General features: G+C 49.2%; 1 pseudogene; it reads left to right on the plus strand.

The window, feature by feature from the left end:
- The first annotated feature begins 45,902 nt into the window (after positions 1–45,902).
- Positions 45,903–49,635, plus strand: LOC119921692 (annotated as a pseudogene).
- The last annotated feature ends 22,454 nt before the right edge of the window (positions 49,636–72,089 follow it).

Genomic DNA, 72,089 nt, shown 5'->3' on the forward strand with positions numbered 1-72,089 from the left:
ATGATTATATTATTAGAGGAATATACTTACAAGTCTTGAGTAGGATACAGATAGTAATCAATCAGTCAATCAGTCAATGGTATTTATTGAGCACTTACTCCGTGTGGAGCACTGTCTAAAGCAATCAATCAAGCAGTGGTATTTATTGAGTGCTTATTATGTGCTGAACATGGTACTAAGTGCTTGGGAGAGTACAGTACAACAAAGTTGGTAGAAATGTTCCCTGCCCCCATAACGTTTACAATCTACATTGGGGTACCTTGCATTTCTCCCATGGAGGATCAACAAAAGTTCTCTAAATCCTGAACATGAAGAAGGGTCTTTTCAGGCACAGCAGCACACATAGGAAAATCTTCCCTGTCGGGATTCTGTCTTTAGACCCGAAGGATGGCTGTAAATCTGGACAAATCCTTGGACAATCCCTCTGACAGCAGTTGGGGTGATTGGCATGAAGAAACAGACATTTTATGCCAGAGAGAGAACTGGGAGACTGTACCCTTTAAGACCCTCCCGAGGGCAGATTTCACATTTTTACTCTTCAGACTGTAGATGAGGGCGTTGAGGGCGGGGGGCACCACAGTTTTTGCAGGCTCCTCCTCCCAATCCCATCCCCTTACTGTGGGGGTTCCCCAAGGTTCAGTGCTTAGTCCCCTTCTGTTCTCGATCTACACGCACTCCCTTGGTGACCTCATTCGCTCCCACGGCTTCAACTATCATCTCTATGCTGATGACACTCAGATATTCATCTCTGCCCCTGCTCTCTCCCCCTCTCTACAGGCTCGCATCTCCTCTTGCCTTCAGGACATCTCCATCTGGATGTCTGCCCGCCACCTAAAACTCAACATGTCCAAGACTGAACTCCTTGTCTTCCCTCCCAAACCCTGCCCTCTCCCTGACTTTCCCATTTCTGTTGATGGCACTACCATCCTTCCCGTCTCACAAGCCCGCAACCTTGGTGTCATCCTCGACTCCGTTCTCTCATTCACCCCTCACATCCAAGCTGTCACCAAAACCTGCTGGTCTCAGCTCCGCAACATTGCCAAGATCCGCCCTTTCCTCTCCATCCATACCGCTACCCTGCTTGTTCAAGCTCTCATCCCATCCCGTCTTGACTACTGCATCAGCCTTCTCTCTGATCTCCCATCCTCGTGTCTCTCCCCACTTCAATCTACACTTCATGCTGCTACCCGGATTCTCTTTGTCCAGAGAAAGAGAATCCTCAAAAATCTCCAGTGGCTACCAATCAATCTGCGCATCAGGCAGAAACTCCTCACCCTGGGCTTCAAGGCTCTCCATCACCTCGCCCCCTCCTGCCTCACCTCACTTCTCTCCTTCTACAGCCCACCCCGCACCGTCCGCTCCTCTGCCGCTAATCTCCTCACCGTGCCTTGTTCTCGCCTGCCCCGCCATCGATCCCAGGCCCACGTCATCCCCCGGGACTGGAATGCCCTCTGTCTGCCCATCCGCCAAGCTAGCTCTCTTCCTCCCTTCAAGACCCTACTGAGAGCTCACCTCCTTCAGGAGGCCTTACCAGAATGAGCCCCTTCCTTCCGCTCCTCCTCGTCCCCCCTCCATCCCCTATCTTACCTCCTTCCCTTCCCCACAGCACCTGTATATATGTTTGTACATATTTATTACTCTATTAATTTATTTATTTATCTTACTTGTACACATCTATTCTATTTATTTTATTTTGTTAGTATGGTCGGTTTTGTTCTCTGTCTCCCCCTTTTAGACTGTGAGCCCACTGCTGGGTAGGGACTGTCTCTATATATTCCCAACTTGTACTTGCCAAGCGCTTAGTACAGTGCTGTGCACACAGTAAGCGCTCAATAAATACGATTGATTGATCGACTGATTAGAACGCGAACTCCGCAAGTGCAGCATCGAGGGGGAGTCCGAGGGTGGTTCGAGATAGGCGAAAGTCCCATTAGAGAAAAAAGCAATGACGACAGTGAGGTGAAGCAGCCTTGTGGAGAAGGCTTTGGCCCGACCCTCAGTGGCCATCATCCTCATCACGGCCCAGAAAATGCGGATGTAGCAGACGACGATGGGCACGATGTAAGCGACGGATAACGTTACCCCTTTGGTCATGCCCACGTCCATGACAACGTGGTCCTCGGAGCAGGAACTTATCAGCAGAGCGGTGACATCAGAGAAGAACTGGGGGATAAAGTTGGACCTGCAGAAGGACATGACGGTCGAAGGTGAAAACAAGAACCCAATCAGTCCTCCACTAAGCCATGAGGCGGAGGCCATCTTCCCACAGGACTGTCGATCCATGGTGACGTTGTGGCCCAGGGGGAGGCAGATAGCGGCGTAGCAGTAGTAGGACATCGCTGTAAAGACGAAATACTCAAAACCCATAAGAAAGATACACAGAAAGAGCTGAGCGATGTAGCCTAGGAAGGAGATGGACTTATTATTGCTCAGGGAGTTGTGGATGGACTTGGGGCAGATGACAGAGTTGAGGCAGAGGTCGAGGCCAGATAAGGTAACTGACAGGTGCCTGAGGAAGAAGTACGCGGAGATGTGGAAGCGCCGGTCGAGGGTGGTGACAGCGATGATGAGGACTTTCCCTGCCAGGGCCGCCAGGTAGACCAGGAGGTACAGTGCAGCGTGGACCAGCTGAAGCTCCCGGGCTTCTAAGAATCCCAGCAGCAGGAATTCTGTCTTCACAATGACATTGGTCATTTTCTGGGAATTGACACTGACTGCCTAAGGACATTTAGAAAAGAGAAGTAGATTCAAATAGGGACGAGAATAAAGATCAAGAGAAACGTGCACAGAGGAGAAAATCTTTGGATTGGAGAGAAATCTCAGATTTTGGGGTTTTTATGATATTTGTTAAATTCTTACTACGTACCAAGTACTGTATTAAGCTCTAGGATAGCTACGCGTTAATCACGGTGTTAATCTCCTTCAGTTTACCTACCTCTGTTCAGGCCAGCAGAGAAACCATTCCTGACTCCTTGGTGTCTATTCCATTGGCAAATATCTGCAAGGATTGTAGTCACCTAATTCCACATCATTTGAGAAGCAGCGCAGACTAGTGGAAAGAGCTCGGATCTGGGAATCAGGAGATTTGGCTTTTAATCCCCGCTTTGCCTTTTACCATTATTATTATAATTATTATCATTATTATCATTTCTAAGCCCTACTGAGAGCTCACCTCTTCCAGGAGGCCTTCCCAGACTGAGCCCCCTTCTTCCTCTCCCCTTCCTCCCCCTCTCCACCCCCCGCCTTACCACCTTCCCCTCCCCACAGTACCTGTATATATGCATATGTGTTTGTACGTATTTATTACTCTATTTGTTTATTTATTTTACTTGTACATATTTATTATATTTATTTTTTTTTGTTAACATGTTTTGTTTTGTTGTCTGTCTCCCCCTTCTAGACTGTGAGCTCGCTGTTGGGTAGGGCCCGTCTCCATATGTTGCCAACTTGTACTTCCCAGGTGCTTAGTACAGTGCTCTGCACACAGAAAGCGCTCAATGCATACGATTGAATGAATGAATTATCATTATTATGGACTAGTCCAATCCCTTCCTGTCCTTTTGTGCCTATTCAATAGCTCCTCTACCTTTCATTCATTCATTCAATCGTATTTATTGAGCGCTTACTGTGTGCAAAGCACTGTACTAAGCGCTTGGGAAGTACAAGGTGGCAATATATAGAGACGGTCCCTACCCAACAACGGGCTCACAGTCTAGAAAGGGGAGACAGACAACAAAACAAAACATGTGGACAGGTGTCAAGTCGTCTGAATAAGTAGAAATAAAGCTAGATGCTCATCATTAAAAAAATAAATAGAATAGTAAATGTGTACAAGTAAAAGAAATAAAGTAATAAATCTGTACAAACATATATACAGGTGCTGTGGAGAGGGGAAGGAGGTAGGGTGGGGGGAATGGGGAGGAGGAGAGGAAAAATGGTGCTCAGTTTGGAGAAGGCCTCCTGGAGGAGGTGAGCTCTCAGTAGGGCTTTGAAGGGAGGAAGAGCGCTAGCTTGGCGGGTGAGAGGAGGGAGGGCATGTCTTGAAGGCAGGAGGAAATATGAGATTGCAGAACGAGAGAGATCAGGGTTGGAGATGTAGATTTGGGAATCATCTGCATAGAGATGGTAATTGAATCCAAGAGAGAGAATGAGTTCTCCAAGGAAATGGGTGTTGAGGGAGAATAGAAGGGAATCTAGAACTGAGCCTTTAGGGACAGTCACCTCAAGTCAGTAAGAGGGTGGGGGACAGAGAAAGAGCCGGCAAAAGAAACTGAGAAGGAGTGGTCAGAGAAATAGGAGGAAAACCAAGAGAGGACAGTATCAGTGAATCCAAGGTTGGATAAAGTTTCACGGAGAAGTGGTCCACTGTATCAAACGTGGCTGAGAGGTCTAGGAGGATTAGGATGGAGAAGAAGACGTCAGATTTGGCGAGAACGTTATTGGTTACCTTAAAGAAGGCTCTTTCTGTGGAGTGAAGGGGACGGAAGCCAGATTGGAGGGGATCTAGAGAAAAATTGGAGGAGACAAAGTAGAGACAGTGGGTGTACACAATCTCTACGGAATTTGAAGAGAAATGGTAGGAGGGAGATGGGGCGATAACTGGAGGAAGCCGTATGGGTCAAGAGAAGGGTTGTTTTAGGCTAGGCTAGGGGATACATAAGCATGTTTGAAAGCAGTGGGTAAGAAGCCCACTGACGATGACAGTCAAGAAGGGAAGAAGGGAGGAGACAAGTGTTTTAAATGGGATGGGGTCAGAAGCACAAGTGGAGGGGGTGGATTTAGAGAAGAGGAGAGAGAGTTCATCTTGAGTGAACTGAAGGGAATACAGGGAGAGTCAAAGAGGATGGAGGAGGGTGGATTGGAGAGGAGCAGGGGAGGTTTTACAGATATCACGGCTGATGGTTTCAATTCTGCTGATGACGTAAGTGGCCAGATCATTAGGGGGGATGAAGTGGTGGAAGCAGGGGCACAGGAGGTTCGAGTTAAATGTCTGGAAAAGCTGTCAGGGGCAGTGGGGATGGGAGTGAATTAGGAAGAAATACTGTTGGGCAGAGGACAGGGTCAAATTTAATTAATTTAAGGTGGACAAGATCAGCGAGATGCCTCGATTCCTCCAACAGCGCTGTGCTGCTTGGGCACAGGAGTGAAGGAATCACACTGGGGGATCCAGGCTTGCAGGTTAGTGGTACACGACTGGCGGAGGGACAGGGTAACAAGGGAGTTCAGTTCAGTGGAGAGGATGGTGTTGAGTGTGTCGGTTTGTGTATCAGAAGGCAGTTTGGCTACAGAGCCAAACAGGATAGGATGGCTGAAAAATACTGGAGGGCGTCAGAAAAAAGGATGTCTCTGTGGGGGAAAAGGACAGATCTGTGGGGGTGGGTGTGTGGTAAAGAGAGTAGGGGAGGATGTTGTGGTCAGTTAGTGGAATTTGAGAATTGGTGAGGTTAGAAATTGTACAGTCACTGGAAATTACAAAATCAAGTGACTGAGTCCCCTTTTTCTTCTCCTCCTCCCCATCCCCCCAGCTCTACCTCCTTCCCAGCTTAGAACTTCCACCCCTTCAAATAATAATTGCGGTATGAGCTAAGCGCTTACTATTTGTGTGTCACTGTGCTAAGCGCTGGGGGAGATACAGGCAAATCGGGTTGGTCCCACGTGGGGCTCACAGTCTCAAACTCCATTTTCCAGATGAGGTAACTAAGGTCCAGAGAAGTGAAGTGACTTGCCCAAGGTCACACAGCAGACAGGTAGCAGAGCCGGGATTAGGACCCATGACTTTCTGACTCCCTGACTCGTGGTTTATCCACTCCACCATGCTGCTCCTCCTGACAGACCACATTCCTTCCACGTTCCAATTCCCAAACAAGAGCCCGTCTCCTTCAATGAGCCTTTCCCAGTTAACTCTCAGGAGACAAACCCATCCACCCGCTTCCTCCAGGCTCGTATCGTCTCCTGTCTTCAGGACATCTTGATCTGGATGTCTTCACGCCATCTAAAACTCAATATGTCCAAGACTGAACTCCTTATCTTCCCTCCCAAACCCGGTCCTCTCCCCAACTTTCCCGTCACTGTAGACGGCACTACCAGCCTTCCAGTCTCACAAACCCGCAGTCTTGATGTCATCCTCGAGTAAGCTCTCTCATTCACCCGACATATCCAGTCTGTCATCAAAAACTGCCGGTCTCATAACCACAACATCGACAAGATCCGCCCTTTCCTCTCTATCCAAACTGCTACCTTGCTCGTTCAATCTCTCATCCTATCCCGACTGGATTACTGAGCCAGCCTCCTCTCTGATCTCTCATCATCCTGTCTCTTTCTGCTTCAGTCTATATTTCGCTCTGCTGATCGGATTATCTTTGTAAGAAAATGCACTGGGAATGTCTCCCTTCCTCAAAAATCTCCAGTGGTTGACTGTCAACCTACGAATCAAGGAAAAACTCCTCACTCTCGGCTTCAAGGCTCTCCATCACATCTCCCCCTCCTACCCCTCCTCCCTTCTCTCCTTCTACAGCCCAGCCTGAATCCTCTGCTCCTCTGCCGCTAACCTCCTCAATGTATCTCGTTGTCACCTGTCCCGCTGCCCACCCACGGACCACGTCCTTACCCTGCCCTGGAATGCTCTCTCTGCACACACCCATCAAGCTAGCTCTCTTCCTCCCTTCAAAGCCCTACTGAGAGCTCACCTCCTCCAGCGGCCTTCCCAGACTGAGCTCCTCCTCCCTACCTCCTTCCCCTCCCGAGAGCACTTGTATATATTTGTACAGATTTATTACTCTATTTCACTTGCACATTTTTGCTATTCTATTTATTTTGTTAATGATGTGCATATAGCTATAATTTTATTTGTTCTGACGATTTTGACACCTGTCTATATGTTTTGTTTTGTTGTCTGTCTCTCCCGTCTAAAATGTGAGCCCGTTGTTGGGTAGGGACCATCTCTATAGGTTGCCGACTTGTACTTCCCAAGCACTTAGTACAGTGCTCTGCACACAGTAAACCCTCGATAAATACGATTTAATGAATGAATCAATGAATATGAGGAAGAACTGATGTTGAATCCCCATTTTGATGCTACTGTATGCTAAGCACTGGGATAGGTACGTCGGGCACAGTTTCTGGTCTGCCTGAGGCTTACAGCCTAAGTGGGAGGGAGAGCAAAAATGAAATCCTTGCCTTCGAGGAGTTTACAATATAATAGATTGTTGGATCTCTGCCCACAGTGTATGAAAGAAACCAAGGTTCCAGGCAACTTATGAGTTACGACACAGGGAATAACAATAACAATAGTATTATTATGGACCAAGCACTGATCTAAGCTCTGGGGCATATGCCAATTAATCCGGTTGGACACAGTTCCTGTCCCACATGGAGCTCACACTCTTATTCCCCATTTTGCAAATAAGGTAACTGAGGCTCAGATAATAAAGTGCCTTGCCCAAGGTCACACAGCAGACACATGGCAGAGCCGAGATTAGAAGCCAGGTCTTATTGACTTCCAGGCCCATGACCTATCTACTAGGCCATGATACTTGCCAAAAGCTACGATACTTGAATGAAAGCTACAGATTGATTGATCAATCAACGATATCTGGTGAGCACTTACGGGATACTAGGCACTGTACTAAGCACTTGCAGATGAGGAAACTGGAGCACAGAGAGACTAAACAGTTTTCCCGAGATCACACAGCAGGCCAGTGTCTGAAATAAGGGGGTCTTCTGAGTACCAGAACCTGGCTCTTTCCACTGACAACTAATGGGTGGCTGAGTTCCCTTCACTCACTCACAGATGAGATCCACGCCCTCTCATCTGGCCCTGGAGGGGGTATTAGCTGGAATGGTTCATCTTTCCTCAGGGAAGTAACGTGAATGAATAGGAGAAATTCTAACTTCGATCCTCCTACTCTGGGCTTATATTGAAATTTCCCATCCCTGCCCCTCAACTTTCCCCTGCTCCTCTCCAGAGTCACATGGCCTGTCCTGGGCTAGGGAGGACCGGCCTCTGCTGAGAGAGAGGCCCACTTCATCTCATCGTTCCTAGCGCTGGTGGGGGTGACAGGAAGGTCTGGGTAGGGGGTGGGAGCCGTCAAGATCCTCCCTCCCCCTCTCAGCTCTCCACATGCCTGTGCCATCCCCTCAGAAGAAGGCCGGGGTATTTTCTGGGGGATTCCCAGCAGGATGATGGGCCTAGGGCTCCGCTGAAACGGCTGACCATCCGGGAATCTTGGAAGGTCTGGATCGTGGGCTTTCTGTGATCCCGACCCCCACAACCTAAATGACTGCCCAGTCCCACGTGGTACCAGAGTGGGACGACTTCCTAGAAGAACCTCAACGGACTTATCGTTCTTTTTCCATGATTAATGATAGTTTTATATTTCTGCTCTGGGGATTGGTGATATTTCGTGGTAGTCGGAATAGGCACCCTACCCCATTTATTTAAACATGGTTGAATGCAATATTCAGATTGACTTGGCAAAAAAATAGATAAAAGGACCCCAAGATTTCCTTCCAGTTCTGCCACTGAATGGCTGTGTGTGTCACAGGCACTTGTAACATTTTGGAAAATTTTAAGCTCCTTGTGTGCAAAGAATGCAGCTTGAGCTTCTGTTGTACGTCAACTTGATTGATTGATTGATTGACTTAACACTTAAATATTGAAGTATATTATTCAATAAACAATAATAGTAACAACAGTAAAAGTAGAAGGAGAAATCATAATGGTGTTGATTGAGTGACAACTGAGATCATTACGTGGTTGGAAAAATTCAACCTGCACCCCTGCTCTGGGCTTTTGGGCCAGATTTGAGGATCACAATTAAGCCTAAAATACCCTTCTGAAGCTACCTCTTACATTCTATTTAATGGTTTTTGTGAAGCACTTACAATGTACCGGGCACCGTATTAACCACTGGGGTAGATACAAGGTAATCAGGTTGGACACAGCCCATGTCCCACAAGGGGCCCCCAGTATTCATCCCCATTTTACAGATGAAGGAACTGAGGCCCAGAAAAGTAAAGTGACTTGCCCAAGGTCACACAGCAGACAGGTGGCAGAGCAGGATAAGAACCCAGGTCTTTCTGACTCCCAGGCCCGTGCTCTACCCTCTACTGATGGTGAATAAAGGGGGTGAACCCAAGTGCAGACATCCATTCGCAGGCAAGGGAGCTAGATTTTAATACTAGACAAGAACAACTGGTAAAATCTCTTCTACCAAACTAGTTAAAAACATTGATAATAGCGTGCAGCCCGGAAAAGTCTCTAACGACAAATACCACAGATCTTTGCAGGCTGCCCAAGTCTTTCTAGAGTCAGGCCTTGGGGAGAGAAATAACAAGGTCAGAACGTGAAGTGAAATTTTCTACCTCTGGTGAAAAGACTCCCAACCAGGACTCTCCCCATCACCATCTTCCCGTCCCTGTTCCTCAGGCTGTAGATAAGGGGGTTCAGGATGGGGGTCACCACGGTGTAGAACACGGCCACCAGGAGGTACAGCTGAAAGGAGGAGCTGGAAGTCGGTTTTAAGTTGGCGAATGCGGCCGTGCAGAAAAAAACGGTGACGACGAAGATATGAGGCAGGCAGGTGAGCAAGGATTTGGCTTGGCCTTCGGAGGACAGCATCCGCAGCACGGCCCGGAAGATGCACACGTAGGAGACCACGATGGAGACGAAGCAGAAGACACTGAAACAGGCACCAGTGGCTACAGCCACCTTGAAGACTGCATACGTTTTAGAGGAGGAGAGTTTTATTACCTACAGGACGTCGCAGAAAAACTGTGCGATCACATGGGACCTGCTGAAAGGCAGGAAGACTTTCGCAGCTGAAACGAAGACTCCGAATATCAATCAATCAATCAATCAATCGTATTTATTGAGCGCTTACTGTGTGCAGAAGACTGTACTAAGAGCTTGGGAGGAACAGGTTGGCAACATATAGAGACAGTCCCTACCCAACAGTGGGCTTACAGTTTATAAGGGGGAGAAAGAGAACAAAACCAAACATACTAACAAAATAAAATGAATAGAATAGATATGTACAAGTAAAATAAATGAATAGAGTAATAAATATGTATATACATATATACAGGTGCTGTGGGGAAGGGAAGGAGGTAAGATGGGGGGGATGGAGAGGGGGACGAGGGGGAGAGGAAGGAAGAGGCTCAGTCTGGGAAGGGCTCCTGAAAGAGGTGAGCTCTCAGTAGGGCATTGAAGGGAGAAAGAGAGCTAGCATGGCAGATGGGCAGACGGAGGGCATTCCAGGCCCGGGGGAGGACGTGGGCCGGGGGGTCGATGGCGGGACAGGCGAGAACGAGGCACGGTGAGGAGATTAGCAGCAGAGGAGCGGACGGTGCGGGGTGGGCTGTAGAAGGAGAGAAGGGAGGTGAGGTTGGAGGGGGCGAGGTGATGGAGAGCCTTGAAGCCCAGGGTGAGGAGTTTCTGCCTGATGCGCGGATTGATTGGTAGTCACTGGAGATTTTTGAGAAGGGGAGTAACATGCCCAGAGCGTTTCTGGACAAAGACAATCCGGGCAGCAGCATGAAGTATGGATTGAAGTGGGGAGAGACATGAGGATGGGAGATCAGAGAGAAGGCTGATGCAGTAGTCCAGACGGGATAGGATGAGAGCTTGAATGAGAAGGGTAGCGTTATGGATGGAGAGGAAAGGGTGGATCTTGGCAATGTTGTGGAGCTGAGACCGGCAGGTTTTGGTGACGGCTTGGATGTGAGGGGTGAATGAGAGATCAGAGTCGAGGATGACACCAAGGTTGCGGGCTTCTAAAACGGAAAGGATGGTAGTGCCGTCAACAGAGATGGGAAAGTCAGGGAGAGGGCAGGGTTTGGGAGGGAAGACAAGGAGTTCAGTCTTGGACATGTTGAGTTTTAGGTGGCGGGCAGATATCCAGATGGAGATGTCCTGAAGGCAAGAGGAGATGCGAGCCTGGAGAGAGGGGGAGAGAGCAGGGGCAGAGATGAATATCTGAGTGTCATCAGCATAGAGATGATAGTTGAAGCCGTGGGAGCGAATGAGGTCACCAAGGGAGTGCGTGTAGATCGAGAACAGAAGGGGACTAAGCACTGAACCTTGGGGAACCCCCACAGTAAGGGGATGGGAGGGGGAGGAGGAGCCTGCAAAAGAGTCTGTGAATGAACGACCGGAGAGATAAGAGGAGAAGCAGGAGAGGAAGGAGTCTGTGAAGCCAAGGTCGGATAGCGTGTTGAGGAGAAGGGGGTGGTCCACAGTGTCGAAGGCAGCTGAGAGGTCGAGGTGGATTAGGATAGAGTATGAGCCGTTGGATTTGGCAATCAGGAGGTCATTGGTGACCTTTGAGAGGGCGGGTTCCGTGGAATGTAGGGGACGGAAGCCAGACTGGAGGGAGTCGAGGAAAGAGGTGGTGTTGAGGAATTCGAGGCAGCGCGTGTAGACAACTCGTTCAAGGAGTTTGGAAAGGGTAGGAGGGATATGGGGCGATAACTAGAAGGTGAGGTGAGGTCAAGAGGGGGTTGCCCCGGTAAGCCAGGACCTGACTGCCATCTCAAGGCAGGTCCTGTGGTTCATGATGACCTCAAAGTACAGAGCACTGCAGATGGCCAGGTATCAGTCGTACGACATTACCATGAGCATGGAGAACTCTGTGCCGGCGAAAAGACTCACGAAGAAGACCTGGAAAAAACAGCCAGGAAGGAGATTTCTTTGTGGTCGGTCAGGGAGTTGAGGAAAGATTTGGGACGGTGATGGAGATGTAGCAGAGGTCGAGGATGGACAGGTTCCTGAGGAAGAAGTGCATGGGGGTATGGAGGTGTCGGTCGAAGATAGCGATGGTGACGATAAGGAGATTCCCTGTGAGAGCCCCCAGGTAGACGAGGAGGAACAGTGCAGCGTGGACCAGCTGCAGCTCCCGGACCTCCCAGAATCCCAGCAGCGGGAATCCCGTCACCGCAGTGAGGTTGACCATTTCCCAAGGATTGCTGAGGCCACCTACAAAAACAATAAGGAGGAAGCTATTTCAGAGCCTCAACACACAATGACAGTCAAATCAATCCATCAATTGTATTTTTTGAGCACTTACATTGTGCAGAGTAATATACTAAGCGATTTGGAGAGTGTAATATAAAAGAATTGGGAGACATATTTGGTTTAGACGAGGAGTTTACAGGCTAGAAGGGGAGACATACATTGAACTAAATTTCAAATATGTACATAAGTGCTGTGAGGGTGAGAGTGGGGCGAATAAAATGTGCAAATCCAAGTTCAAGGGCAAAGCAGAAGGGAGAGGAAGTAGGGAAAATTAGGGTTCAGTCACGTAAGGCCTCTTGGAGAAGATGTGATTTTAAGAGATCTCTGACATTGGAAAGAGTGATGGTCTGTCAGAGTAGATAGCGACGCCTAGTGGAAAGAGCAAGGTCCTGAGAGTCAGAAGGTCCTGTGTTCCAGCCCTGGCTTTGCCCCTTGCCTGCTGTGTGACCTTGTGCAAGTCGCTTCACTTCTCTGTGCCTCAGTTCTCTCATCTGTTAAATGGGGATTAAGCTCATGAGCCCCATATGGAACAGGGACTGTGTCCGCCCTGATAACTTTGCATCTACCCCAGGGCTTAGAACAGTGCTATCAAATACAATCATTACTATCATTATTATATGAAGAGAGAGGGAGTTCCAGGCCAAGGATAGATGAGACCAAAATACAGTGAGTAGGTTGGTTTTAGACAAGCGAAATGTGTGTACTGGGTGACCATGAGAAGCTGCCCCTCTTATCCTTCAACTTTCAGGCAGAAGGGAACCCAAATTAATCAATCGATCAAATATGTAGAACACTTACTATGGGCAGAGCGCTGTGCTGACCGCAAACAAATAAATGATCTCTCACCAGATGTAGCCTCCTGTTCATGGCATATCTGGGGTAGAAGAGCCTTTTATCTCCCAAGTGAGTTTAACTCTATTTATTTTATTTTGTTAGTATGTTAGTATGTTTGGTTTTGTTCTCTGTCTCCCCCTTCCAGACTGTGAGCCCACTGTTGGGTAGGGGCTGTCTCTATATGTTGCCAACCTGTACTTCCCAAGCGCTTAGTACAGTGCTCTGCACACAGTAAGCGCTCAATAAATACGATTGATTGATTGATTTAACCTTCATCTAGTTGTCACTGAGTGCCCTCTCTAAGGACCGTATCTAATTAATTGTTCTCTTGCTCAGAACTGGGTACGGTGCTTTTCAGATAGAAGGTGCTTAGTAAACACCACTGAGATGCAGACATTACCAACTCTGACCCTGTTTCCCCACTCCTCAAGAACTTGCAGTGGTTGTACGTCCATCTCTGCGTCACACAGAAATTCCTCACTTTCATCGTTAAAGCTCGTAATCACCTCGCTCCTTCCTACCTTACCAATCTACTCTCATACTATTAGCCAGCCCGCACACTTTGGTCCTCTAATGCCAACCTATTCATCGTACCTCCATCTCATCTCTCCCGCCAAGCACCTCTTTTCCACGTCCTGTCTCTTGCCTGGAATGTCCTCCCTCTTCATATCCGACAGATAACTCCCCACCTTCAAAGCCTTATTAAAATCACATCTCCTCCAAGAAGCCTTCCCCAACTAAGTTCCGATTTCCTCTTCTCCCACTCACTTCCGTGTCGCCCTTCACTTGAATTTGTCTCCTTTCTTCACCGCTCTCTCGATCCCGTGTCACTTGTGTATAGATACATAGTTTATGTATTTCTCTTAATGTATGTCTCCCCTTCTAGACTCTAAGCTCCTTATGTGCAGGGAATATGTCTGCCAATCTTATAATTTACTCTCCTGAGTACTTAGAACGGTGCTTTCCAAAAAGTAAGTGCTCAAGAAATATGATTGATTGGCCACCCAGAACGTTGTTCACCGATCCATCCCCGTCCATCCCCGCTACCCACCCAGTAGATCCATTGGATCGAAAGCCATGGAGTCGCCGGGGCGAGAGATCGGTTTTACACATGGAAACGAGAGGAGATTCTAGTTCTCTGTCACCGCCATCTCCCCTGTAAAACCCCAACCCATCCGTGTTCTCCCTTGCCCAGACTCACTGGTCAGACTGGAGAGAGCGGGCTCTGGTCTCTGTTGTCCTTCAACCGTCCTGTCAGCTCCTGGACGTCGGCCACAGGAGGATCTCCGGGAGGTGTGCGGGGTTCTGGCTCTTCTTGCTTCCTGCTTGGAGAGTTTCAGGCTCTCGGTTGTGGCAGACCTAACATCTGAGCCTAGGTAGTAAGCCAGGCCACCTGGCCTTCTGTGCTCATAGGAAGACCTACAAGGAGCAATGAAGGAAGTCAGGCTGCTAGATGAATAACTTGACGCTGTTCTGAGTATTGCCTTGGGAACGTGCCGACCTAGGCATGAGCTCAGCCTTGCTGATAAGCTCAGCCTTGCTGATGAGCTCAGCCCTGCTGATAAGCTTGCAGTCATCCGCCTGACCCCTGACTCCCTTGAGGGTCCTCACTGTATAAAATCCTCCACAGTGTGCTGAAATAACAGTCTCCTTGTCCACCTTGAGACTCGCCTGGCCTGTGTTCTTCCACTGCGCATGCCCGTCTCCCCGCTGCGCCGGACGCGTGGAGGCAGACGGCAACAAATGGCGCCCGAACAGGGACTCTGTACTCCCTGCACCCTCAGACTCAGCACCGCAACCCTTACGAAGCAACTCATCACTGCTCAGTGACTCACCAAAGAACGGAAGAGGTGAGGGCATTTAAGTTTACTTTCGTTTTCAAACACCCGGCTTACAGCAGGGAAGAAAATGGGACAAATTCAATTCCGTTCTCGGAATCATTATATCCAATTACTTAAGGATGTTGTAAAGGAGCGTGGGTTGATTATCACCACTGCCAAGATTGAACAATTTTTGGAATGCGTGGAAAAATGCTGCCCTTGGTTTCCAAAGGAAGGAATAGTGGATTTAGAAGGATGGGAAATAGTGGGAAGGCAAATGAGCTCCAGACTATGAGAAGAAGGACCCCAGGCTTTTCCTATCGCTGCATTCTCCTTATGGAACGTATTAAAGATTTGCCTTACTCCTGAACATAAAATTCCCTTGAAGGAAAAGTTGGCAGGGATAGATGTGGCCTCTGGCCCGGACGAAGCTATGATTTGTCCGGACCCCGCTTTGCCTCCCCCGCCTGAATCTGCATTGATAGACTGTAATCCCGAGCAGTGGCCGAAAGGAAAGTGGAATCCTTTCACTGAGCCAGCTCCTTCCGCACCACCACCTCCAACACACCCTCCATGGGTCCCGAAAGCAACAGAAACACCTCTTCAGCGAGCGATGGGGGCTGCTATGGAAGGGGAAGAGGAGATACCTATTGTACTGGTGATGGGTTTCCCTGTGATGGAGCAACCTGACCCTGGTAATCCTGGTCAGTTAATACATACCCACGAACTCTTGAATTTCAAATTATTAAAAGAAGTGAAACAGGGTGCTGCAACATATGGACCCACGGCTCCTTATGTGTTGGCACTCATAGAAAGTATTGATTCCTCAATCCTTTGCCCGTATGATTGGAAAACCTTAGCCAAGACTGTCCTGGGTGGCGGAGACTATTTGCTTTGGAAGGCAGAATTTTTGATTTGTGCACAGAGCAAGCGCATCGCAATGATCGCGCCCGACCTCCAGTTCAAATCACTTTCGAGATGCTCACAGGGACTGGGCCTTTTGCGGACACTGCCAATCAATTAACTTAAACTCTGCAAGCATATCAACAAATAATGATAGCTGGAAAAGCTGCATGGCAAAAGCTCCAGGCGAAAGGAGAACAAAACTCCAGTTTTACAAAAATATTACAAGGACCGTCAGAACCATTTGAACAATTTGTCAGCCGCCTGACGATGGCTATCCAGCGCAGCGTCAGTGATAATGCGGCGGGAGTTATTTTATTAAGACAGCTGGCTTATGACAATGCTAACGAAGACTGCAAGCATGCCTTAGCTGGGGGCAAACGGACCTTGTCCATCACTGAAATGGTACGCCGATGTCAGGATGTAGGGACAGCCTCTTTCAATGCTAATCTAATGGCCACAGCAATGCAAAGACAAACTAAGGCAGACATGGCGTGCTTTCGCTGTGGAAAGAGCGGACATTTGGCGAAGGATTGTCGTAGTCCACGACAGAACTTTTCCAGACCTCTACCAGCCTCAGTATGCCCAAAATGCAAAAGAGGACGCCACTGGGCTTCTGAATGCCGCTCGATGTTCTCAAATAATGGCAGCCCTATACCGGGCAACGGACTTAGGAGCCGGCCCCAGGCCCCAACAACAATAGGGGCAGCAATCTCTCTGCAACGCGCAGCTGTTCCGAAGGAACAGGCTCTGACTTCTCCCGACAACTGTCCACCATCGGCGAATTGCAGCGAGCCACTAGCGGCTCCGCTGGCCTCGACCTCCCCGTGGTGGGACACTTGATTATAACACCTGAGGTGGGAGTTCAACGAACCCCCACTGGGGTCGCCGGCCCTCTCCCGAAGGGTATTGTGGGACTCATATTGGGCAGTAGCGGACTAACCCAAAAGGGGTTGATTGTCTTGCCGGGAGTGGTGGATGAAGACGATCTGGGGGAATTAGCTGTTTCGGCATACAGTCTTCGGGTTGTGCAACTCCCTGAACGTTCACGCATTGCTCAATTGGTGATCTTTCCTTTTTACGCTTTAGGCTCCGTTCGGACCACGGATCCGCGGGGGTCAAAGGGTTTTGGCAGCTCCGGCATAGGAGCTTATTGGTCCGCTGTCACTGGGCAAAACCGGCCGAGATTGACAGTCCTTTTGAATGGACGAGACTTTACTGGTTTAGTAGACACTGGTGCTGACCGTTCGGTCCTAACAAAAAGGGACTGGCCCCCGGCATTGCCACTGCAAACCGGGGCTACCCCGTTAGAAGGCATCGGAGAGGTTACCCTCCCTTCTCAAAGTGCCGCTTACCTACAATGGGAGCTTGATAGCCCATCAGGATACATTCAACCATATGTGTTAGATTGCCTCCCCATTAATTTATGGGGATGTGATCTTTTAGGACAAATGGGGGCCGTAATTACAACCGACAAGTGTCACCCGTGTAATTCACTGCGCCCTTTTCCTTCGCGGCCACTGAAAAGGTCAGGGTCAACCACCCAACTGCCCAACGAATAACGTGGGCTTCTGATACACCAGTATGGGTGGAGCAGTGGCCGCTACCAACCCTGAAATTGGCTGCTTTACAAGTGATAGTCACGGAACAATTAGCAGCGGGGCATATTGAACCCTCCGATAGCCCTTGGAATTCCCCTGTCTTTGTGATAAAAAAGCGCTCGGGGGCCTGGAGGATATTGACTGATCTCAGAGAAATCAATAAGACAATGCAGCCGATGGGAGCGCTGCAACCTGGGCTCCCGAACCCGGCTATGATCCCTAGGAATTGGCCGATATTAGTAGTAGATATTCAGGATTGTTTTTTCTCTATTCCGCTCCACCCGGACGATCGTATTCGATTTGCGTTTTCAGTCCATGTGGCCAACAGGACTCAACCTACTACGCGATATCATTGGACGGTCCTCCCCCAGGGAATGAAAAATAGCCCCACAATGTGCCAGACTTACGTTGCGCTTCTGATAGCGCCGCTCCGTGTCAAGCATCCTGAGGCATATATTATTCACTATATGGATGACATATTATGTGCTTGCGCCACCGCAGCCCAACTACACGCCTTACGGCCTACTCTTCTGGCGGCTCTAGAATCCGGAGGGCTGCGGGTTGCACCCTAGAAAGTCCAGACAAAGCCCCCGATCACCTATCTGGGACATATTTTGACAGATCGGACAGTGTCCCCTGTGACCCCTACCTTGGATGTTTCAAAATTAAAAACCCTTAATGATTTCCAAAAATTACTGGGGGAATTAAAGTGGGTGCGCCCTTATCTTGGAATCCCTACCGATCAATTATCTCACCTTTTGGCTACCTTGCGAGGAGCCCCGGAGCTCTCTTCCCCCCGCTCCCTTTCATCACAAGCCGCCCGGGAGTTAGAGCGGGTAGTCAAAAAATTGGCTCAGGCTACGGTGGACCGTGTCACCCCAGGGATACCCTTATCCGTCTTTGTCGTTCCCACCTCTGTCATGCCTACAGGGGTTGGTTATATGTCAAGAACAACAATGGTTGAGTGGATGCATTTGCCCACTCAGCCCCACCGCTCTGTTTCCCCATATCTGACTTTGGTAGCCCAGTTATTGGGTCGTTTAATTCGGCGCATTACCGTCCTTTCTGGGATCGGACCCTCTGCATTATACCAACTGTATATTTCAGATCAACTTGTCACACTTCTTGGCAGCGATCAGGATTGGCAGATCCTTTTGGCAATGCATACCGGGGCTTGGGTTACTGGTCTCCCAGATATTCCACAATTAAAGGTTTTCTCACCTTTTGCATGGGTATTCCCCTGCATCACGGTTCCGGACCCAATACCAGGGGCTACCACAGTTTTTACAGATGGAACGAAAGGCCGAGCCGCCTATTATTGTCCTCCGGAAACTTCCCGCGTTATCCCCATTCTGTCCCATTCCGCTCAACACGTGGAACTTGTAGCTGTGATGTCAGTCCTTCGCGATTTCCCTCAATCACTTAATATTATTTCAGATGGCCGGTATGCATGCTTTGTTACTCTTCACATTGAGACTGCAGTGCTCCGGTTTTCCGAGGCAGCCATTTTTCCTTTGTTCCAGGAACTTCAAGCAACTATTCACGCTCGTTCTCATCGTTTTTATATTTCTCATATTAGGGCCCATTCGTCCCTCCCCGGACCATTGGTTGAAGGTAATGCTTGTGCGGACCTACTTACTAGGGAAATTGCTCGTGCACCGAGCGATTATTTTTGTTGCACCACTGTTGACTCCGGCTCTTCTCCCTTTAGATGCTACAGCCGCAGCCTCACAAGCCCACTGGCGCTTCCACCAAGGGGCGGGAATGTTGCGCCGTCAATTTGGCATTTCTCGGGAAAGCGCGCGGACTATTGTGAAATCTTGTACCTCCTGTGTTACTACATTACCTGCGTCCTCTGAAGCCACGAATCCCCGTGGTCTTGCGCCAAGAAAGCTGTGGCAAATGGACGTCACGCATTACCCTCCCTTTGGCAGATTGGCTTTTATTCATGTTACTGTTGATACCTGTACATCATTTACTTTTGCGTCGGCTCACACTGGTAAATCAGCCAAACATGTTATGGATCATTTGTTTCTTGCTTTTGTCTTTATGGGAATTCCACAGGTATTGAAAACCGACAATGGCCCCGCAAACACTTCTAAGGCGTTCCGGTCTTTCTGCAATACTTTTGCTATCCGCCATGTTACGTGTATTCCATACAATCCCACGGGTCAAGCCATTGCCGAAAATCGTCATCGTTGGCTCAAAGCTTTTTTGGACAAACAAAAAGGAGGAGATGAACTGACTTTTCCCCATAGACAATTACAATCTGCTATATATACCCATAATTTTTCAACTATGGATGACAAAGATCTCACCCCTGCTGAAAAATGGGGTGGCATGGACACTAAAGAACACCCCGAAAGAGTAAAATGGAAGGACCCTCTCACGCGCCAGTGGTTAGGGCCATATCCCTTATTAACAAGGGGCCGAGGGTATGCTTGTGTCTTTCCAGAAACTGAGGACCACCCGATCTGGATACCCACAAAGAACATATGTCGCGTCCTTTCTACAGCATGCCCTCCCTCATCCTGCGTACTTCAGGAGCTGACAGAGAACCAGGATACAGACTCTGCAACCCTTCCTCTGGAGGATCAGCAGCAAAGTTCCTAAAAATGATGATCGCTTTCCTGATTCTCGCCTCCTCCACTGTTGTGATTACTGAGGACTATTGGATTTTTGTTCCGTACCCTCCGTGGGTGCGGCCAGTTACATGGCAGGACCCGGTGGGAGATATTCTCACTAATGCTTCTGACCTTGTAAGGGGGTATGCGTTTCCATGGGAAGGACCAGGAGAAGAGTCACTTGTCAATGTCTCCCTCCTTGCTACTCGCACTCAACTTTCTTTTCAACGTTGTTGATTATCGTTACCCTCATATCTGTGTGACCCATATTATTATAATGCCACATTTCCCGGGTTTTCGTGGTCCACGATCCGAAATCGGCTCCAAGGAGCCTGGCATTCTTCGATGTCTCCCTTGATTTGTCACACCTTGCTTACTCTCCGATGCTATGCAAAAATACCCTCCCTTGGCCTTCCTTGCCGATATTGCTTCACCGATCATTTTCCTTTTCTGCCCTTGAGGCGGTTAATCCTTTTAATTGGCTGTCAATGGCTGGCTTCATAGTCTCCATATATTATTTCGTTGATCTTGGGCCCTGTTTTGCCTGCCCCTGCGTTGCCCGATGGCTATCTGTTTTTCCTTCGCCCGCTTCTTACTCAAAATTCCTTGCTTTGCAATTGGTTTCAAAAACAAAAAGGGGGACTTGTGGCAGACCTAACATCTGAGCCTAGGTAGTAAGCCAGGCCACCTGGGCCTTCTGTGCTCACAGGAAGGACGTTACAAGGAGCAATGAAGGAAGTCAGGGCTGCTAGATGAATAACTTGACGCTGTTCTGAGAATTGCCTTTGGGAACGTGCCGATCTAGGGCATGAGCTCAGCCTTGCTGATAAGCCAGCCTTGCTGATGAGCTCAATCTTGCTGATGAGCTCAATCTTGCTGATAAATTCAGCCTTGCTGATAAGCTCAGCCTTGCTGATAAGCTTGCAGTCATCCGCCTGTCCCCTGACTCCTTGAGGCTCCTCACTGTATAAAATCCTCCACAGTGTGCTGAATAAACAGTCTCCTTGTCCACCTTGAGACTCGCCTGGCCTGTGTTTCTTCCATTGCGCGTTGCCCGTCTCCCCGCTGCGCCGGACGCGTGGAGGCAGACGGGCCTTTCTGGAAAAGCTCCCTGCCGCTCCTTTGGGACTCTCCCCCGGAGGACGGGTCTCACTTTGGGCTGAAGGGCCTCATACATCGTCCTGTTTGGGACTGGCTCCACTGGGGTCCGGCACCGCTGGGAACCTGCGACCCTGCCCCACGTGACTATCCCACTGGGGACCATGTGGCCCATAACACTGGCATAAGTTCGCACGGGGAGAACCTCCAGAATAACTATGGAGATGACAATGAGGGTGTCCATCTGGTTTTTTTGTCAGTGACCCACCTCCTAATCCCACTCGCTACTCTCCCTGCCCTCCTCTAAGGCTATGCTCCTTCTGTCAACTGCCACCCCCTTCACTGTTCCCCACCCTCCTACCCACAGCTACATTCAGTGTCCTGGCCCAGCCCCTCTGCCCCTCCTGTATTCATTTTTTATTGTTGTTATTATTATTATTATTACCATTATTATTATCATTATTATTATGTTCCTTGTTAAGCGCTTACTATGTGCCTAGCACCGTTCTAAGCGCTAGGATAAGTACAAGTGAATCTGGTTAGACACAGTCCCTATCTCACTAACGGTTTACATTCTTAATCCCAATTTTACAGATAAGTTAATTTAGGCACAGAGAAGTGAAGTGACTAGTGAAAGGTCACACAACCTTACTTCTTCGTTGCCCTTGAGAATTTGGTGGGTTTAGGACATCCAAGTGGAGGTAGGTACAAACTTCCAGCTCTCTCTCTCGGGGTTATTTACACCTCGCTTTCATAGGTCAAGGCTGGACATGCACATCCATCAGCTGCCGGGAGACCGTGATTTAGTGACAAGAGCACGTGCTTGGGATTCAGAAGAAGTGAGTTCTAATCCATGCTCCGCCACTGGTTTGCTGTAAGGCCTTGGGCAAGACACTTCACTTCTCTGTGTCTCAGTACTCATCTGTAAAATGGGATGAAGACTGTGAGCCCCACATGGGATAAAATTGTTTTACCTTGTATCTCCCCAGGGAATTAGAACAGTGCTTGGCATATAGTAAGCACTTATCGAATACCGTTATTATTCTTCATATTATTATTATGATGCCTGTTCCATAGGAATTCTTTCCCTGACTCACAGTCTCACAGTCATGACATCTAGCCATTTGCTTTATTACTGAGGTAATCAATTCTCACCCTCACTGTATATCTTCAACTCCCCATAGGAGAGCACTGCTGCTCTGTAAGGTGCACATCTCCTCCAAGAGGTCTTCCCCGTCTGTCTCCCTATCTAGACTGTAATTTCTCTTTGGGAGAGAATGAGTTTATTATATTTTATTCTCCCAAGTGCTTAGTACAGAAGATCCCATCCCCCTATCTTTGCCATTGGCCTGCTGTGTGATCTCGGGAAAGCCACTTAATCTTTCTGTGTTCCAGTCTTCTCATCTTTTAAGCGCTTAGTACAGTGCCTAGTATCCGGTAAGTGTTCAACAGATATCATTGATTGATCAACCAATCTGTAGTTTTCATTCAAACATCATAGCTTTTGGCAAGCATCGTGGTCTAGTGGATAGAGCAGAGGCCTCTAGGTCAGAAGGAACAGGCTTCTAATCTCGGCTTTTCCATGTGTCTGCTGTGTGATCTTGGGAAAGTCACTTCGCTTCTCTGAGCCTCAGGTACCTCATTTGCAAAATGGGGAATAAGAGTGTGAGCTCCATGTGAGACAGGAACTGTGTCCAACCTGATTCATTTGCATATACCCCAGAGCTTAGATCAGTGCTTGGTCCATAGTAATACTATTATTATTATTCCCTGTTTTTGAAATCATAAGTTGCCTGGATCCTTGGTTTCTTTCATACACTGTGGGCAGAGATCCAACAATCCATTATATTGTAAACTCCTCAAGGCAAGTATTTCATTTTGACTCTCCCTCTCTCTTAGACTGTAAGCCTCAGTCAGACCAGAGACTGTGTCCAATGTAGCTATCCTTGTGCTTGGTATATAGTAGGAGCAAAATGGGGATTCACCATCGGTTCTATCTCCTACTGAGACTGGAGGCCCTAAAAGGGACCTGATTATCTTGTATGTACCCCAGTTTTAGTATAATGCTTGACACATAGTACGCACTTAGCAAATACCACAATTATTCTTATATATATTAGTCTATATCATATATTACTATATCTATTCTTATTTTAGTGCTTATAAAAGACTCTACGTATTTTACTCCGATTTGCAAACTGTAAAGTAAGAACAGGGGGCAAGTTTGAGCTTAGGGTGAGGGATAGAAATAAGTAAAACTGGTCTCTAGACTGAGAGCTCACTGTGGGTAGGGAAACACTAACCAATTCTGTTGCATTTCCCCTCCCAATCGCTGTGTACAGTCCTTTGCACACAGTAAGCACTCAATAAATACTATTGAATGATTAAATGTGGGTAGGGGAACATGTCTATCCCACTCCGTTATGTATTCCTCCCAGTCACTTAGTTCAGTGCTCTGCACACAGATAAGCACTCAGTAAATACCATTGATTGACTAATTTTTTGAATGTGGGCAGGGAAGTTCTCTACCAACCGTGTTGTATTGTACCCTCCCAAGTGTTTAGTACAGTGTTCTGCACTGTAAATGCTCAATAAGTATCACTGATTGATTAATGTTGTCTTCTGGTTTGAGATAGGTTTAGGGATAAGAAAGACGTCATAATTAAGTGTTGGCCTATGGGAAGCATAATAATAATAATAATGGCATTTGTTAAGCGCTTACTATGTACAAAGCACTGTTCTAAGTGCTGGAGAGGCTACAAGGTTGAGTCCGGTTGTTACCACGGGGAGTTCACAGTCTTAATCCCCATTTTTACAGATGAGGAATCTGAGTCCAGAGAAGTTAAGTGACTTACCCAAAGTCACACAGCTGACAGTTGGCGGAGCCAGGATATGAACCCACGACCTCTGACTCCAAAGCCCGTGCTCTTTCCATTGAGCCACGCTGCTTCGGACCAGCAATGGCACATTACCTGCCTACAAAGAGCTTAGACTCCCATCAATCAATCAATCAATGATATTTATTGAGCGCTGACTGGTGACGAGCAATGTTCTCAGCCCTTGGGAGAATACAATAGAGCAGAGCTGCCAGGCCTGTTCCCTGCTCATAAGACATCAATAACAATAAAGGAAAGGGAAGATAGACTTAGAATTATTTACATCAGAGAAATCTAGAGAGGTGGCTGTGCAATTGAGTAAAACATAATACATGCATAGGAGAAGTACCAGTTAAGATGATGGATGGATTTGTCTCCTGAGAGTTAACTGGGAAAGGCTCATTGAAGGAGATGGGCTTTTGTGTGGGAAATTGGAACGTGGGAAGGAATGTGGTCTGTCAGGAGGAGCAGCATGGTGGGAGTGGATAACCCACGAGTCGGGGATTCAGAATGTAATGAGTCTAATCCCGGCTCTGCTACCTGTCTGCAGTGTGACCTTGGGCAAGTCACTTCACTTCTCTGGACCTCAGTTACATCATCTGGAAAATAGAGGTTGAGACTGTGAGCCCCACGTGGGGACCAACCCCGATTTGCCTGTATCCCCCCCCCCCAACAGCTTAGGACAGTGACTCACCACATAGTAATTCGCTTAGCACATACCATAATTATCATTTGAAGTGGTGGAAGTTCTAAGCTGGGAAACGGATCGAGAGAGGGGAGTGGCATGGGAGTAATGAGAGTGAGGCAGAGCTAGAAGATTGGCCAGAGATTAATTAAAAAGAATATGTTGGGGAATAGAAGGTGAGGCGAATAGATATGAAAGGTATAAGGAACTATTGAATTGACATAAAAAGGATAGGAAAGGATTTGACTAGTTAATAATAATAACAATAATAAATATAATAATATTTGTTAAGCAGTTACTACGTTGTAAGCACTGTACTGAATGCTGGGAGTAGATACAAGTTAATCAGGCCCCCTCATGGACCTCACAGTCTAAATAGGAGTTAGAACTCCTAACTCCTAAAAAATTGGGAAATGAATCCCAATTTGCAAATGTGATAACTGAGGACCAGAGAAGTGAAGTGACTTGTCCAAGGTAGCACAGCAGGGTAAATGGCAGAGCAGGGATTAAAAGCCTGATCCCTCTGATTCCCAGGTCTGAGCTCTTTCCATTAGGCTGCGCTGCTTCTCAAAGGATGTGGGAAATTAAGTGGGACTACAATCCTTTCAGATATTTGCAATTAGAATAGTATTCATGATAATGATAGCATTTGCTAAGCGCTTACTATGTGCAAAGCACTGTTCTAAGTGCTGGGGAGGTTACAAGGTGACCAGGTTGTCCCACGTGGGTCTCACAGTCTTATCCCCATTTTACAGATTAGGTAACTGAGGCAGCAGAGAAGTTAATGACTTGCCCAAGGTAACACAGCTGACAATCGGTGGAGCCGGGATTTGAACACATGACCTCTGACTCCCAAAGCCCGTCCTCTTTCCATTGAGTCACGCTGCTTCTCATGGAACAGACAGCCTGGGGAGTCAGGAATGGTTTTCAGCGCTGGTCTGAATAGAGGCACGTAAACTGAGGGAGATGAACACCATGATCACTTGTAGCTATCCTAGCCACTTAAATGCAGTGCTTGGTACATAGTAAGAGCAATAACAAATACCATAAAAAACCCAAAAATCTGAGATTTCCCGTCCAACCCAAAGATTTTCTCCTCTTCAGTGAACTGTTCTCTGGATTATTATTCTCGGTCCCTATTTGAATCTCTTTTTTCAGACGTCCTTAGGCAGTCAATGTCAATTTCCAGAAAAGGACCAATGTCGCCTCTGAAGACAGAACTCCTGCTGCTGGATTTTCGGAAGTTTGGGAGCTTGCAGCTGGTCCAACGCTGCGATGTTCCTCCTGGTCTACCCTGGCGGCCCTGAATGGGAAATCTCCTCGTCGCTGCCATCACCGTCTTCGACTGAGCCTCCACACCCCAATGTACTTCTTCCTCAGGCACCAGTCCCTTCTCGACCTCTGCCTCAACTCTGCATCCTCCCCAAGTCCATCTACAACACCTCTGAGCAACAATAACCCGATCTCTTTCCTATGCTGCATCGCTCAGGTTTTTCTGTGGATTTTGATTTTGCAGCCTATGAGGATTTCATCCTCACAGCAACGTCCTATGACCGGTACGCCGCCATCTGTCCCCCCCGTGCCACAACGTCATCATGGACTGAGAGATCTGTGGGAAGATGGCTGCCGCCTCATGGCTCATCGAGGACTGATTGGGGTGTTGTTTTCAGCTTCAACCTTCTCCATGTCCTTCTGCAGGTCCAACATGATCCCACAGTTTCTTCTGTGACGTCCCCCGGTCTGCTGAAGATCACCTGCTCCGAGGACCACGTTGCCATGGACGTAAGCATGACCACAGTGTAGCGTTAGCCGTCGTCTGCTTCGATGCTCATCATCGACTCGTGAATCCTCATTTTCTGGGCCCGTGCTGAGGATGAAAGCCACTGAGGGCCAGACAAAGCCTTCTCCATCTGCCTTCCTCAACTCACCATCGTCGTTGCTTTTTTCTCTACCTGGACTTTCGCCTGCTCATAACCACCCTGAGACTCCCCCCCAACGCTGGAACTGCAGGCGTCCATGTTCTACACTGTGGGTGCACCCCGCCCTCAACTCATCATCTAGAGCTGAAAAATAAAGATATGATGTGCAGACCTAACTATCTGGGCCTAGGTAGTAAGCCAGGCCACCTGGCCTTCTGTGCTCACAGTAAGACTTACAGGAGCAATGAAGGAAGTCAGACTGCTATATGAATAACTTGACGCTGTTCTGAGAATGGGAACGTGCAGATCTGGGCATGAGCTCAGCCTTGCTGATAAGCTGAGCCTTGGTGATGAGCTCAGTCTTGCTGATGAGCTCAATCTTGCTGATAAGTTCAGCCTTGCTGATAAGCTCAGCCTTGCTGATAAGCTTGCAGTCATCCGCCTGCCCCCTGACTCCCTTGAGGCTCCTCACTGTATAAAATCCTCCACAGTGTGCTGAATAAACAGTCTCCTTGTCACCTTGAAGGACTTCGCCTGGCCTGCGTTCTTTCATTGGCGAGGTGCCACGTCTCCCCGCTGCGCCGGACGGCGTGGAGGCAGACGGCAACAATTGGCGCCCGAACAGGGACAGGGACAAGAAGCCTGGACCCTCAGGACTCAGCACCCGCAACCCTCATGAAGCAACTCATCACTGCGCGTGAACTCACCAAAGAAACGAAGAGGGTGAGGGCATTTTAAGTTTACTTTCATTTTCAAACAACCAGGCTTACAGCAGGGAAGAAAATGGGACAAATTCAAGTTACGTTCTCGGAATCATATAAATCCAATTACTTAAGGATGTTGTAAAGGAGCATGGGTTGATTATCACCACTGCCCAGATTGAACAATTTTTGGAATGCGTGGAAAAAATGCTGCCTTGGGTTTCAAAAGAAGGAATAGTGGATTTAGAACTATGGGGACATAGTGGGAAGGCAGATGAGTTCCAGACTATGAGAAGAAGGACCCCAGGCTTTCCTATCGCTGCGTTGTCCTTATGGAACGTATTAAAGATTTGCCTTACTCCTGAACACAAAATTCCCTTGGAAGGAAAAGTTGGCAGGGATAGATGTGGCCTCCGGCCCCGGACGAAGCTATGATTTGTCTGGGGACCCCCCTTTGCCTCCCCCGCCTGAATCTGCATTGATAGACTGTAATCCTGAGCTATTGGCCAAAAGGGAAAGTGGAATCCTTTCACGGAGCCAGCTCCTTCCACACCACCACCTCCACCACACCCTCCATGGGTCCCGAAAGCAGCACAAACACCTCTGCAGCGAGCGATGGGGGCTTCTACGGAAGGGGGAGAGGAGATACCTATTGAACTGTTGATGGGTTTCCCTGTGATGGAGCAACCTGACCCTGGTAATCCTGGTCAGATAACACGTACCCACGAACTCTTGAATTTCAAATTATTAAAAGAAGTGAAACAGGGTGCTACGACATATGGACCCACGGCTCCTTATGTGCTGGCACTCATAGAAAGTATTGCTTCCTCAGTCCTTTGCCCGTATGATTGGCAAACCTTAGCCAAGACTGTCCTGGATGGCGGAGACTATTTGCTTTGGAACGCAGAATTTTTAGATTTGTGCGCGGAGCAAGCTCGTCGCAATGATCGCGCCCAACCTCTAGTTCAAATCACTTTCGAGATGCTTACAGGGACTGGGCCTTTTGCGGACACTGCCAATCAATTAACTTACACTCTGAAAGCATATCAACAAATAGTGATAGCGGGGAAAGCTGCATGGCAAAAGCTCCTGGCGAAAGGAGAACAAAACTCCAGTTTACAAAAATATTGCAAGGACTGTCAGAACCATTTGAACAATTTGTCAGCCGCCTGACGATGGCTATCCAGCGCAGCGTCAGTGATAATGCGGCGGGAGTTATTTTATTAAGACAGCTGGCTTATGACAATGCTAACGAAGACTGCAAGCATGCCTTAGCTGGGGGCAAACGGACCTTGTCCATCACTGACATGGTACGCCGATGTCAGGATGTAGGGACAGCCTCTTTCAATGCTAATCTAATGGCCGCGGCAATGCAAAGACAAACTAAGGCAGACATGGCGTGCTTTCACTGTGGAAAGAGCGGACATTTGGCGAAGGATTGTCGTAGCTCACGACAGAAATTTTCCAGACCTCTACCAGCCTCAGTATGCCCAAAATGCGAAAAAGGACGCCACTGGGCTTCTGAATGCCGCTCGGTGTTCTCAAATAATGGCAGCCCTGTGCCGGGAAATGGACGCAGGGTCCGGCCCCAGGCCCCAACAACAATAGGGACAGCAATCTCTCTGCAACGCGCAGCTGTTCCGAAGGAACAGGCTCTGACTTCTCCCGACAACTGTCCACCATCGGCGAATTGCAGCGAGCCACTAGCGGCTCCACTGGCCTCTACCTCCCCGTGGTGGGACACTTGATTATAACCCCTGAAATGGGGGTTCAGCGAATCCCCACGGGGGTCGCTGGCCCTCTCCCAAAGGGTACTGTGGGACTCATTTTGGGCCGTAGCGGACTAACCCAAAAGGGGTTGATTGTCTTGCCGGGAGTGGTGGATGAAGACTATCTGGGGGAATTAGCTGTTTTGGCATACAGTCTTTGGGTTGTGCAACTCCCTGAATGTTCACGCATTGCTCAATTGGTGATCTTTCCTTTTTACGCTTTAGGCTCCATTCGGACCAAGGTTCCGCGGGGGTCAAAGGGTTTTGGCAGCTCCGGCATAGGAGCTTATTGGTCCGCTGTCATTGGTCAAGACCGGCCGAGATTGACGGTCCGTTTAAATGAGCGAGAGTTTATTGGTTTAGTAGACACAGGGGCTGATTGTTCGGTCCTTACAAGAAAGGATTGGCCCCCGGCATGGCCACTGCAAACTGGGGCTACCCCGTTAGAAGGCATCGGAGAGGTTACCCTCCCCTCTCAAAGTGCCGCTTACCTACACTGAGAGCTTGGTAGCCGATCAGGTTACATTCAACCATATGTGTTAGATCGCCTCCCCATTAATTTATGGGGACGTGATCTTTTAGGACAAATGGGGGCCGTAATTACGACCGACAATTGTCACCCGTGTAATTCACTGCGCCCTTTTCCTTTGCGGCCACTGCAAATGTCGGGGTCAACCGCCCAACCGCCCAACGAATAACGTGGGCTTCTGATACACCAGTATGGGTGGAGCAGTGGCCGCTACCAACCCCGAAATTGGCTGCTTTACAAGTGATAGTCGCGGAACAATTAGCGGCGGGGCATATTGAACCCTCTGATAGCCCTTGGAATTCCCCTGTCTTTGTGATAAAAAAGCGCTCGGGGGCCTGGAGGATGTTGACTGATCTCAGAGAAATCAATAAGACGATGCAGCCGATGGGAGCGCTGCAACCTGGGCTCCCGAACCCGGCTATGATCCCTAGGAATTGGCCGATATTAGTAGTAGATATTCAGGATTGTTTTTTCTCTATTCCGCTCCACCCGGACGATCGTATTCGATTTGCGTTTTCAGTCCCTGTGACTAACAGGACTCAACCTACTACGCGATATCATTGGACGGTCCTCCCCCAGGGAATGAAAAATAGCCCCACAATGTGCCAGACTTACGTTGCGCTTCTGATAGCGCCGCTCCGCGTCAAGCATCCTGAAGCATATATTATTCACTATATGGATGACATATTATGTGCTTGCGCCACCGCAGCCCAACTACACGCCTTACGGCCTGCTCTTCTGGAGGCTCTAGAATCTGGAGGGCTGCGGGTTGCACCCTAGAAAGTCCAGACAAAACCCCCGATCACCTATCTGGGACAAATTTTGACAGATCGGACAGTGTCCCCTGTGATCCCTACCTTGGATGTTTCAAAATTAAAAACCCTTAATGATTTCCAAAATTTACTGGGGGAATTAAAGTGGGTGCGCCCTTATCTTGGAATCCCTACCGATCAATTATCTCACCTTTTGGCTACCTTGCGAGGAGCCCCGGAGCTCTCTTCCCCCTGCTCCCTTTCACCACAAGCCGCCCGGGAGTTAGAGCAGGTAGTCAAAAAATTGGCTCAGGCTACGGTGGACCGTGTCACCCCAGGGATACCCTTATCCGCCGTTGTTGTTCCCACCTCTGTCATGCCTACAGGGGTTATATGTCAAGAGCAACAATTTTTTGAGTGGATGCATTTGCCCACTCAGCCCCACCGCTCTGTTTCCCCATATCCGACTTTGGTAGCCCAGTTATTGGGTCGTTTAATTCGGCGCATTACCATCCTTTCTGGGACCGGACCCTCTGCATTATACCAACCATATACTTCAGATCAACTTGCCACACTTCTTGGCAACGATCCCGATTGGCAGATCCTTTTGGCAATGCATACCGGGGCTTGGGTTACTGGTCTTCCAGATATTCCACGATTAAAGGTTTTCTCACCTTTTGCATGGGTATTCCCCTGCATCACGGTTCCGGACCCAATACCGGGGGCTACCACAGTTTTTACAGATGGAACGAAAGGCCGAGCCGCCTATTACTGTCCTCCGGACACTTCCCGCGTTATCCCCATTCTGTCCCATTCCGCTCAACACGCGGAACTTGTAGCTGTGATGTCAGTCCTTCGCAATTTCCCTCAATCAATATTATCTCCGATAGCCGGTATGCATGCTTTGTTACTCTTCACATTGAGACTGCTGCGCTCCGGTTTTCCGAGGCAGCCATTTTTCCTTTGTTCCAGGAACTTCAAGCAACGATTCGTGCTCGTTCTCATCGTTTTTATATTTCTCATATTAGGGCGCATTCGTCCCTCCCCGGACCATTGGTTGAAGGTAATGCTTGTGCAGACCTACTTACTAGGGAAATTGCTGGCGCACCAAAGGCGATTAATTTTGTTGCACCACTGTTGGCTCCGGCTCTTCTCCCTTTAGATGCTACAGCCGCAGCTTCACAAGCCCACCGGCGCTTCCACCAAGGGGCAGGAATGTTGCGCCGTCAATTTGGCATTTCTCGGGAAAGCGCGCGGGCCATTGTGAAAGCTTGTACCTGCTGTGTTACTACATTACCTACGGCCTCTGAAGCCACGAATCCCTGTGGTCTTGCACCAAGAAAGCTGTGGCAAATGGACGTCACGCATTACCCTCCCTTTGGCAGATTGGCTTTTATTCATGTTACTGTTGATACCTGTACATTATTTACTTTTGCGTTGGCTCACACTGGTGAATCAGCCAAACATGTTATGGATCATTTGTTTCTTGCTTTTGCCTTTATGGGAACTCCACAGGTATTGAAAACCGACAATGGTCCCGTGTACACTTCTAAAGCGTTCCGGTCTTTCTGTAATATTTTTGCTATTCGCCATGTTACGGGTATTCCATACAATCCCACGGGTCAAGCCATTGTCGAAAACCGTCATTGTTGGCTCAAAGCCTTTTTGGAAAAACAAAAAGGGGGAGATGAACTGACCTCTCCCCATAGACAATTACAATCTGCTGTATATACCCTTAATTTTTTAACTATGGATGACAAAGGTCTCACCCCTGCTGAAAAATGGGGTGGGAGGGACACTAAAGAACACCCCGAAAGAGTAAAATGGAAGGACCCTCTCACGTGACAGTGGCGAGGGCCAGATCCCTTATTAACGTTGGGCCGAGGTTATGCTTGTGTCTTTCCAGAAACTGAGGACCGCCCAATCTGGATACTTACAAAGAACATAAGCCGCGTCCTTTCTACAGCACGCCCTCCCTCACCCTGCGTACTTCAGGAGCTGACCGAGAACCAGGATACAGACTACGCGACCCTTCCTCTGGAGGATCAGCAGCAAAGTTCCTAAAAATGATGATCGCTTTCCTGATTCTCGCCTCTTCCACTGTTGTGATTACTGAGGACTATTGGACTTTTGTTCCGTACCCTCCGTGGGTGCGGCCAGTTACGTGGCAGGACCCGGTGGGAGATATTCTCACTAATGCTTCTGACCTTGTAGGGGGGGATGCAATTCCATGGGAAGAACCAGGGGAAGAGGCACTTGTCAATGTCTCCCTCCTTGCTACTAGCACTCAACTTTCTTTTCAACGTTGTGATTATCTTTACTCTCATATCTGTGTGACCCCATATTATTATAAGGCCACATTTCCCGGATTTTCATGGTCCGCGATCCGAAATCAGCTCCAAGGAGCCTGGCATTCTTTGAATGTCTCCCTTGATTTGTCACACCTTGCCTTACTCTCCGATGCTATGCAAAATACCCCTCCCTTGACCATTCCTGCCAATATTGCTTCACCAATCATTTCTGCCCTTGAGGCGGTTAATCCTTTTAATTGGCTCTCAGTGCTGCTTCATAGTCTCCCATATATTATTTTGTTGATCTTGGCCCTGTTTTGCCTGCCCTGCCTTGTCCGATGTCTTCCTTTTCCCGCTTCTTACTCAACTCCATGCTTTGCAATTGTTTCAAAAACAAAAAGGGGGACTTGTGGCAGACCTAACATCTGGGCCTAGGTAGTAAGCCAGGCCACCTGGCCTTCTGTGCTCACAGGAAGACTTACAAGGAGCAATGAAGGAAGTCCGACTGCTAGATGAATAACTTGACGCTGTTCTGAGAATGGGAACGTGCAGATCTAGGCATGAGCTCAGCCTTGCTGATAAGCTGAGCCTTGCTGATAAGCTCAGCCTTGCTGATAAGCTTGCAGTCATCCGCCTGTCCCCTGACTCCCTTGAGGCTCCTCACTGTATAAAATCCTCCACAGTGTGCTGAATAAACAGTCTCCTTGTCCACCTTGAGACTCGCCTGGCCTGCATTCTTTCATTGCGAGTGCCCGTCTCCCCGCTGCGCCCGACGCGTGGAGGCAGACGGCAACAATATGAAATCTGCCCTCGGAAGGTCTTAAAGGGTACACTCTCCCAGCTCCCTCTCTGGCATAAAATGCCTATTTTTCTGTGCCAGTGATCCCAGCAGTTGTCCTAGGGATTTGTCCAGATTTACAGCCATCCTTCGGATCTAAAGAAAGAGACCCGTGAGGGAATGTTTTCCTACGTGTGCTGCTGTGACTGAGGAGGCCCTACTTCATGTTCAGGATTTAGAGATCTTTCCTTGATCCCTGTTAGATTTGCATGAGAGAAATGCAAGGTAACCCTGTAGATTGTAAGCTCCAAGTGGGCAGGGAACATGTCGATCACCTTTGTTGTACTGTACTCTCCCAAGCACTTAGTTCCATGCTCTGCACATAGTAAGCACTCAATAAATACCACTGACTGGTTGATTGTTTTGTACAGTGGTCCACACAGAGCAAGTGTTCAATAAATATAAATGCTATTGATGGATTGTCTGATTGATTGATTAATATCTGTATCCTTCTCTAGACTTGTTAGTACACTGTTCTAGACTTGTAAGCTCATTGTGGGCAGGGAATGTGTCTGCCAACTCAGTTCATTCGTTCATTCGTTCAGTCACTTATTGAGTGCTTACTGTGTGCAGAGTACTGTTCTAAATGCTTCAGAAGTACATGTCGGCAACATATAAAGACGGTCCCTACCTAACAATGGGCTCACATTTTAGAAGGGGGAGACAGACAACAAAACGAAACATGTAGACAGTTGTCAAAATCGTCAGAACAAATAGAATTAAAGCTATATGCACATCATTAACAAAATAAATGGAATAGTAAATATGTGCAAGTAAAATAAAATAAATCTGTACTAATATATAGAAGTGCTGCGAGCAGGGGAAGGAGGAAGGGCGGGGGATGGAGAGGAGGAGAGGAAAAATGGGGCTCAGTCTGTGATGACCTCCAGGAAGAAGTGAGCTCTCAATAGGGCTTTGAAGGGAGGAAGAGAGCTAGCTTGGTGGATGTGTGGAGGGAGAGCATTCCAGGCCAGAGGAAGGACGTGGGCCAGGGTTCGACGGCGGGACAGGCGAGAACGAGGCACAGTGAGGAAGTTAGCAGCAGAGGAGACGAAGGTGCGGGCTGGGCTGTAGAAGGAGAGAAGGGAGGTGAGGTATGAGGGGGCGAGGTGATGGAGAGCCTTGAAGCCGAGAGTGAGGACTATTTGATTGATTCGTACGTTGACAGGCAGCCACTGGAGATTTTTGAGGAGGGGAGTAATATTCCCAGAGCTTTTCTGTACAGAGATAATCCGGGTAGCAGAGTGAAGTACATACTGACGTAGGGAGAGACAGAAGGATGGGAGATCAGAGAGAAGGCTGATGTAGTAATCCAGTCGGGGTAGAATGAGAGATTCAACCAGCAAGGTAGCAGTTTGGATGGAGAGGAAAGGGCGGATCTTGGTGATGTTGTGGAGGTAAGACCTGCAGGTTCTGGTGACGGATTGAATGTATGGGGTGATCAACAGAGCGGAGTCGAGGATGACAACAGGGTTGCTGGCTTGTTTGATGAGAACGATGGTAGTGCCATCTATAGTGATGGGAAAGTCAGGGAGAGGGCAGGGTTTGGGAGGGAAGATAAGGAGTTCAGTTATACTGTATAGTTATACTCAGTTATAGCGTACTCTTCCAAGTGCCTAGTACAGTGCTCTGTACGTGGAAATTGCTCAATAAATACCATTGATTGAGTGATCGATTGAATAATGTCTCTATCTCCCTCTAGCCGGTAAGCCCATTGTGGACAGAAAACCTATCTAGCAGTTCTATATTACTATACAATCCCAGGCACTTAGTAATGGCTCAATAATGACCATGGTTTGATTAACTGATTATTTGATTACCTGGGTGAGCCGGGACAGAGCCAGGGGGTACAGAAGTGGGTACCAAGACCCAAGAGACACAGTTGCCTTTTTCCCAATTCCTGGAAGTCTGCCCCAAGCAACTCAAAATAGTTCAACTGTATCAGATCAACAGTTACCCTTCATCCCGTTGTATGCTTTTACACTCCCCATTCTTACCTATACATAGATTACCAATTGTACATTTGGTTAGTAATGGATCTACTTCATCCCGGCATTGGTACCCCTCCCTGTAGAATCCTTACGTTCTCTGATTTGAATCACTGGTGTCTACTCTCTTCACTAAGTTGTGAACTCACTGAGGCCAGAATGCGCATGTTTTCCTTTTTTTGGAATTTGTTAAGTAGTTAGTATATGCCAGGCGTAGTAGTAACGCAGTTGGTCAGTTATATTTATTGAGTGCTTATTGTGTGCAGAATATTGTACTAAGTGTTTAGGAGAGTACAATAATACAATATAAAAGACAAGTTCCCAGACCACAGGGAGCTTACAGGATTGCGGGGAAGACAGACGTTAATGTAAATGAAAAATGGATATGGATATAAGTGCTATGGGGCTGGATGAAAGAAGGGAGCAAATCAGGATGACAGAAGGCAGTGGGAGAAAAGGAAATCAGGGCTTATTCAGGGAATTCGTTTTGGAAGAGCTGTGCCTTCAGTAAACTAGGGAGAGTGATCATCCATCGGATATGAAGACGAAGGGCACTCCAGCTCAGAGACAGGATGTGGGTGACAGGTCGGCAGTGAGATAGACTAAATCGCGGTGCAGTGAGTAAGTTAGCACTAGAGTAGTGAGGTGTGCAGGCTGGGTTGCAGCAGTTATGGTGAAATAGGAGGGCGCAAGGGGCAAGCTGATTGAGTGCTTTAAAAGCAAAGATAAGGAGTTCTGCTTGATGTGGAAGTGGATTGAAAACCACTAGAGGTTCCTGAGGAGTGGGGAAACATGGCCTGAACGTTTTTATAGTAAAATGATCCGGTCAGCAGAGAGACGTCTGGACTGGAATGGAGAGAGACAGGAGAAAGGGAGTTCAGGAAGGAAGCTGATGCAGTTATCAAGGTGGAACAGGATAAATGATTGGATTAATGTGGTAGCAGTTTGGATGGAGAGGAGAGGAAATTGTTTTATGTACTTCAATATTTAATTACTAAGTCAATAAAATTTAAGTACAACAGAAGGACAAGATAAATTATTTGCAAATAAGGAGCTTACACTTAACCAATATTTTACAGGTGCTTGTGAACACCTGAGTTCTAAAATGACAGATGGGAAAACTAAATTTGATTGGAAAATCCTCCTGGATGAGGGGGGCTTCTAAGAGGGCTTGAAAATGGGGAGAAATGAGGCTTGTCAGGTTTGAAGGAGGGAGGGCGCACAAGGAAGGAGGAAGGGTACAATCCAAGGGTTGTAGGCAGGGAAGTTCAGAACGAGACATGGTAAGAAAGTCTGGGGAGATTGGACAGTGTGAGCTGGGGTATAGTGGGAGGAGAGAATGGGTAGGTAAGAGAGAGAGAGGGATGATTTAGGATGGTCCACGGTCTTGGCCTGACATATCTCCAATCTCCAGATTTGAAACAGAGACCAATTATTAATCATGAGAACGGAATGATGATGAGTCCATTGATGTTGTTCTAGGAAGGAGTCCCAGAGTGGGAACCACGTGGGATTGGGCGATTCTTTAGGTTTTAAGGGTTGAGACCACAGGGAACCCACGATCAAGGCCTTCTGAGATTCTCGGACAGTAAACTGCTTCAGCCAAGCTCCGGTCCCGTCCTCCCATGGGGAATCCCCCAGGAAATAACCCGGTCGTCGTCCCGTCCTCCTACGGGGAATCCTCCAGGAAATAACTCGGCCATCGTCTGAGAGGATGGCACAGACATCCGGAGAGCCGAGAGGGCGAGGGAGGATCCTGACAGCCCCCTCCCCTCACCCAGAGCTTTCTCTCACCCCCACTAACAACCAGGATCGACGAAGTGAAGTGAGCCTCTCTCTCAGCAGAGGTCGATGGTCCCCAGCCCAGGACAGGCCCAGTGATTCTGGAGAGGAGCAGGGGAAGGTGAGGGGCAGGGAAGGAAAATTTCAATATAAGCCCAGGATATAACAGGAAGTTTCCTGTTCTTTCTTAATAATAATAATTGTGGTATTTCTTAAGTGCTTACCATGTGCCAATACTCAGTGCTGGAGTAGGTATGATATAATCAGATTGGACACTGTCCATGTCCCTCTTGGGACTCACCATCTTAAACCCCATTTTACAGATGAAGAAAGCGAGGAACAGAAAAGTTAAGTGACTTGCCCGAGGTCGCCCAGCAGGTAAGTGCCAAAGTCCGGATTACGAACAAGGTTCCCTAGACTCCCAGTACCATCCTCTGTACAGTAGACTGCGCTGCTACTCCAAATATGTAGAATTATGTGACCACAATCCTTGCAGATGTTTGCAAATGGAATGGACTTCTAGGAGTCAGAATTGGTTTCTGTGCTGTCCTGAACCAAGGCAGATTGATTGGAGGAGATTAACAACCTGATTAATAATAATAATAATAAAAATAGCATTTATGAAGCGCTTAATATATGCAAAGCACTGTTCTAAGCGCTGGGGAGGTTACAAGGTGATCAGGTTGTCCCACGGGGGGCTCAGTCTTCATCCTCATTTTACAGGTGAGGTAATGGAGGCACAGAGAAGTTAAGTGACTTGCCCAAAGTCACACAGCTAACAATGATCAGAAATGGGATTTGAACCCATGACCTCTGACTCCAAATCCCGTGCTCTTTCCACCGAGCCATGCTCCTTCTCATTAGTGTTTAGTACAGTGCCTGGAATTTAGCGTGAAAATTACCATAACTCCCCCCCCCTCCGTGATTTCCTCCAACCCAAAGATTTTCTCCTCTCCTGTGCACTCATTTATGGAATTTTTTTCTCACCCGTAATTTTTCTAAATGTCCTCAGGCAGTCAACGTCAATTCCTAGAAAATGACCAATGTCACCGTGAGGACACAATTCCTCCTGCTGGGCTTCTCAGAGGTCCGGAAGCTACAGCTGGTCCTGGCCGTGCTGTTCCTTCTGCCATAAATGGTGGCTCTGATGGGGAATCTCCTCATCATCGCTGTCAACACCCTCGACTGGTGCCTCCAGAACACCATGTACTTCTTCGTCAGAAACCCCTGTTCTCGACGTCTGCCTCATCTCCATCATCGTTCCGCAGTCCATCCACAGCTCCCTGACCGACCGTAGATCCAGTTCCTTCCTGGGCTGTGCTGCCAAGGTCTTCTCGGTGGTTCTGTATGGCGGTTCATAGATGTTCATCATCATGGCGATGTCTTACAATGGCTCTGTCGCAATCTGCCATCCCCTTGGTTATGAGGTCTTCATGAACCAAGGGGCCTGTGGGAAGATGGAGGCCGCTTCCTGGCTCACCGGGAGTCTATTTGGAGTCTTGGTTACTGCTTCGACCTTCTCCCTGTTCTTCTGATGGTCCCACATCGTCCCCCAGTTTTTCTGTGACATCCCTCCTCTGCTAAAGATCGCCTGCTCTGAGAAGCACATCGCCATTGACGCGACTGTAATTTTGGGGCAGTCTTAGCTGTCGCCTGCTTCATGTCCATCGTTGTCTCATATGTCTCAGTTGCCTCAACTTCCGGTTCGTGCTGAGAATGCCGGCAATGGAGGGCCGGGCCAAAGCCTTCTCCAACTGCCTGCCTCACCTCGTCGTCGTCATTGTTTTCCACTCTGCGGGTGTATTTGTCTACAACAAGCCGCCCTCAGACTCCTCCTAGATAGTGGACCTGCTGGTGTCTGTGTTCTACACGGTACTACCCCCGGACCAGAACCCCCTCATCTACAGCCTGAGGAACCGGAACAAGAAGGCCGCCACGGGCAGGATCCTAAAAGTGTCATTCACTTAGCCTCTGTCCTGGGACAAAATGTCCCCTTCCTTGTGAAAATAATCTCACACCACCACTTAACGAAGGAATTGTTCTTTGACCTAGCCAGATACTTAGCTATCCTATTGGGTTCACAGAATACTCTGGCCGTTGATGAATTGTCAGTCTGGGGGGGAGGTGGCTAAGACTGAAGTATGACTAACAGTCCAGTTTTAGGGAGACATCATGGCTTAAAGGAAGGGGAGTCACTGCGGACTGTAAGCTCATTGTGGACAGGTAATATGTTTAACAACTGAGCGCAATTGAGCAATTACTGTGTGCAGAGCACTCTACTAGGCGCTTGGAAATTACAATTCAGCAATAAAGAGGGACAATCTAGAAGGGGAGAGACAGACAACAAAACCAGTAAATAGGTATCAATAGAAATAAATAGAATTATAGATATATACACAAAAAACAAGTAAACTGGCATTAAGATAAATAAATAGAATTATAGATATGCACATATATACATAAGTGCTGGGGGGAGAGCAAAGGAAGAGAGATAGGGCAATGTGGAGGGGAGGGGAAGCTGAGGAAAAGGGGGGCTTAATTTGGAAGGAAAAGGGGGACTTGTAATAACAATACTTGTGGTATTTGGTAAGCGCTTACTATTTGCTAAGCACTGCAATAAACACTGGGATGGATACAAGATAATCAGATCCCACACAGGGCTCACAGTAGGAGCAAGAACAGGAATCGAATCCCCATTTTTACAGAAGAGGGAACTGGTGCACAGAGAAATTAAGTGACTTGTCCAAGGTCACAAGGCAGGCACATAATAGAGCCCAAATATCACTGGGCTGTGAGCACTAAACTGTGAGCAAGATACCAGCAGTGGAAAATAGGAAGGCAAAGGAGAATAAATAGGTTGGCTTGAGGGGCAACACTGCCCAATGAATAGAGCACGAGCATAGGAGTCGGAAAGACCTGGGTACTAATCCTGATTCTGTCATTTGTCTTCTGTGAGACCTTGAGGAAGTCACTTCACTTCTCTGTACCTCAGCTACCACATCTGTAAAATGGGGATTAGGACTGTGAGCCCCATGTGGGACAGGGACTGTGTACAACCCAATTTGCTTGTATCCACCCCAGCACTTCATACAGTGCCTGGTGCATAATAAGTACTTAAGGAATGCTACAATTATTATTGTGATTACAAGGGACTAAAGTGTGAACTGGGGTGTAGCTGTAGAACAGAGGCATAGAAAAGTGAAGTATATTACCCAAGGTCACACAGCAAGCAAGTGGAGGAGATGAAATTAATAATAATAACAACAATAATAATGGCATTTGTTGAGCACTTACTAAGTGCAAACCACTGTTCTAAGCGCTGGGGAGGATATAAGGTGATCAGATTGTCCCACATGGGGCTCACAGTCTTCATCCCCATTTTACCGATGAGGTAACTGAGGCACAGATAATTTAAGTGACTTGCCTAAAATCACACAGCTGACAATTGGCAGAGCCGGGATTTGAACTATGACCTCTGACTCCCAAGCCCATGCTCTTTCCATTGAGCCACGCTGCTTCTCTGTATGATGATGGTATGTGTTAAGTGCTTACTATGTGCCCAGCACTGTTCTAAGCACTGAGGTAGATACAAGTTAATCAGGTTGTTCCACGTGGGGTTTATAGTCTTAATCCCCATTTTACAGATGAGGTAACTGAGGCCCAGAGAAATTAAGTGACTTGCCCAAAGTCTCCCAGATAATGAGTGGCAGAGGCAGGATTAGAACCCAAGTCCTCTGACTCCCAGGCCCATGTTCTACCTGCAAGGCCATTCTTCTTCTTTGACTTTGAGAGCTCACTCCCAGCTCATTGAACTGCTGTACTGGACTCTCCCAAACATTTAATACAGAGCTCTGCACATAAAAAGCATATAAAAAGGGAGGGAAGGCTTCAATTTAGAGACACTGATGTCGTGGGAGAAAGAATAGGACTACGTCAATCAATTCATTCATTCATTCAATCGTATTGATTGAGAGAAATACTGTGTGCAGAGCACTGTATTAAGCGCTCGGGAAGTACAAGTTGGCAACTTATAGAGACGGTCTCTACCGAAAAGCGGGCTCACTGTCTAGAAGGGGGAGGCAGACATCAAAACAAAACACATTAACAAAATGAAAATAAATACAGTAGTAAATATGTACAAGTAAAATAAATAGAATAATAAATATGTACAAACATATATACATATATGCATACATACAGGTGTTGTGGTGAGGGGAAGGAGATAAGGTGGAGGAATGGGGAGGGGGAGGAGGGGGAGAGGAAGGAGGGGGCTCAGTCTGGGAAGGCCTCCTGGAGGAGGTGAGCTCTTAGAAGGTCTTTGAAGGGAGGAAGAGAGCTATCCTGGCAGATGGATGTGCGGAGGGAGGGCATTCCAGGCCAGGCAGAGGACGTGGGCCGGGGGTCGACGGCGGGACAGGCGAGAATGAGGCACAGTGAGGAGGTTAGTGGCAGAGGAGCAGAGGGTGTGGGTTGGGCTGTAGAAGGAGAGAAGGGAGGTGAGGTAGGAGGGGGCGAGGTGATGGAGAGCCTTGAAGCCGAGAATGAGGAGTTTTTGCCTGATGTGTAGGTTGATTGGTATCCACTGGAGATTTTTGAGGAGGGGAATAACATGCCCAGAGCGTTTCTGCACAGAGATGATCCGGGCAGCAGCGTGAAGTATAAATTGAAGTGGGGAGAGACAGGAGGATGGGAGATCAGAGAGGAGGCTGATTAAGTAATCCAGTCGGGATAGGATCAGAGATTGAAGCAGCTGGGTAGTGGTTTGAATGGAGAGGAAAGGGCGGATCGTGGCGATGTTGCGGAAGTGAAACCGGCAGGTTTTGGTGACGGACTGGATGTGAGGGGTGAACGAGAGAGCGGAGTCGAGGATGGCCCCAAGGTTGCTGGCTTGTGAGACGGGAAGGATGGTAGTGCCGTCAACAATGATGGGAAAGTCAGGGAGAGGGCAGGGTCTGAGAGGGAAGATTCTGTTTATTGAGGACCTATAAAGGACACGTGATCACTGCCCCCAAGGATCTTCCATTCTATTGGAACCACCAAGGTTCGAACTGTGTAGAAGTAGGGTGCTATTGGGAAGAACACAGGCCTGGGAGTCAGAGGACCTGGGTTCTAATCCCAACTCTACTACCTGTCGGATGTATAGCCGTGGGAAAGTGACAATTTCTCTAAGCCTCAGTTTTCTCAATAGTAAAATGAGGATTCGATTCCTGTTTTCCCTCCTACTTTGTCTGTGAATTCTTTGTGAGAAACGGATTGTGTTCTACCAGATTATCCTTAATCTACCCCAGCATTTAATACTATGCTTGGAACATTGTAAGCACTTAATAAATACCAAGAGTATTATTTTTGCTAGAGGAGACTGAAACTAAAATGAATAGGGGATAGGAGATGTCAGAGAACATAAGGATATGAACATGACTGTTCTGAAATTTTTTCGGTGGCTTTAGAGTAAAACAAGAAGTGACTTTATATGTAAATTCATCCATTTAGTGCAGAGAGAATGAACCTGGTAGACAGACGGACCTGGATTCTAATCCTGTTTTCCCCCTTCTCCCCTTATTACCTAGGGCCAGTAACTTACCTTCTCTGTGCCTCATTTACCACATCCATAAATTGAGGATTATGACTGAAAGCACAATATGAGGCATGGACTGTGTCATCCTAATTAGCTTTTATCCACCCCAGTGTTTAGTACAGTATCTGTCATATAATAAGCACATAACAATACCATAAAACAAACAACAAACCCCCCCCACATATACATCAAACTGATTCTATTTACTCACATTTCTACATTCACACCTGTACACTCACAAAATCAAGCATAACTCATCATTCATCTAATCCTTTCCTAATGCATCGCTCATCATCATCGTCATCAATCATATTTATTGAGCGCTTACTATGTGCAGAGTACTGTACTAAGTGCTTGGGAAGTACAAATTGGCAACATATAGAGACAGTCCCTACCCAACAGTGGGCTCACAGTCTAAAAGGGGGAGACAGAGAACAAAACCAAACATACTAACAAAATAAAATGAATAGAATAGATATGTACAAGTGAAATAAATAAATAAATGAATAGAGTAATAAATAGGTACAAATATATATACGTATATACAGGTGCTGTGGGGAAGGGAAGGAGGTAAGAAGGGGGGATGGAGAGGGGGACGAGGGGGAGAGGAAGGAAGGGGCTCAGTCTGGGAAGGCCTCCTGGAGGAGGTGAGATCTCAGTAGGGCCTTGAAGGGAGGAAGAGAGCTAGCTTGGCGGATGAGCAGAGGGAGGGCATTCCAGGCCAGGGGGATGACGTGGGCCGGGGGTCGATGGCGGGACAGGCGAGAACGAGGTACAGTGAGGAGATTAACAGCAGAGGAGCGGAGGGTGCGGGGTGGGCTGTAGAAGGAGAGAAGGGAGGTGAGGTAGGAGGGGGCGAGGTGATGGAGAGCCTTGAAGCCCAGGGTGAGGAGTTTCTGCCTGATGAGCAGATTGATTGGTAGCCACTGGAGATTTTTGAGGAGGGGAGTAATATGCCCAGAGCGTTTCTGGACAAAGATAATCCGGGCAGCAGCATGAAGTATGGATTGAAGTGGAGAGAGACACGAGGATGGGAGATCAGAGAGAAGGCTGATGCAGTAGTCCAGACGGGATAGGATGAGAGCTTGAATGAGCAGGGTAGCGGTATGGATGGAGAGGAAAGGGCGGATCTTGGCAATGTTGTGGAGCTGAGACCGGCAGGTTTTGGTGACGGCTTGGATGTGAGGGGTGAATGAGAGAGCAGAGTCGAGGATGACACCAAGGTTGCGGGCTTGTGAGACGGGAAGGATGGTAGTGCCGTCAACAGAGAAGGTGAAGTCAGGGAGGGGGCAAGGTTTGGGAGGGAAGACAAGGAGTTCAGTCTTCGACAAGTTGAGCTTTAGGTGGCGGGCAGACATCCAGATGGAGATGTCCTGAAGGCAGGAGGAGATGCGAGCCTGGAGAAAGGGGGAGAGAGCAGGGGCAGAGATGTAGATCTGGGTGTCATCAGCGTAGAGATGATAGTTGAAGCCGTGGGAGCGAATGAGGTCACCAAGGGAGTGCGTGTAGATCGAGAACAGAAGGGGACCAAGCACTGAACCTTGGGGAACCCCCACAGTAAGAGGATGAGAGGGGGAGGAGGAGCCTGAAAAAGAGACTGAGAATGAACGACCGGAGAGTTAAGAGGAGAACCAAGAGAGGACGGAGCCTGTGAAGCCAAGGTCAGAAAGCGTGTTGAGGAGAAGGGGGTGGTCCACAGTGTCGAAGGCAGCTGAGAGGTCGAGGAGGATTAGGACAGAGTAGGAGCCGTTGTCTTCTCCTTCCGTCAACCTGTGTCATTTCACAAGCAAAATACCGTCACAATTGGCTTGAAGGCTCGCCACCCTCTGACTGCACTTCACCTCCTTTACATCGTTCATTCATTCAATCGTATTTATTATGCGCTTACTATGTGCAGAGCACTGTACTAAGCGCTTGACTCAACTCGTCTTCTCAGCTCTGAAAGCAACTTTCTAGTTGTTACTCACGATCGACTCACCCATTTCATTTATTCATCCAATCGTATTTATTGAGCACTTACTGTGTGCAGAGCACTGCAGAGCACAATTTCCATCCTAGTCTGGAACTCCGTCCATTATCCACTCAAAATCAGAGAGAGCACAGGTCTTCTCGAATTCTGAGCACTGCTAAAATCCCCCATTCCTCCAACCAGCTTCCCCGCTTCATTTCCCAGCCCTCTAAACGCACTTCACCTAACTCAAGCGCAAATCAACTCATTTTTATGCTCATTTAGTGCAAACGGTATGGGCCCAGGAGTTCTCTTCCTGACTGTGAGCTCCTTGAGGGCATCATACACATCTACCAGCTCTGTTCTATTGTACTCTCCCAAGCATAACTTAGTGGAAGTCAGAGGACTTTGGTTCAAATCCTGACTCTGTCCCTTTGCTGCTGTGGGACCTTGGGCATGTCGCTTCACTTCTCTTGTCCTCAGTTTCCTCATCTGTAAAATGGCACGCAATAATTACATATTCAGATTTTCATTCGTTTTTTTCCTTCTAAAAGGGGCAGGGAATCAGTCTCTTATGGCATTATAAAGTGGGTAGAGCATGAACCTGGGAGTCAGGAGTCAGAAAGACCTGGGTTCTAATACTGGCTCCACCTCATGTATGCTGTGTGACCCTGGGAAAATCATTTAACTACTCTGAGCCTCAGTTACCTCATCTGTAAAATGGGGTTTAAGAAAGTGAGCCTCATGTGGAACAAGGACTGTATCCAACCGGCTTAATTTGTATTCACCCAAGTTCTGAGGACAGTGCTTGGGACAAAGTAAGAGCTTAACAAGTACTACTATCATTAGTATTACTTTCCAAGTGCTTTGTAGTACCTCCGGGACCTCTCTGGGAACCCTTGTGGCTGGGCGTCGGGGGTGTGGGGAGCAGTATCCATCTAACCTTTCCCAGAGCCTGAGCAGGATCTGTGGGTGACTCTGGCCCGAAGAACCCAGAGGATCCGGGTTATAGTGGGTGGGGACGGTTAGGGCCTCACAGTTCCCTGTCCTGAATTTTACAGAGGAGGAAGCCGAGGCTAAATGGCTTGCTCACAGCCACCCCGTAGAACTGTGGCAGACCTGGGAGTCAGACCCAGGTCTTCTGGCAGCCAGCCCCACTCCCTTTCCAACGGACCAAGCGACTCCCCAGGCTGCCCTGGAGCCCTCCCGTCCATAGAGCCTCCTTTCTTGGGTGGAGGATGGGGGCTTCAGAGAGGTGGAGGTCAGGGGGCCGGTCTTCTGCCTGTCTCCAATAGACTTTCCTCTTTGTCAGGGCACTGCCTGATAGGCAGGCTCACAACATCCCGTGGGGCGGGGATGACCGTGCAATCTCGGACACTGGGTCTCAACGGCCCCCTAACCTCCTCTCTCCACTCCGTTTACCACCGGGCAGAAATCCTGCCGGCCCTGGCGCTGGTGAATGGGGGCAGCGAGAACGGGAAAGAGGAGGAGCTGCGGAAGAACGGGTATGTCGACAAGGTGGAGGGGAACGGGCAGCCCGGCTACGAGGAGGATGTCATCGACATCCAGGGAACAGGCTTCACCGCCAAGATTTTCGCCCCAGGGACGGAGCCTTTTTCCCTACAGGTGTGGAGAGGCGACGGGAGGAGGAGGGCGGCTGATCGGTGGGGGAGAGGAGAGCCACGGTGGAGTCAGGGGAGGCAGCTGCAGGCCGAGAGGACATCCCTAGGATGGGCGCTAGCATCGCACCACTGCTGAGGAAAGCCCTTCGGCTGAGTCAACTCAGCCTGCCCGTGCCTATGGTGTGACTTCCGGTGGGGAGGACCGGGCTTAGCCCCCGATGGTGATGGCGGCCCGGGGGCAAGTTCTAGCTAGACCCCCTGCCCCAGGCCAACCCAGACACTCCCCTCATAGGCGAGAGCAAGCTCCTCCTGCTCCTCCACCTTCCGTCCCCGTGGAGGAGAGACCTTGGGGTCAGAGGCTCCGGGGCCGGCTGGGAGCGGGCAGAGGGGACACCCAGGCCGGACCCTGATTGTTGGCCATGTCGGCTGCAGGTCTCTCCGCAGGAGATGGAGCAGGAAATCCACCAGGTACTCGTGGACCGTGAAGACACCTGTTGCCGCACCTGCGTCTCCCTGCAGCTGGACGGCAACATCCTAGACAACTTTGCTGAGCTCAAGACAATCGAGGGGTGCAGGAGGGGGCCTTGTTTCGAGTAGTGGAAGGCAAGCCCTCCCCCTCATCCCATCCTGCCCGGGGCCGTGTCATAGGGTGTCCGGCCTGGCTCCCAGCCGCGGGGGTGGGAGAAGGGCATGGAACCCCTGTCATTCTGGGGCCTCGCGGGTCTGCATCTCTGGCCGGTTGGGGGAGATTCTTGGATGGCTTCCTCTTTGCCATGTCCCCAGCCTCCCCCCGCCCCGACCATCAGCCCCCTTCTGGCTCTCCCCCTCGAGGTCCTCGAGACCCTGGTCCATGTGCGCCACATCCGGAGCCTGCTGAAGAGACTGGATCCGTCCGACGCCTTCAACGGCCTGGACTGTAGCTCGCTGTCCTTCCTGAGCGTCTTCAGAGACGGCGACCTTGGAGGTAGGGGCCGGGAGGGCGGCAGCGGGGCCCTCTGGGAGTGGGAGAGGTAGGGCTTCCCCTTCCTGCTCTGGCCCAGAGTGGGCGGCGACAGGGCGCTGATGGCGGCCCCTACCACAACAGACAGGGGCAAGTGGAAGGAGTAGACCGGAGAGCTGGAGCAGATCGACTGCACGACCCCGGAGAACATCCTTCCCAGGATCAAGGAGCGGCCGCTGTGCGCCCTGCAGCTGCAAAACCGCGACTGGAATGTGGGGCGGCCGCAGGGACCGGGTTCGGCACCGGAGGGGAAACGGCACAGACCCCTGGTGGGCAACAGCCACGGCCGGACTCCCCTGATGCCTATGCCCCCCGCCCCCATCCCCTGCAGTGCCTCAAGGTGCTCACCATGAGCGGCTGGAACCCACCCCCCGGCAACCGCAAGGTCTACCTGATCTACCTTTACGTGGTCACGACCGAGGACCACTATGTCAGCATCACCGCCTCCACCCACTGCTTCTACCTAAACCAGTGAGTGGGGAGTCTTCTCGGACGGACTCTGGGCTCATGACATGGGGATAGGCGCGGTCGGAGGGGAGGTGAACGCGCCATGTGCCCCTGCAGTTCCAGGTCGTACAGCTTCAACCCCAAACCTACCAGCCCCCGCTTTCTCAGCCACTACTTGTTGGAGTTCCTCAACCAGATCAGCCCGGCATTCAGAAAATTTTTTGCCGAGCTTCATAAGAAAACGTAAGGCGGGGAGCCTCCCCCATTCCGCCCCAGGGTGCAGGGCGACAACGGCCATGGCTTCCCAACAGCCCCCGCTTGAAGGGCTTTGCCCCCAAGAGGTCAGGCGCGGCCCAGGGTCCAGTCCCTGGGGATGGTAAAGGGCTTAGCATCGGCACTCCGTCCGTTCCCTTCGCACCGAGTGGGGAAGCGGTGGGCACTGGGGCCACTGAACAGCTGGAGAAAATGACCCCAAGAGATGGGCTGGGCTGAGCGGATGCTGGGAGCCTGCGGACTTGGTGAAGGGCCGGGGTGGTGAGGAGCGTCCTCGTGCCTTGGGGTTGATGGCTGTGCCCCCTCCCTCCCAACTCTGACTGTAGGGTACAGCGCTACCCCTTCAACAAAATCGCCATCCCATTCCCGTTATACAAGTGAATGGCACTCCAGGCCCAGTACTCCATGGACTGCGTGCGGGATGAGGACACTTACACCTTGAGGCTGGGCTACAAGGAGCATATCCCTGGACAGGTGCCTGCCTGCCCACCCTCCTCGCCCCTTGCCCCGTGGGGTCATCACCCAGGCATTCCCAAGGCCCGTCCACCCTCCCTGGGATGTCACTGCGGCTCCAGGTTGAAGGGGGCAGGGCACGGGCACAACCCTGTCCGTGGGAGTGGCTGTGGGGGTTTGGGTTAAGCACTGTCTGCCCTCCCTATCTCCCTGGAGTGAAGCCCTGACAGAGTCGTGGCATCGCCCCACTGAAATCCCAGTGAGGCCAAGGTCGGGTGCAGGCCGTACCCTGCAGAGTGATGGCACCCTGACCCTTGCCCTCCCACCTCCCCTCCCCCACCCACCAGGCGCAGGATTGGAACTAGAAGCTGCAGAAAACTTTTGAGCTGCCTCCGAAGAACCTGCCCGAGCGGCTGCTGAAGAAAAGAGCCATCTTCAAGGTATGGGGTGGCTAGGGGCTGGTTCTGTGTGGGTGGAGTTTGGGGGTGGGCAGCTGTCCCCAGCCTCCCCCCACACCACCTCTCGGCACCTGAGCCGACAGACTGACCAGCAGCATCCATCCCGGGGACGACTTCATTCAATCGTATTTTTTGAGCGCTTACTGTGTGCAGCGCACTGTACTAAGAGCTTAAGCTACTAAGCTACTTCCCTGAGCCAAGCCCCTGTCCCCTCCAGATACACAGTGGCCTAACAGCGTCAGCCACCCGGGGGACCATGGCGGTGATCGACGGGAATGTGATGGCCATCCACCCCAGTGAGGAGACCAAGCTGCAGGTGTTCATCTGGAACAAAATCTTCTTCAGCCTGGACCTCGATGGTTGCGACAACTACAAGGACTTCGGGGGCGACCCGGCCACCTATGCCGCCCCGAGCCACTACCTGAGCAGCATGAGTACCTACAACGCCGTGGACGTGGAGGGCCTGTACACGCTGGGCACCGTGGTGGTGCAATACTGCGGCTACCTAGTGCACACAATAAGCTCTCAATAAATATGATTCAAGATTAATTGATTGATAGTAAATTATACTGTGTCAACCTAGCCCAGTAGGTTGAAAAATTCTTGAGGGCAGGGATTACAACCTTTCCCACTATTTGTCTTCTCCCAACATTTGGATAGAACGCTTAGAGGAAGGAATTGCTGACAGTGCCAGTGACGGTCCAGATCTGGTCTCGCTCTCTCAGCCCTGCTTGTCATTTAGTCTCTGCACGGGATTCTGGGACCCACTGAAGGCCAAATTCACTGTCTATAGTGCTGACACTGTGCTGGAGCACCGTAGCCCAGCGAGTGGTTAGCATAGGAGGTTGGCATAGGTTTGAAGATGAAGGAGAGGTGGATGATTGTTGGGGGTTACTGAACTGGAAAACACCTCCCCTCCTGCTATGATCCCTAACCCGTTGGAATCCGCTGCCCTGGTCCGAACCCCAACTTAGGTCCCAAACTAGGTCCATCACTTCCATCCTCATCCTCATGCTCCAGACCTCTCCATCCCACTCACCCCCAGTCACTCTCACCGGGGCAGGGTGGGGCTGAGGGTCGCTGACCTCTGCAGGGCTGGGCTGATCCCCTTTTTCCCTTCGGACTCTTGGGTTTGGTCAGCTAGAAAGGAAGAGAGACGAGCTCTCGATACCACTCCTCTCTCCCTCAGACCCTGAGCAGCTCTCCAGACGGCCCACATCCCTCTAGATAAAGCAGGAGCTGCTCTGAGTGGGATCCCTGGAGGAGGACTCGGGGCCCAGGCCACGTGGACTTGACAAGCCAAGCACTCTCTGTTCACGTGGTTTCTGAGGCTCCTGGAAGATAAAGGTGCGTCCCTGCAGCAACAGGGATGCAGCCCTAGGGGTTCCCGTGGAAACAGTGGCATTTGCATCCCAGTGTCCCAACGAGTCTTGTTTTCAGCGACAGTTTAGCCACTGCGAATGGTTTCATCTTTCTCTAATTCATAACCTGAGACACTCCATCTGTCAGTCAGCCAACTGTAACTTTTTCTTACAGCTTTTGTGAAACGCTTTCTATATATCGGGCACTATATTAATGCTAGAGTAGTTACAAGCTAAACAGATTGGACAGAGTCCATGTCCCCCGTGGGGCTCACACCTTAATCCCCATTGTACAGATGAGGGAACTGAGGCACCGAGAAGTTAAGGGACGCTGCCCAAGGTCACACAGCAGACATGCGGTGGAACCGGGATGAAAACCCATGTCCTTTTGAATCCCTTGTCCCTGCTCTACTCTCTAAGCAACGCTGCTTCTTCTGACTTGTCCTGATTGCAAATACGCTGAAGCGCTGTTCATACTGACTATACAAACCGTACTCTTGAATCAAGCGTTCATCCACTTTCTCAACTTTCCCTTCTCTCTTTCCTCCTCTACGTAATTCATTCTGTGTCTATTTTCCCCATTAGATCATAATCTCCTAAAGAGCAGGAACAATGCACTTTTACCTCTTTTCAACTCTCCTGAGAGCTTACTACAGTGTTTTGCACACCGGATGTGGTCAATAAATACCATTGGTAATAATAATAGCAATAATTATGGTCTTTGTTAAGCACTTACTATGTGTCGTAGGACACGGCCGTGAGAACCAACAGCTCTGATCAGGTAAACCAGACCACGGAGAAGATCTGGGCAGCACGGCCCAGGAGGGAGATTTCTCTATGGTCTATCAGAGAGTTGTGGATGGATTTAGGGACGGTAACGGAGATGTAGCAGAGGCCGAGAACTGACAGGTTCCTGAGGAAGAAGTACATGGGGGTGTGGAGGCGCCTGTCGAGGGAGGTGACGGCGACGATTTGGAGATTCCCCGTCAGGGCCGCCAGGTAGAACAGGCGGAACAGCGCCGACTGGACCAGCTGCAGCTCCCGGAACAACGAGAATCCCAGAAGGAGGAATTCCCTCACAGTGGAGATGGTGTTCATTGGTAGATGATGATGACTGCCTGCACAGGACAAAGATCTTGATGAGGTGAACAAATCAACAGGAGTTTTGCCAGTGAGTCTATGGAGGCACAATGTATGGTATGTTGGAAGAGTGGTATCAATTACAAAATGACCTAGACACTTGGTAAAAGACTTCTACGTAACTAGAACAGAATTCCAAAGGAGGACTGACACCTTAATTCTCCAAGTGGCGGCAACAAGATGACAAAGTTATAAGAGGGGAAATCAGTCACAATAATAGTTGCAGTAATAGCAGCAAACGCCCTAGTAGAATTTGTAGTATCAATCAATCAAGCAATTAAGAAATCGTATTTTTGAGCATTTAATGTATGCAGAGCACTGTACTAAATACTTGGGGGAATACAATGTTCCCCTGAGTTGGTAGACATGTTCCCTCCCCACAACAACCTTACACTTTAAAAGAGGATAACGATGTTAATGTAAAATAAATTACGGATATGTACAGAGACTGTAAGTTCGTTATGGGAAGGGAGTGTGACTATAGAAGCCCGGGATTCCGTTCCCGAGAGGCCCGCCCGCCATCACACCGCGTGGCCCTGCTGCTCCTGGTAGGATCCTGCCCTCCGGACGCCGCCGCAAGGGCCGGGACTCCCCCACTCTCCCTCCCTTCCTCCCTCCGTCTGTCCATCCATCCGTCTGCCCATCCATGCGTCCCCGAGCAGCCCGCTATCAGGCGCCTATGCCCCGTGTCCGGGCTCCTGGCCGTCCCCCACCGGGGCATCTGCATCCCCTCGCGACCACACCGAGGCCCCTGGGCTGGGCCCCCACCCCCATCATCGCTACACTCACCCCTAGAAGCCACCTCCACTCTGTCCAAGTAGCCAACTGGGATCGTGGGACATTGTGTCCTCCTGCTTGTTCATAGCTCATTGTATCCCCTTACTTGACCGTGGATCATTGTGTCCCCTTGGTTCCATCCCCCCTCCCCACCGCTTAAGCGACCATCTTTGAGGAGCCCCCCACTCCTCCGTTCCCGATCCGGACCTGACTGATTTTCCCCTTCCCCCGGGAAAAAGGCCCTTGTTATCACCAAGTTACTTTAACGACAACTTCATTCGCACCTAGTCAGCCCTCCCATGCTATTTGGCTGTTCACTCCTCTCCCCAGACAACTCCGCTCCCTGACCCCCCTTAACAGTTCCGCGGTACTACAGAACTGCCATCCATACGACTCCATCGTCCTCCACCTCCGAGACAAGTTTGCCAAGAGCCCCAGACTCTGCTTGCCATTACCCTCTTTGACCTGATTTTAATGACCTATGGACAATTCACCCTTCTGCTTTGAGCATCATCTGCCCATCTTATGGTCACTTCTGCATGTTAATTGTTAACCTCTCTCGGTGATGTCATCGTCTGCTTATTTTATTATTCCCAACGAATGTTAATTGCTAACTTCTCTCGCTGATGTCATCACCTGCTTATTTTACTTCCATCGCATGTTAATTGTTAACTCCTCTCTACAATGTCATCATCTGCTTATTTTTTGCCATCACATAGCAGTTGTTATCTGCTCTCTGTGATATCATCTGCCTATTTTAATATTACCATAGCATGTTAATTGTTAACTACCCTCTGGTATACCATCACCTACTTATATCATTGCTACTGTGTTTTTGCTTCTGCATTTCAACTGTAAACCTCCCGCTGTGCTCTCATTTACCTTGTTGGCCTCACCATGAAGTATCAATTCCCCTGCTCCCAAATGCCATTCCCATTCCTCGCCTTCCCCTTCCCCTCTCCCACCCAGGTTTTTCCATCCCTTTCTCCCCCCCCACCACTCCACCTCTCCCACTCACCAACTTGGTCACACCCTCGACCTCATCATCTCCTACCGCTGCACTATCTCCACCCTCACCAACTCTGAAATCCCTCTCTGTAATCATAAGCTTCTCACCTGCCTCCTCACTCACACTCCTCTCCCCTGTAAATCTATATTACTACCTCACAGAGACCTCCGCTTTCTCGTCCACATCCATCTTTCTGAGCACCTCACACCCTACCTCACCTCCCATTTCTCGCTACCCAATCTTGATGATCAGATTACTGCTTTCAACTCTACCCTCTCTACTCAGCTCGACTCCCTCGCTCCCCTTTCCCTTCGCCGCTCTCGTACCACTAACCCACAGCCCTGGATCACTGCCACTGTCCTCCTCCTTCACTCTTATGCTCGAGCTGCTGAACGCTGCTGGCGAAAGTTTAAACACCAAGTCAACATCGTTCACTTCAAGTTTATCCTTTTCTGCCTTAACTCTGCCCTCTCCTCTGCCAGACGAAACTATTTCTCCTCCCTTTTTGATACCCAAGCCCATCATCCCCGTCACCTCTTCCGTAAATTTAACTACCTTCTCAGGCCCCCTGTTCCTCCCCCGCCTCCTTCTCTCACCCCTAAATATCTGACCTCCTACTTCATTACTAAAATTAACTCCATCAGATCTGAGCTCTCCAAAGTCACTCCTCCCCCTTCTCCAACCCCCTGGCTCTCAGCCCTCTCCGCCACTCTCCCATCCTTCCCGGCAGTATCCTCAGATGACATCTCCTCCCTCCTCTCAAGTGCTACACCGGCCAGCTGTGCTTCTGACCCCATTCCCTCTCATCTTATGAAATCTCTCGCCCATTCCCTCCTTCCCTCCTTTACTTCCATCTTAAACCGCTCACTCTCCACTGGGTCTTTCCCCTCTGCCTTCAAACATGCCCACGTCTGCCACATAATAAAAAACCCTCTATTGACCCAGCCTCCCCTTCTAGTTATCGCCCTATCTCCCTCCTACCATTCCTTTCCAAACTCCTTGAGCCTGTCGTCTACATCCGCTGCCTCAATTTCCTCAACGCCAACTCTCTCTTGAACTCTCTCTAATATGGCTTCCGTCCCCTACATTCCACCAAACCTGCCCTCTCAAAGGTCACCAATGACCTCCTGCCTGCCATATCCAACGTCCCCCACTCAATCCTAATCCTCCTCGACCTCTCAGCTGCCTTCGACACTGTGTACCACCCCCTTCTCCTCAACACGCTATCCAACCTTGGCTTCACATACTTTGTCCTCTCCTGGTTCTCCTCTTACTTCTCCAGCCGTTCATTCTCAGTCTCCTTTGCGGGCTCCTCCTCCACCTCCCATTCCCTTACTGTAGGGGTTCTCAAGTGTCAGTTCTTGGTCCCCTTCAATTCTGTTTCTACACTCACTCCCTTGGTGAACTCATTCGTTCCCACGGCTTCCACTATTATCTCTACGCTGATGACACCCAAATCTACATCTCTGCCCCTGCTCTCTCTCCCTCCCTTCAGGCTCGGATCTCCTCCTGCCTTCAAGACATCTCCATCTGGACGTCTACCCGCCATTTAAAACTCAGGATGTCCAAGACTGAACTCCTTATCTTCCCTCCCAAAGCCTGCCCTCTCCCTGACTTTCCCATCACTCTTGATGGCACTACCATCCTTCCCGACTCACAACCTTGACACCGCAACTTTGGTGTCATCCTCGACTCAGCTCTCTCGTTCACCCCTCACATCCAACCCGTCACCAAAACCTGCCGGTCACACCTCCGCAACATCGCCAAGATCCGCCCTTTCCTCTCCATCCAAACCGCTGCCCTGCTGGTTCAATCTCTCATCCTATCCCGACTGGATTACTGCATCAGCGTTCTCTACGATCTTCCATCCTCCTGTCTCTCCCTACTTCAATCTATACTTCACGCTGCTGCCCGGATCATCTTTGTGCAGAAACGCTCTGGGCATGTTACTCCCCTCCTCAAAAATCTCCAGTGGCTACCGATCAACCTACGCATCAGACAAAAACTCCCCACTCTCAACATCAAGACTCTCCATCACCTCGCCCCCTCCTACGCCACCTCCCTTCTTTCCTTCTACAGCCCAGTCCGCACCCTGCGCACCTCTGCCGCTAACGTCCTCACTGTACCTCGTTCTCGCCTGTCCCGCCGTCGACCCCCGGCCCACGTTCTCCCCCTGGCCTGGAACGCCCTCCCTCTACACATCCGCCAAGCTAGCTCTCTTCCTCCCTTCAAATCCCTACTGAGAGCTCACCTCCTCCAAGACGCCTTCCCAGACTGAGACCCCTGCTTCCTCCCCCCCCCCATCGACCTGTCCTACCTCCTTCCCCTCCCCACAGCACCTGTATATATGTTTGTACATATTTATTACTCTATTTATTTTACTTGTACATATTTACTATTCTATTTATTTTATTTTGTTAATATGTTTTGTTTTGATGTTTGTCTCCCACTTCTAGACTGTGAGCCCGCTGTTGGGTATGGACCGTCTCTATATGTTGCCACCTTGTAATTCCCAAGCGCTTAGGACAGTGCTCTGCACACAGTAAGCGCTCAATAATTATGATTGAATGAATGAATGAATGTATATTATTATAATGTACTCTTCCAAGCATTAGTAGAATGATTTACACACAGAGCTCTGCTCTGAGCTCAATAAGCATTCATTCGTTCAATCGCATTTGTTGAACACTTACTTTGCGCAGAGCACTGTACTAAACTTATTGACTGGTAGTAGTAATACAGGTGTTTATCGATCCCCCCGGTGGACACAAAAGGCAAAGATATACCAATCCTGCAAGGCACACTGAAGCACACAAATTCATTCTCATGCCCCAAATTGCGTCTAAACATAAGTGCATCCAAACACATAATACTGTCACATGTATTCTCACTCACTCACAGACCGGGGTTCTCCCACAGATGGACAGTTTCACAGAGTGAATTGTCTTTATCGAGCACTTACTGTGTGCAGAGCACTGTTGGAGAGTCCAGTACAAACAGGTAGGTAGATGCATACACCCATAAAAGTATTTAGTCACTCATTCGGCACTTCCCTGACCCCCAAGCTGTTCCCCAGTGAGAGAGAGAGAACATTCCCCACTGTTCCCTACCCAGATGTCCCCCTTCCTTATAGCCTGGGATTTGCTCCCCGATTCTCCTACCCTGCCCTGAGCATGTGCACACACGCGCACACAAGCTGCAGGTCCAGGGAATCCGATTACAACTGTCTCTATACGAGGAAAATGAACTGCAAAGTGAAGTCTGGCTAAACAGGGAAGGGTCAGTCGTGGGACCCCAATTACATATGTCGCCTCAGGCTTGGCAGAGGGCTGGCAGAAATGATTAATCGATGGTATTTCCTGAGTGCTTACTGTGTGCGGAGCACTGGACTAAAGAGCTAAAGAGGGAACAATCCAACAGAGTTGGTAGACATGTTCCCTGCAAATAACAAGCTGACAGTCTAAGGGGATGGAAGGATAATGGGGTGTTGATGAAGGGACGACAGATGAATGACGGAGAGTCAGTGGAGGGCCGATGAAGGCATGTCAGCCAGACGATGTATGGGGTGTCCTAGAGCAAATAGCAGATGAGTGCTGGTCGAGGTACAAAGACCATGAGACTAAGAACCTGAGTGGACGACGTGATTCCAGTACTAGTGACTTGTGCTGTGGTACCTGCCACTGCCTCGTCCCTGCTGAAATCTGGTGTCTTATCCTTTAAAACCATCAGCAATGCAGCCCTGATTCGAGCTTCAACTTGGGGACCGAGTGGGAGATTTACCACAGACTCACTACGGGCTGCTCACCTCTCTCCGCCCCTTCATATCCACCCCAGGGCGCATTCACCGGGGCAGCGTGGGGCTGGGGATCGCCGACCTCTGCCAGGCTGGATTGGTCCCCTGTCTCCCCTCGGACTCCTGGGTTTGGTCAGCCAAGGAGGGACATCGAGGAGGCATCAGTCTCTCTCCGCTCTCCCGCGGACACTGTGATGTTTCTCTAGATGGACCCCGCCCCCACAGATAAAGCAGCTGAAGGGAATCCCTGGAGGACCGGATCGGGGCCCACAGAAGTAATGATAATGGCATTTATTAAGCGCTTACTATGTGCCAAGCATTGTTCTAAGCGTTGGCACTATTCTAAGCGCAGAAGTGACGTGAGCTGCCCAATGTCACACCAGGTAAGTGGCAGAACTGGGATTAGAACCCAGGTCCTCTTGACTCCCGGGACCATGCTCTTTCAACTAGGCGACACTGTTTTTAATTTAGAGAAATTGTGACTCTGACCCTGGTCAATCAGTTCCCTATTGAAATTTCCCTCACCTTTCCCTTGCTTCTCTCCGGAGTCACTGGGCCTGTCCTGGGCTAGGGAGCACCGACCTCTGCTGAGAGAGAGGCTCACTCCATCTATTCGGCCGTGGACATTGGTGGTGGTGACAGGAAGTTCTGGCCAAGAGGTGAATGCTGTCAGGATCATTCGCTCCCCCTCTAGGCTCTCTGGTTGGCTGCACCATCCCCTCAAACGACGGCCCGGTTATTTCCTGGGGAATTCCCCTTGGGAGGACGGGCCCGGGTCTCCGCTGAAACAGTTGACCCCTCCAGGAATCTCGGAAGACTGGGATCGTGGGCTCCCTGTGGTTCCAGCCCACAGAACATAAATTACTGTCCAGTCCCAGGTGGTTCCCACTCTGGGTCTCCTTCCTATGACACGTTCAACAGACTAATCATCATTCCCTTCCTGTGATTAATAATAGTGTGCTGGTTAAGTTCTGAGGTTTGGAGCTTCATCCTATGCCAGGGCTTGGGACCATCTGAAAAGTGCAGCAATCCATTTTAGACATTGTCCTCTAGACTAAGCTCATCATGAGCAGGGAATGTGGCTATCAACCCGGTTATATTGTTATATCCTACTCTCCCAAGCGCTTAGTACCAAGGTATGCACAAAGTAAGCACTCAATAAATATGATCGATCAATTGATATGCATTATTTTCCCTTACTGAATTCCTATCTACATTCTCCATTCCTCCCAAGGTCACCATCTCACTGTTCCTCATTCCCAACTCCCCGCACTCAGACTGCTACCTACCCACCTTTCCCCCTCTTGGAATTCCCTCTCCCTTCATATCCACGAGACCTCAGGGCTTCCCATCTTCAAAATTCCTTCCTGAAACGATTAAATTCACGGGACCTTCCCTGATTTTTTTTCCATAATGGTACGTGGTAAGTAGTATTTCCCAGGGACCATTGTAAGAACTGAACTACAAACAAGCTAGTCAGGTTGGACACAGTCCTTGTTCCGCATAGGACTTCCAGTCTTAATCCCCATTTTACAGATGAATTAGTTGCAGCAAGAAGTGAAATGACTTGCCCAAGGTTACATGGCAGACAAGTGGTGGTGGCGGAATTAGAAACCAGGTCATCTGCCTCCCAGGTCCATGCTCTATCACCTGGGCCATGATTTTTCCCTGTGCTTCCCTGTCTCAGGGTGCTTAATTTTCTCGGTCTGGGACACTGTTAAAAGCCCCCCTCCCCTACCTTAATAATAATAATAACAACAATAATAATTATGGTATTTGATAATCGTTTATTATGTGCCAGACACTGCACTAAGCACTGTAGTGGATACAAGCAAATCGGGTCAGACAGGTCCCTGTCCCACATGGGGCTCTCAGTCTAATCCCCATTTTACAGATGAGGTAACTGAGGCCCAGAGAAGTAAAGTGACTTGCCCAAGGTCACATAGCAGACAAGTGGTGGAGCCGGGATTAGAACACATGCAATCCATACTCTATCCACTAGGCCGCACTGCCTCTTTTCATTCATTCATTCATTCATTTATTCAATCGTATTTACTGAGTGCTTACTGTGTGCAGAGCACTGTACTAAGCGCTTGGGAAGTACAAGTTGGCAACATATAGAGACGGTCCCTACCCAACAGTGGGCTCACAGTCTAGAAGGGGGAGACAGAGAACAAAACAAAACATACTAACAAAATAAAATAAATAGAATAGATATGTACAAGCAAAATAAATAGAGTAATAAATATGTACAAACATATATACATATATACAGGTGCTGTGGGTAGGGGAAGGACGTAAGGCGGGGGGATTGGGAGCAGGAGGAGGGGGAGAGGAAGGAGGGGGCTTAGTCTGGGAAGGCCTCCTGGAGGAGGTGAGCTCTCAGTAGGGCCTTGAAGGGAGGAAGAGAGCTACCTTGGTGGATGTGCGGAGGGAGGGCATTCCAGGCCAGGAGGATGACGTGGGCCGGGGGTCGACGGCGGGACAGGCGAGAACGAGGCACGGTGAGGGGATTAGCGGCAGAGGAGCGGAGGGTGCGGGCTGGGCTGTAGAAGGAGAGAAGGGAGGTGAGGTAGGAAGCGGCGAGGTGATGGAGAGCCTTGAAGCCGAGGGTAAGGAGTTTCTGCCTGATGCGTAGGTTGATTGGTAGCCACTGGCGATTTTTGAAGAGGGGAGTAACATGCCCAGAGCATGGGCATGATCTTTTGGCTTGCTGCTGCTAGGATCAAAATACCTGGTCACTTTATCCGAGCGGGACTTAATTGTAGTGGAGGCCAGGCAGCTTTCCTGGGAATCTATGGAAAATCTATGTTGGAACCACGTGATTCCTTTTTCCAGATTGCACTTATCCTCCGGTCTCTCTGAACAACCCAAGATGGGCAGACGACTGGAAAGGTGAACCCTATCACCATTTGGCAGTTCACCAACAGAGGAGATTTTTCTTTCATGTTGAGTATAACACTCAGCATGATGGACGGTTGCACATAAAAGAGGCCACAGAGAGCGACTAGGGCCACCACCTTATTGGCGCTCTGACCTCGGGCATATCCTCGGGGGAACATCCGGGGCTGTGGAGGTGACGGACCCGCCAGTGGTTGTTTGTAAAGGACAAACACGAAGTAGCAGCTAGGATTAGAACTAAGGTCCTTCTGAGTCTCAGGTCCGGGTTCTATCCACTCGGCCATGCTAAGAGCACGGGCTTGGGAGTCAGAGGACGTGGGGTTTAATCTGCTGTGTGACCTTCGACAAGTTCCTTAACTTTTCTGGGCCTTAGTTGCCTCATCTGCAAAATGGGTATGAGGACTGTGAGCCCCACGTGGGACAACCGGGGCGGGGTGGTGGGTGGGGATTTTAGCAGTGCTCAGAATTCGGGAAGAACTGTGCCGTCTCTGATTTTGACTGGAAAAGAGAGGGAGTAACAACTAAAAGTTACTTTGAGAGTTGAGAAGACAAGTTGAACGACGGACAGGAGCTGAAGTGCAGTCATAGGGCAGTAAACCTTCAAACCGATTGTGAGTTTTTGTTGCTTGTGAAAAGATACAACATGTTCTGAGGGAAGGTTGAGGGGAAGAGAAGTTGTAGGCTGCGCGATGCTTTAGGAAAGATCTATAATGAATGATGAGGTATTCTTGTGTTTCTGTGAGTCCAGGTTTGAATGCAGATATTGAGCAAATGTAATCTTTAATATATATGTGGGTTTTATTTTTGTTATTTGTTTTATGATATCGTTATCAATCAATCAATCAATTAATCGCATTTATTGAGAGCTTACAGTGTGCAGAGCACTGTACTAAGCACTTGGGAAGTACAAGTTGTCAACATATAGAGACAGTCCCTACCCAACAGTGCGCTCACAGTCTAGAAGGGGGAGACAGAGAACAAAACAAAACATATTAACAAAATAAAATAAATAGAATAGATATGTACAAGTAAAATAAATAAGTGAATAGAGTAATAAATACGTACAAACATAAATACATATATACACGTGCTGTTGGGAAGGGAAGGAGGTAAGGCGGGAGGGTGGAGAGGGGGAGGAGGGCGAGAGGAAGGAGGGGGCTCAGTCTGGGAAAGCCTCCTGGAGGAGGTGAGCTCTACGTAGGGCCTTGAAGGGAGGAAGAGAGCTAGCTTGGCGGATGGGCAGAGGGAGGGCATTCCAGGCCAGGGGGATGACGTGGGCCGGGGGTCGACGGCGGGACAGGCGAGAACGAGGCACGGTGAGGAGATTAGCGGCAGAGGAGTGGAGGGTGCGGGCTGGGCTGTAGAAGGAGAGAAAGGAGGTGAGGTAGGAGTGGGCGAGGTGATGGAGAGCCTTGAAGCCGAGGGTGAGGAGTTTCTGCCTGATACGCAGGTTGATTGGTAGCCACTGGAGATTTTTGAGGAGGGGAGTAACATGCCCAGAGCGTTTCTGGACAAAGAAGCCAGGTCCTCTGACTCCCAGGCCTGAGTTCTTCCCAATCACACCCTGCTTCTACACAGGTCAAAGCTTGGTGCTTCCAATAGAATGTAAGCTCCTTGGGTGCAGTGATCACTTGTACTACTACTGTGTCCTCCTTAGGTACTCAATAAATTGAATTGACTGACTTATTCTTATTCCTTCACCCACAATATCAATGTCTCTAAATTGAAGTCTTCCTTCCCTCTTTCTCTGTAGGGAGACGACATCATTTCCCAGAAATATTCAATGTCTCCACGGTGAACTCAAATATCATTTTGAATTCAAAAACTGTCTTCTCTCCATAGAGAACCACTAGCAAGCTGTTCTGTCAATTCCTTCAGTCATCTCATCAATTGATTCCAACATTTGCTAATCGCATACAGAAAGTCGATGCTGCATCCCAGAAGCACCTAACGCCTCCACTGTGAGGGAATTCCTGCTGCTGGGTTTCTCGGAGGTCCGGGAGCTGCAGCTGGTCCACGCCACGCTGTTCTACCTGGCGGCCGTAACGGGTAATATCATCGTCGCCGTCACCACCCTTGACCGGCGCCTCCACACCCCCATGTACCCCCATCAGGAACCTGTCCGTTCTCGCCCGCTGCTACATCTCCGTCACCGACCCCAAACCTGTTATTATCTCACTGACTGATCGTAGAACCAACTCCCACCTGGGCCGTGCGTCCCAGGACTTTTTGGTGGCTCTGTTTGCTGCTTCAGAGCTGTTCGTCTTCACGATGATGTCCTACGATCGCTGCACCGCCATCTCCTGCCCCCTGAGCTACGAGCCCATCATGAACAACACGGCTTGTGGAAAGATGTTGGCCGTCTCCGGGCTCATCAGGGTGCTGTTTAGCGTTCTGTATTCAGCTTCAACTTTCTCCCTGAGATTCCGTGGGTCCAACATCGTCCAGCAGTTCTTCTGTGACGTCCTCTGCCCCTTACTGAAGACCTCCTGCTTTGAGAACCACGTCGCCATTGATGTGAGCATCACCGGTGGGGTAGCTTTAGGTGTCGTCTGCTTCATCTCCATCATTGTCTCCTATGTGCGCATCTTCCAGGCCGTTCTGAGGATGCCGGCCTCCGCGAACAGGGTCAAATCCTTCTCCACCTGCCAGCCCCACTTCACCCTCTTTACTGCCTTCCTCTCTAAGGCTATCATCTCCTACCTCAAGCCCGTGTCAGACTCCCCCTCTACGTGCTGGTGTCCCTGTTCTACACCATGGTGCCGCCACTCTGAACCCACTCATCTACAGCCTGAGGATCCGGGACTGAAGGCCGCCCTCCTCTAAGGGACAAAATGTTTCTTTCCGTTTGCTGACTATGTTATTCTTTATCAGGGTTCTGACCGTGGACGTATCAATATAAAGAGCTGTCCAAAGAGAAAGTCCAGAGTTTGAGGATTTGTCAATGTCTGGGACAAAGGTTGATAAGATGTGTGTGACTGTAAGCCCGGTGCGGGCAGGGATTGTCTCTCTTTTTTCTGAATGGTACTTTCCAAGCGCTTAGTACAGTGCTCTGCATACAGTAAACACTCAATGAATATATTGAATGAATGAATGAAAGGCTGGCAATTGATTGTTTGGGCGGTATCATGGCTTAGTGGAATGAGCATGTGGCTGGGAGTCATGAGATTTGAAAGGTCTGCACCGTTCTGCCACCTGCCCGCTGTATGACCTTGGTCCAGCCATGTAACCTCCTTAGGTCTCTGTAAAATCGGGATTCAATATGGGCTCTCTCTTTCTCTTAAATTCCGAGTCCCTGTGGGTCAGGAAACGTGTCCGATCTGACTAGTTTGTTTCAACTCCAGGACTTGGCAGTCTTTTGCAAGTCAATTCTTAATAAATTCAATAATGATAATGTTGAGAGTACTACTGATAATAACAATAATTCTTTGAATTTTAAGATCACTCTTGGTGGTTTTGAAAATCAGAAAATCTGAGGGTGACAAGGGAGAAGGGACACAATTATAGAAACTGTCCCCAACATCTGACTGCCTGTTTACTTGTTTGGATGCCTGTCTCCCCTTCCCAGACTGGGAGCCCGTTGTGGGCAGGGATTGTCTCTATTTGTTGCTAAATTGTACTTTCCAAGAGCCTAGTACAGTGCTCTGCACACAGTAGGCGTGGAAGTTGTGGGATGACGTAGGGACTTTGAAGATTGGGAAAACTGTGCTCTGGAAGGGGGAAGGAAGAAATGTGGGCTGACAGGTTATTTCTCTATCTGTTTATTTATGTCTCTTTAATGTTTATTGAAACACCACTAAGATATTTTGAAAGGCTACAGTGCCTTTCAAAGGAGAGAATGCAGTGAGCTCCTCACTCCAGTTTGGTACAGTTGCTCAGCTCTGAGATAGAAGAGGATGGACCCTAGGCTACAACCTATCCCATCTGAAACCAGGGATTTTCCCGTCGTGTATAGCTACCCAGTATCAGTGATTCCTTCCCATTACCCCGTTCTCAGAGCCTCTCAGCCCCTCCCAAACTGATAGTAATAGCAACAATAATAACAATTGCATTTGTTAAGTGCTCACTATGGGTCAAGCACTGTTCTAAGCGCTGGGATAGATACAACGTAATTAGGTTGTCCTACCTGGGGTTCACAATTTATTTCCCATTTTCTAGATTAGGCAACTGAGGCCCAGAGAAGTTAATTGGCTTGTACAAGGTCACACACCAGAGAAGAGGCAGAGCCGGGATTAGAACCCACCTCCTGTGACTCCCAAGCCCGGAGTCTTGTCACTAAGATATGTTGTTTCTCATGCTGCTTCTCTGAATTGATCCCCCAAGCCAGTCCGGGGGAGGGTCTTAGGATAGATTTAGCGTCATTTCTAGTTCTTTCTAGATTTCCAATCAGAAGACGTCAGAAAATACAACTGATTAAATGGCAGATTGATTGCTTGAGGCCGTGAACAAGATGAAACTCCGAGAAGCAGCGTGCCCTAGTCGACGGGGCAAATCTCTTCACTTCTCTGGGTTTCAGTTCCCTCATCTGTAAAATGGGTACTGAGAATGTGAGCCCCATGTGGGACCGGGACTATGTCGAACCTATTGAGCATGTATCGAATCCCAGCATTTGGTTCAGTGCCTGGCACATAGTAGGGGCTCAACATGTTCCATTGAAGAAAAAAAATAAAGAAGCTGAAGGGCCTAACTGTTGACCCAGATGGTCACTACCAGAGGGAACCGTTAAGATGTTGTTGCCACGGGAACCCTTCAGATAAGTGCCATCGCCGGATCCTCATCTCTGTGGGGACTCAAAGACTGGTGACGGACCGCCATGATCCCGTCCTCCGGGCTACTCCCTCAGCTGCTTGAAGGCTTTCTTCCCTATGACTGCACTTCACCTCCTCTCCATCGTTCAACTCGTCTTCTCAGCTCTCAAAGCAACTTTCTAGCTGTTACTCACGATCTACTCTCCTGCTTCCAGCCTAGCCTGGAACTCCCTCTCTTATCCACTCAAAATCAGAGAGAACACAGTTCTTCCCGAATTCTGAGCACTGCTAAAATCCCCCCTCCTCCAACCAGCTTCCCCAATTCTTTTCACAGCATTCTATACCGACCTCACCTAACTCAAGCGTGAATCAACTCATTTCTAGCCTCATTTAGTGCAAAAGGCATGGGCCCAGGAGTTCTCTTCCTCACTGTGAGCTCCTTAAGGGCAACATATACATCTACCAGCTCTGTTCTATTGTACTCTCCCAAGAATAGCTTAGTGGGAGTCAGAGGACATTGGTTCTCATCATGCCTCTGTCTCTTTGCTGCTGTGGGACCTTGGGCAAGTCGCTTGACTTCTCTGGGCCTCAGTTTCCTCATCTGTAAAATGAGGGTTAAGACAGTGAGCCCCATGTGGAACAAGGGCTGTGCTTAACAAATATCTACCCCAGCGCTTAAGATGATGCTTGGGACATAGTAAGAGTTTAACAAGTACTACTATTATTACTCTCCAATTGTTTAGTGCACACAGTAAGCTCTCGAAAATACTCTGAAATGACCAACTCTGAAATCCCTCTCTGATCATAATCTTCTCACCTGCCTCCTCACTCACACTCCTTTCCCCTGCAAATCCATATTACTCACAGATAGCTCGGCTCTCTTGACCCCATCCATCTTTCTGAGCGCCTCACTCACCACTTCGCCTCCCTCTCCTCTCTCCCCAATCCTGATGATCAGATTACTGCTCTCATCAATACCCTTTCTACTCAGCTAGACTCAATCGCTCCCCTTTCCCTTCGCCGCTCTCGTACCACTAACCCACAGCCCTGGATCACTGTCACTGTTCGCCTCCTTCGCTCTTACGCTCGAGCTGCCGAACGCTGCTGGTGAAGGCCGAAACACCATGCCAACCTCGTTCATTTCAGGTTTATCCTTTCCTGCCTTAACTCAGCCCTCTCTTCTGACAGACAAAACTATTTCTCCTCCCTTATTGACACTCATGCCCATCATCCCCGTCAGCTCTTCCGTACATTCAACTCCCTTCTCAGGCCCCTGGTTCCTCCTCCTCCTCCTTCCCTCACCCTAAACGATCTGGCCTCCTACTTCATTAATAAAAGTAAATCCATCAGGTCTGACCTCCCCAAAGTCACTCCGCCCCTTATCCAACCTTCCGGCTCTCAACACTTTCTGGTACTCTCCCATCCTTCATTCATTCATTCATTCATTCATTCATCCAGTCGTATTAATTGAGTGCTTACTGTATGCAGAGCACCGTACTAAGCGCTTGGGAAGTACAGGTTGACAACATATAGAGACAGTCCCTACCCAACAGCGGGCTCACAGGCTAGAAGGGGGAGGCAGACAACAAAACAAAACATATTAACAAAATAAAACAAATAGAATAAATACGTATAAGTAAAATAAACAGAGTAATAAATATGTACAAACATATGAGGTGGCCCTTTGACCAGTAGACGTCTGTACTGTATCCGTTCTCGAACTTGTGTGCTGCTGCTGCTGCATTTATGCTTGGCATATCTTATTTTAAACGTTAACGGTGGTGCTTTTTACACACTTACTGTGTGCCAAGCATTGTCCTAAGCGTTGGGGTAGATACCAGATAATCAGGTCCCACGGTCCAAGTAGGAGGGAGAACTCCCAGACTCCTCTGCCTTGGCTCCCGCCCCCGAATCCCGTGGCTAACAAGTGGCACCCGTCAATCCGGGGACCTGGGTGGGAAGGCGGTGGTTGTGGAGTAAGGGTTGGGGGGCGGGAGCTTCCCCGTCATATGTCTACATCGTGTCGATTTCCACGGAGAGGCTCCCTATCCTTCCCAGCAGTATCCTCAGAGGAGCTCTCCTCCCTCCTCTCAAGTGCTACTCCGGCCACCTGTGCTTCTGACCCCATTCCCTCTCATCTCATGAAATCTCTCACTCCGTCCCTTCTCCCCTCCTTAACTTCCATCTTCAACCGCTCACTCTCCACTGGTTCCTTCCCTTCTGCCTTCAAACATGCCCATGTCTCTCCCATCCTAAAAAAAACCCTCTTGACCCCACCTCACCTTCTAGTTATCACCCAATCTCCCTCCTACCTTTCCTTTCCAAACTCCTTGAACGAGTCGTCTACACACGCTGCCTCGAATTCCTCAACACCAACTCTCTCCTCGACCCCGTCCAGTCTGGTTTCCGTCCCCTACATTCCACGGAAATTGCTCTCTCAAAGGTCACCAATGACCTCTTGCTTGCCAAATACAACGGCTCATACTCTATCCAAATCCTCCTCGACCTCTCAGCTGCCTTCGACACTGTGGACCACCCCCCTTCTCCTCAACACGCTATCCAACCTTGGCTTCACAGACTCTGTCCTCTCGGGTTCTCCTCTTATCTCTCTGGTCGTTCATTCTCAGTCTCTTTTGCAGGCTCCTCCTCCCCCTCCCATCCCCTTACTGTGGGGGTTAGCCAAGGTTCAGTTCTTGGTCCCCTTCTGTTCTCGATCTACACTCACTCCCTTGGTGACCTCATTTGCTCCCACGGCTTCAACTATCATCTCTACGCTGATGACACCCAAATCTACATCTCTGCCCCTGCTCTCTCCCCCTCCCTCCAGGCTCACGTCTCCTCGTGCCTTCAGGACATCTCCATCTGGACTTCTGCCCGCCACCTAAAACTCAACATGTCCAAGACTGAACTCCTTGTCTTCCCTCCCAAACCCTGCCCTCTCCCTGACTTTCCCATCACTGTTGTCAGCACTACAATCCTTCCCGTCTCAGAGGCCCGCAACCTTGGTGTCATCCTCGACTCCACTCTCTCGTTCACCCCTCACATCCAAGCCATCACCAAAGCCTGCTGGTCTCAGCTCCGCAACGTTGCCAAGATCCGCCCTTTTCTCTCCATCCAAACCACTACCCTGCTCGTTCAATCTCTCATCTAATCCCGTCTGGACCACTGTATCAGCCTCCTCTCTGATCTCCCATCCTCTTGTCTCTCCCCACTTCAATCCATACTTCACGCCGCTGCCCGGATTGTCTTTGTCCCGAAACGCTCTGGACATGTTACTCCCCTCCTCAAAAATCTCCAGTGGCTACCAATCAACCTACGCATCAGGCAGAAACTCCTCACCCTCGGCTTCAAGGCTCTCCATCACCTCGCCCCCTCCTACCTCACCTCCCTTCTCTCCTTCTACAGCCCAGCCCGCACCCTCTGCTCCTCTGCCTCTAATCTCCTTACCGTGCCTCGTTCTCGCCTGTCCCGCCGTCGACCCCCGGGCTATGTCATCCCCCTGGCCTGGAATGCCCTCCCTCCCAACATCCGCCAAGCTAGCTCTCTTCCTCCGTTCAAGGCCCTATTGTGAGCTCACCTCCTCCAGGAGGCCTTCCCAGACTGAGATCCCTCCTTCCTCTCCCCCTCGTCCCCTTCTCCATCCCCCCCGTCTTACCTCCTTCCCTTCCCCACAGCACCTGTATATATGTATATATGTTTGTACATATTTATTACTCTATTTATTTATTTATGTATTTTACTTGTACATATCTATTCTATTTATCTTATTTTGTTAATATGTTTGGTTTTGTTCTCTGTCTCCTCCTTCCAGACTGTGAGCCCACTGTTGGGTAGGGACTGTCTCTATTTGTTGCCAACTTGTACTTCCCAAGCGCTTAGTACAGTGCTCTGCACACAATAAGCGCTCAATAAATACGATTAATTGATTGATTGATTGAAAATACGATTCAAGACTAATTGATTGATAATAAATTATTCTGTGTCTATGTAGCCCAGCAAGCTGGAAAGCCCGTGAAGGCAGGGTTTCCAACCTTTCCCGCTATTCGTTTTCTCCCAACATTTGGGAAAAAGCACTTACAGGGAGGAATTACTCAGAGTGCCAGTAGCAGTCCAAAACTGGTCACATTCTCTGAGCCCTGCCTGTTATTTATCCCCAGCAAGGGATTCTGGGACCCAAGGAAGGCCAAATTGACTTCCACAGTGCTGGAGCACCGTAGCCTGGCGGGTAGTTGGCATGGTAGCATGGTTTGAGGAGGATGAAGGAGACATGTTAGATGGTTGAGGGTTACTGAACTTCAAAACACCTCCACTCCTGATAGCACCCGTACCCCACTGGGAGCCGCAGTCCTGGTCTGAACCCCACTTTAGGCCCCAGATTGGCTCCATCTCTTCCATCCACATCTTGGTCCCCCTGCCTCTCCAAGCCACTTACCCCCGTTCACTCTCACCAGGGCAGCGTGAAGCTGGGTGTCGCTGACCTCTGTAGAGCCGGGCTTGTCACCTCTTTCACCTCAGATTCTTGGGTTCAGTCAGACAGGTTCCTCTCTGCTCTCCCTCCGACCCGGAGACGCTCTCCCGACGGCCTCTGTCCCTGTAGATAAAGCTGCTCAGGAGCTGCTCTGAAGGGATCGCTAGAGGATGGCTCGGAACCTTGCAGCGGGGCCCGGTCGCTGCAGCATCAACCATGGTGCCGGCCCTCGGGATTCCCGTGGGAAAAATGGCATCTGCATCCCAGCGTCCCAACGCTTCCTGTTTTCAACGACAGTCTGTAGCCACTGTGAATGGCTTCACCTTTGTCTAATTCACAATCTGAGACACTCAATCTGTCAGTCAATCAGCCCATTTAAACTTTTTCTTGTGGTCTTTGTGAAGTGCATACTGTATGTCAGGCACTATTCTAAGTGCCGGAGTTTGTACAAGCTGATCAGCTTGGACAGATTCCATGTTCCCCGTGGGGCTCACATCTCAATTCCCATTTCACAGATGAGGGAACTGAAGCACAGAGAGTTTAAGCAAACCTGCCTAAGATCACACAGCAGACATGTGGTCGAACCGAAATCAGAATATGTCCATCTCAGGCCCTTGCTCTACCCGCTAGGCAAGGCTGCTTCTTTCTTCTGACTTGTCCTGATCGCAAATCCCCTGAAGCTCTGTTCATACTGACTAATTCTCATCTGACCAATTTCTCATCTTTCCCTTCTCTTCTTCCTCCTCTAGGTAATTTATTCTGTGTTCCTCTCTCCCCCATTAGACCATAATCTCCTGGAGAGCAGGAAGAATGCACTTATATCTCTTTTCAACTCTCCTGAGAGCTTATTACAGTGCTTTCCACCCAGGATGTGGTCATTAAATTCCATTGAAAATGATAATATTAATAATTATGATCTTTTTAAGCGCTTACTATGTGCCAAGCAGCCTTCTAAGTGCTGTAGTAGTTACAAGATTGGATGCAGTCCCTGCACCACGCTGGGATCACAGTCTCAATCCCCATTGTACAGATGAAGTCACAGAGGCTCAGAGAAGTGAAGTGGCTTGCCCAAAGTCACAGGAAAGACAAGTAGCATAACAGGGATTAGAATCTTCCACCTCTGACTCCCAAACCCGGGCTCTGGATGGATGGCTGGATGGATGGATGGACGTATAGATGAATGGTTGGAAGGATGGATGGATGGAAGGAAGGAAAGATAGATTGAAGAGAGAAGATGGCTTTGACAAGACAGATGCAGCTGCAGTCATCCTTTCTTCCCTTCTCCCATACCACCTCCCATTTTCCAACTTTCATTCCCACACCCCAGAGTCATGCTAAGGGGCTTATCATTATATTTTCATAGTTATTACTAATAATGATATCATTATTGTGTTTATTAAAAGGTTTTGTGGCTAAATTGTTCCACTTGCTGGAGTATAAACAAAAGAATCAGTTCAGACACAATTCCTGCCCCACAGAGGCTCAGGGTACAAGAGTTAGAGAGATTCTAGGAATGTTAAGTCACTGCCCCTAGGTCACAAAACAAGCCAATAGCAGAGCTGGCATCAGAAGCCAAGTCTCAATCAGTCAATCAATTACATTTATAGAGCACTTACTCTGAGCACTGTAATAAGCACTTGGAAAAATTCAGTATACCCGAATTGGTAGACACATTCCTTTCCCACAATGAGCTTACAGTCTTGAGCGATTCTTTAAGGCTATGATTGAATTAAAAAAAAATTATGGTATTTGTTAAGCACTTGCTATGTGCCCAGCACTGTTCTAAGCACTGGGGTAGATACAAGGTAATCCGGTTGTCCTAAGTGGGGTTTACAGTCTTAATCCCCATTTTACGGTTGAGGTAACTGATGTTTGGAGAAGTAAGGTGGTTCTCCCATGGTCTCATAAAAGACAAGTGGCAGAGCAGGGATTAGAATGGCTCCAAAACAGGATTTACGTGGGAGAGTTCAGTATAACAGAGTTGTTAAACACATTCCCTGCCTATAATGAGTTTAGAGTCTAAAGGGACTCCACTTCCTTTAGGCCAGGATGCCTCAGCAAAACTGGATAGTCAATCCTACTTCAGTCTTAGCTGCCTCCCTCCCAGACTTTGACAATTCATCAACATCCAGCGTTTTCTGTGAGCCCCTGTAGGACAGTTGAGTATCTGGCTTGGTCTGAGGGCAATTCCTTGGTCAAGTGGTGGTGTGAGATTATTTGCACAAGGAAGGAGACATTTTGTCCCAGAGAAGAGGCTGGATGAGTGACCCTTTTAGGATCCTGCCCTTGTTGGCCTTCATGTCCCATTTCCTCAGGATGTAGATGGGGAGGTTTAAGGAGGGGGGCACTACCGTATAGAACACAAACACCAGCAGGTCCAGTACTGAGGGGGAATCTGAGGGTGGCTTCAAGTAAGCAAATAAAGAAGTCATGACAAAGAGAGTGATGATAACGAGGTGGGGCAGGCAGTTAAATAAAGCTTTGGCCCGTCCCTCAGCGGCAGGCATCCTCAGCACGGCCTGGATGATATGAGATTATGATGAGAATGAAGCAGACGAAGCTTAACACTAGCTTGGCAGTGACGCTCACGTCGACGACGACATGGTCGTCGGAGCAGGTGATATTCAGCAGAGAGGAGACGTCACACAAAAACTGCTGGATGACGCTGGACACGTAGAAGTACAGGGAGAAGGTCGTAGCTGAAAACAAAGACTCCAAACAGGCGCCCACTGTCCCATGAGGCGGCCTCCATTTTACCACAGGCCATTCTGTTCATGATGACCCCGCAGCGCAGGGAGAGGCAGATGGCGGTGTAGCGGTCAAAGGACATCACCGTGAGGGCAAAATATTTTGAACCTTCAAAGAAAATCACCAGACAGACCTATACTGCACATCTTAGGAAGGAGATTTCTCTACGGTCGGTCAGGGAGTTGTGGGTAGATTTGGGGGAGGTGACGGAGATGTAGCAGAGGTCAAGGACAGACAGGTACCTGAGGAAGAAGTACATGAGAGTGTGAAGGCCCCGATCGAGGTCTGTAATGGGGACAATGAGGAGATTCCCTGTCAGGGTCGCCAGGTAGAGAAGGAGGAACA

Source organism: Tachyglossus aculeatus, assembly GCF_015852505.1.
Source record: "Tachyglossus aculeatus isolate mTacAcu1 chromosome 12 unlocalized genomic scaffold, mTacAcu1.pri SUPER_6_unloc_4, whole genome shotgun sequence".
Classification (NCBI taxonomy): domain Eukaryota; kingdom Metazoa; phylum Chordata; class Mammalia; order Monotremata; family Tachyglossidae; genus Tachyglossus; species Tachyglossus aculeatus.